The sequence below is a fragment of the Sebastes fasciatus genome, chromosome 20 (assembly GCF_043250625.1).
Source record: "Sebastes fasciatus isolate fSebFas1 chromosome 20, fSebFas1.pri, whole genome shotgun sequence".
Lineage (NCBI taxonomy): Eukaryota > Metazoa > Chordata > Actinopteri > Perciformes > Sebastidae > Sebastes > Sebastes fasciatus.
The window spans coordinates 23,413,673-23,485,761 of record NC_133814.1 but is presented as its reverse complement, the minus strand read 5'-3'; the positions used below and the strand labels follow the sequence as shown (position 1 = coordinate 23,485,761).

The 72,089-nt window shown below is 40.4% G+C and overlaps 1 protein-coding gene across 3 annotated transcripts; it reads left to right on the top strand.

Annotated features, from left to right (window-relative positions):
• The first annotated feature begins 25,906 nt into the window (after positions 1-25,906).
• On the top strand, positions 25,907-67,060 carry etv4 (ETS variant transcription factor 4). Of its 3 annotated transcripts, XM_074621126.1 has the most exons (13): positions 25,907-25,944; positions 26,070-26,179; positions 26,736-26,826; positions 26,971-27,018; positions 35,356-35,409; positions 52,882-53,011; positions 54,380-54,562; positions 55,299-55,759; positions 60,213-60,281; positions 61,625-61,672; positions 63,099-63,274; positions 65,601-65,702; positions 66,545-67,060. In XM_074621126.1, exons 2-13 carry the CDS (start codon positions 26,123-26,125, stop codon positions 66,770-66,772), a joined length of 1,647 nt encoding a protein of 548 aa, XP_074477227.1. In that variant the 5' UTR covers positions 25,907-25,944; positions 26,070-26,122; the 3' UTR covers positions 66,773-67,060. The 3 variants fall into 3 exon arrangements, with proteins under 3 accessions (XP_074477227.1, XP_074477229.1, XP_074477228.1); XM_074621128.1 differs by lacking the exons at positions 25,907-25,944; positions 26,070-26,179; positions 26,736-26,826; positions 26,971-27,018; positions 35,356-35,409 and adding an exon at positions 50,242-50,337; XM_074621127.1 differs by lacking the exons at positions 25,907-25,944; positions 26,070-26,179; positions 26,736-26,826; positions 26,971-27,018; positions 35,356-35,409 and adding an exon at positions 50,269-50,410.
• Positions 67,061-72,089: the final 5,029 nt, after the last annotated feature.

Here is a 72,089-nt window from a genome sequence, read left to right as displayed (position 1 = left end):
CTCCAGTTTTACATCTTTACACCGGCTTTGTGTGACTTTAAAATACTCTAAAAGCTCTGAATGGTTTAAGGTTTCTGATCCGTCCTGCCCCCAGAGTCAAAACTAATGAAGCAACTTTCAGTTTTTATGCTCCACGTATCTAAAACAAACTCCCAGATATCTTTACGTCTGCTTCAACTCCCACTACTTTTAACTTTTCTGTTTGCCACTAATCTGTAGCTCATTTTTACTCTTTATATTGGTCTAGACCTGCTCTTTAAGAAAAGTGTCTTGAGATAACTTCTGGTATGATTTGACGGTATATAAAAATAAATTGAATTCTCCTGCTTCATCTTTTTTATTCTTCTTTTCTTCTATTTTATTTGTCTTTTTATGTCATGTGTTTCTTTTGTATCTGGTCTGAAGGCCTTTTATGTCTTCTGTAAAGCACTTTGAGATGCCTTAAATGGTGCTATACAAACTTGCCTATATAGAGAAATATAGATGTAGAATAGAATATAGAGATTTTTCATCAGACTTGTCCTTAAATGGCCTCATTAATATGAGTATACCAATGACTGGTTAGTGAAGAACACTAATAGAAAATCAAATTAATGTTTTATACACACTAAAAATCACTGGGCCAAAATTTGTGGGTGTTATAAGCTAAAATAAAAACTAACATGTGACTGTTTGTTACTGATTGTTAATAACATACGTCTCCTTTGCAGTTTTGAATGTCATATGCACATCGTTTTGTACAATTAACAATACATTTGCGACAGTTTTAAGGTGAAATGTGAGCTTCTTGGGTCAACAGCAACATAAAAAAATAACAGCAATATTGCATCTGTGCTGAATTGGGTACATTTTTAACCCAGTGATTTTTTTTTTTAGTGTGTATTATTTATTATAAACATTGTAATTGTAGTTTGAGTGGTTGTTCCATACGTTCTTTTTGTCTTATTTGCTAGTGTGGTGTTTTTTTTTCCTGGCTGCACATCAAATTTCCCTTTTGTGGGACAATAAATAGATAGACATAGATAGATAGATGAACTTTATTAATCCTAAATTGGGGAATTCTTGTTACACAGCTCTGTGTGTTACACAAATATTGGGAAGTGATGACAAGATATGATCATAAAAAACTAACAAAAAGACTCTAAACATTAATAATCATAACTTTACATTTTGATTCAGTCACTTAAACATTTACCTTGATGACGTTCACACTGCTTTTTGCTCTTCAGTTTTTTTCTTAGATAGATATTTGACCTCCGGCTGCAAATCACGAACATTTTTGTTGTGATATTGAATTTGTTACCTGTTAAATGGATTTTAAGCTTCATATAATCCTTTCCTGTATTCTCAGCACTCTGTGCTACTTGACTGGTACTTGAAAAATAGAGTTGGTGATTGACGCCACCTAGTGCTCAGCTACAGCAGTCTGTACTTCACATGACTGGATGAACAGCTAGATATACATCCCACTCTGAGAACAGTATGTGATTTAATTGTTCTGAAATGTCTCCGGTCCGAATGTATTTTGTACTTATTGTTATATTATATATATATATATATATATATATATATATATATATATATAATAGTATATATGTAATATTTCAGAGACAACTATTGTACTTTTTACTTTTTACTACATTCATTCAACAGCTATAATTATTGGTTTCTTTGATTTTTCGGTAACACTTTATAATATCAATCATTAATGTTTTACCAAAATGGCAAATTGATAGTTAATTAAAGTTAAGTTAATAGTTATTTACTACGGAATGAGTAATATTTTGCCATCCATAGGCCCAGAGAATACATAAATGTACATGTTTATTTATACTTATATAAGGAGAGAAGAGAAGATAAGTATAGAAAAGGAATTGAAAAAGAATAAATAAATAGATAAATAAATAAAAATAAAATAAAAATGAGAGATGAAGTTAGAAATAAAAGAATTAAAAAAAACTATTTGGAATAATAACAAATAAAAATACATAGGGAAAAAATAATAATAAATAAATAAAATAAAGAGAAACAAAGTAAATAGTGATAATAAATCACAACGATAAAATTAAATAAATACCAACAAAAATGAATAGAAGCATAAAACATTAAACATTAAAATGTTACATATTAATTTAATTAACATTGATTAAGAAAAATGAAGTTATTGGGGACTACTTAGTTAAGAATACATCTATAATCATCTTCTTAGCAATTAAAAGTAGGACTCTGAGTAGTAATATCCGATTATTATCTTCTATATCCTCTGGTATTATTCCCAGTATAAAATAAGTTTTAAGGGCAGTTCTATATCCAAACATTTTTTAATTTCTTTTTGTATATTTTGCTAATATTCTAATAGTTTTGGACAGAAGATGTTTGTGTGGTCTCCTCTTAGGCCACAGCCCTTCCAGCAAAAAAAAAACTTTTTATCATATTTGCTCAAAGGTATCGACTGCAGCTTTAAGTTGCATAAAACGTTACCTTTATTTCACTTCCTTCTGCCTGAACAGTCCTTTTATTTAGCTCTTTTCTTTTAACTGGCAGAGACAAGAACACGTGAGAGTTGTTTGTTTTTTGCTGCACAGTCACAGAAGTGCAAACACGACTACAAGCGAACAAACAGCGACACACAAGCTTTATATCTGTGACTCACTCTGCTCTGCTGAGGGACTCTTTAGCTCCCCACCTATGAGAGCACATCCAGTTTTATGCTATTTCCCTGTGAAGCTGCAAAAAGCACAACATTTGATCCAAATATGAGACAAACATTGCATCAATATCCTGCAGGCCAGTGTGCTCTACCAGAAGTGACCTCACGGTGGCGTCTGTGACTACAACATGACCACTGGATCACATCTTCAGGTCTTTAACCCCCCCCCCTCTCCTTTCAAGAGATCATTACTGGAAACAGCCAGCAAGCAATAACCACAATAAAACATCACAGAGGTGCTGAATACACAGTTTTCCTCCCTCATGACCGGTGGCACTGAATATGACAGACTAGTCACGCGGTTGCCACCATCCACCCTTCAAAATATTTACTCAAACCAAACACAGCACCACAATTTTATCTCACCCGCACTGTGTTGCCCGGGGACGTCACCATAAACCTTATCGCCGTCTCTCAGTTCATCACCTCGGCCATCTGCTCACACTTACACTCAGCCGCTCGCTCAGGTAGACGCACGGTCACAGAGTGGATGGAAACAATCACAATATTGTTTTATCTTCATGTTTTCCACTTCTCTCTCTCTCTCTCTTCCTTTGACACACTGTCCTGTGTTGTGAGCCGTGCAATAGAAACTAAAAGTTGACACAGATAAATGAAATGAAAACAAGACTACACATATTCACAGAATGTATTTTATGAATAATGAAATTGGGACTTTATGTAACGAGATCTGGCATCAAGAAAAGTTTGATTGTTTTTAAAGGAATAGTGCCAATTTTTGGGAATCCGCTTATTTGCTTTCTTGCCAAGAGTTAGGTCAAATCGATACCACTCTCCATTAAATATGAAGCTAAAGCCAGGAGAGGTTAGATTAGCTTAGCATAAAGACGTCTTGTTGTCATAGTCCAGCACATAACCCTCAATCAGCTAACTAAGCTAAGCTAAGCTAAGTAGTATTGATCTTCTTGTGAAGAAAGTGCATTTCCCAAAATGTCAAACTATTTCTTTAAAGGTGCTACATGCGAGATTGGGAGCATCTCTTTTGCCTCCCCATGGCTCTCAACATGACGACGGCTCAGTCGGCGGCTCACAGCTCATAGGGATAACAGCGTTAACAGTAAAAACAACAACAACAGTGCTGACTGAGCTAACAGTGTTACGATACGATACGATACGATACGGTACGGTACGGTACGGTACGGTACGGTACGGTACGGTACGGTACGGTACGGTACGGTACGGTACGGTACGGTACGGTACGGTACGATACGATACGATACGATACGATACGATACGATACGATACTTTATTGTCCCCGTGGAGGAATTTGTTTTGGACTCAGTGCTGTACACCATCAGTTGCCTCCACAGCAGCATCAATAAATAGAAACAAACAACAATCCATATGTAAACAGAGAAACACAAACAATGTAATCCTCAAACAACATATATTGCACACACTCATATTGCACAAGAACTGTCTAAAAACAGAATAAATAAAAGATAAAAATAAGAATAAGAAGATCACCGTGACGCTATTGCACAACCCTCAGCCTCAAGAAGCTCTGATTACAACGCACAGAGGAAGAGACTTCATTCTCTGCTCAGGCAGACATTACTCGTCTATATCTTTACATAGTAAATAGTTGTTTGCTGCTTTATTAATGCTCTGGTTATCGTATAGAGAGCGTTTGAAGTGAGTCCACTCTTACTAACAACAGCTAACGTTAGCCAGGATGCATTGTATTGTTTATCATTTCAACTTTTCATTGGTAAGAAGGGGAATGTGATATTTATTCTCACTTTAAAGAGTTCTTGGGTTTGTCAAACTTTATCACCCTTAGTAGACACAAGGGTAGGCTACCATTTTATAATATTTCCAATTGGGTTTAAAATGATTTTAATTTTAATTTACTGTAAATTAATTTATATTATTTAAGACCGAAGAAGTAAATTCTTTTTTGTCTGTTGCATTTAATGCGTTCTGAATCAAGTCGATCAATCTTTCTATCTTTATCACACAATTGATTCCCACGTGAAACCGGACTCCGAGCCAGATCAATCGGCATGACTGTCAAAACAGGTCCTCCGAAGATCTTAAATAACAAGTGCCTGAATGACCTATTTAGAATCACTTGTGATTATGCAATGGCATGTGTAACTGAATATCACAGGGAAAATGTTTTCACTGAACCAGACCCGCCCGTATCGGATGTGCTCTGTGTCATAATACGGCATCATTAGCTTCAGGGATAAAGCAACGGCTTCTTTTCACATGCAGTACGCTGGAGTTCAGCAGGGAAGGTCACTTAACACGTGTAAGTCTATGGCTTTTGGTTGTTGAGCCTTTTACGTTGGGGAACAGACTTCTGTATGTTTGAGTGACATGTTCATTACTCCTTCGTGTCTCTGAGCAGGAATGCATCTATTATGTATCATATGTGTTTTAACAAGACTAAGAGTGTACAGCCAGGCCAGCAGCTCTGTGAGGCTCAGCGGTGCTTTGAGCTAAATGCTAACATCAGCATGCTAACATGCTGATACAGGTATAATGTTTGCAACCCTGTCTCCTACAAAATTATATTCCAACTCAACTAAACTGAATTCTCAATCAAGTTTCAAGGGAAACGTATTTTCTCCCGGATTACTGTCGCAGATTTAAACAGATTTAAACAGTTTTAAACACGTGGGGAATGTTTTAAATTGACCAAAACAAAAAGAACAACAAATTCAGTTGGTTAGGTTTACTAAAAAAAAACACATTATGATTCAAATAAGTCAACACTGACTTTTAGTTTCACACAAACACCCCGACCTCCTCCTTCCACGGACTATCCTTACAATCTTATTTGTGATACGTCCAAAACAAACGTAATCTGCGACAAAATATGTTTCCCTCGAAATTTAATTCACAATGCAGTTTCGTTGTATGGGAACATATTTTTTAGGAGAGGGGGATAAATGTTTACCATGTATACAAGCTTAGTTTGGTGTTTTAGCAAGCTTACATTAGCACGTCCGGTTCCCACAACTGGAAGTCAATGGGTTTTTAGTTAGATGCGTGAAATAAGGTCTGTGGTTAACACAAGCTGAAGAGATTTAAACGTTTTGTTCTCTGAAATAAAATATATAAATAAATACCCCACTCGTGAATTTTGAAGCTTTTACTTGCCTTATAAAGGTTGTTGCTAACAAGTGGCTAAATAAGACTACTGAACGTCATCACACCGTGAACGTTAGCTTTCAAAAATCTTCAAAAATCATTAAAGTGGTGTTCATTTGTGAAGATTATCTTGGTGAACATTACTGTAAGTATCATAAACGTTTGTTTGCCATGAGCTTATTTTCTGCAATAATCCAAAACCCAATGGAACAATCCCGTTGGCTTTTCATCGAGGGAACCAGGACAACGCTAACGTCCTGGTTGGTCTACAAAAATACGTCATCCATGCACCACTCTATAAGGCCATGAACTAAAATTTTGACCAGATGGTGGCGTAAAATGAAAAGTCAGAGGATCACCAAACTTTTTACAATTCATTCTAAGGGGAACATGAATGTTTGTACCAAATTTCATGGCAGTCCATCCAATAGTTGTTGAGATATTTCAGTCTGAACCAAAGCAGTGGACCAACCGAGAGACTGACATTGATGCCGCTAGCGTGGTTAAAATTGTCCTTATCTAGAATTTATATTAAAAAATTACGCTTGGTAGGCTAACCATTAGACCAGATCCCATAATAAGTCTGTATGTTTTTTACTCTAACACAGCTTTACAAACATCAAACCAGAGCTCCAGTAAAACTGAGGTTGTCCTGCTTCCTCTCCCTTTACATCTCAACCACATCTCCCATGAGAACGTAGCATGTGGGACACATGATACACCTGCTCTGAGCTCTGGAGAATTCGCTTGTATGATACGTATATATGACAGGAATGTGTGGGAAACATGTGCAGTAAAGGGTGAAGCAACCAAAGCTGTAAACAATACAACAACCAAACGTGTGGATTACCTGCCAAGAGAGAAACTGGTGTGAAAATGTTATTAATTATGACTTAAGCTAATGAACATATTCTTTTCTGCGACTATGTGTGAGATCTGGGTGCATTCCTTCCCCAGTGTTGCCAGTAAGGTGATTACTGAGTATCATTTCCTCTGGCTGTGGAAACCCATTTTCTGGGTCAGTGGACCCCACCAAAGGACTGATTGAGTCTTAAATGGGGCTCCTTCAAGCATACGTTTGCTCCCCTTGTACCCGAGACAATGAGCCCAACGGCAGCAAAGCAAAGCAGCAACGCCCCCGCAACATTACCGGGAAATGCCGTAACGTCGGAAGAATAGGGCGCTTAAGTCAACAACACATCCATCTCATGCAGGCTTTACAGTCGAAAGGTTAAATGAAATACCACCATGGTTTGCGTCCTTCATTGGTGTTGATTGTTAATAAAGTGAAGGATAGTTTTATTTATTTTATTTTATTTTATTTATTTTATTTATTTTATTTATTTTATTTATTTTATTTATTTTATTTATTTTATTTATTTTATTTATTTTATTTTATTTATTTTATTTATTTTATTTATTTTATTTATTTTATTTATTTTATTTTGTTCTGATTTCTGCTAAATCAAAGCTGTGGTTAACAACCCAGACCTATGTTTCACATTATTGTTAAAATAAATGTAATTTAAATGAATGGATAAACACATGAAATAAACTGAATAAATAAACAAATAACTTACTTCCATCATGACCATTAAATACAACAGGACTGGGTCCAACTTTATCAGATATTAAGAGATAAAATCTAACTTAATTTCTAATATTCTGGTCGGCTTTAGTTTAAACAAGACTAAGCCGGGTTTATACAAGATAAGTAGTGTTTTGTGTTGTCCAAAAGCACTACTCTATGGTCATCATGGAGCGAGGAGACGCAATATTGTTTAAATATGGGAATAACAGCACACATTTCCAGACAGTCTCTCCTGGATAGTGTTGCACTCAGTTGTTCACGTTAAAGCTGACAGGAATACTTCAATCAGGAGAGACAAGTGAATGAAGAAAAGATAATTGTTTATTATACAGATAATTAGAGGTGGGGAAAAAAATCAATACTGCATAGTATCGCGATATTTTGTGTGGCAATATAGAATCAATACACGGACGTCAAGTATCGACCTCTTAACAATCCGACGGCCGCTATTCTGTCTTTCAGGGGTTGTAGCAGGCTTATTCTTAAAGCTAGAGTAAAGATACTGGTATCATATGAAACTACAAAACCTAAGGAATCCATTGGTACCAACCATGTCATGTTAGCATGTGGGGAAGAACAATAAATAAGCTCCAAACTTACGCTAAATTTTGGCGAGGAAAAACTTGCATGGCCATTTTCAAAGGAGTCCCTTGACCTCTGACCTCAAGATATGCGAATGAAAACTCTGTTGTGGCCGGTAAACGCCGCTTTGTTTCATGTACGTATCATAACAACGGCTTGTATATCCGCCGTCCTCTGTTTCCCTTTTTCAATGACTAATACGGCCTACCACTACCTGCTGGTGTGGAGAGTTATTTCCTCTGACGCAGGCACAGGATGTACGTACTAGTTGGCCGTCAGCTGTAAGTCTCTGTGGTGCGTTCGAGTGCAACTTTTTTCCAAGACAAAGGCGACGTGAGTCAGGTCAAGTTTTATTTGTATAGTCCAAAATCACAAATTTGCCTCGGGGGCTTTACAATCCGCCTTCCAGGATGAACAGACGTGCAGTAGATGTCGTGTGTACAGAGTAAAAACATAATAAAAGTAAAACAAAGACAATCCACATGACAAAAATGAATACATGTAATGTGAACATATGTGAGAAGGTGGATCGAGGAGGATGTCAAGCAGCTTCCCGGCGTCGCCAAACAGATAGAGCCAGAGCAACACGACCTCCTCTTCACGCCAAACAGATAGAGCCAGAGCAACACAACCTCCTCGCCACGCCAAACAGGTAGAGCCAGAGCAACACAACCTCCTCTCGATGCCAAACAGGTAGCGCCAGAGTAGCACGACCTCCGCTCTACGACCTCCGCTCCACGACCTCCGCTCCACGCCAAACAGGTAGAGCCAAAGCAACACGACCTCTTCTCCACGCCAAACAGATAGAGCTAGAGCAACACAACCTCCTCTCCATGCCAAATAGATAGAGCCAGAGCAACACAACCTCCTCTCCACGCCAAACAGGTAGAGCCAGAGCAACACAACCTCCTCTCTACGCCAAACAGATAGAGCCAGAGCAACACGACCTCCTCTCCATGCCAAACAGACAGAGCCAGAGCAACACAACCTCCTCTCCACCATGGAACCTGTGAGGCGATGCAACACTTAATCTTTCTCGTCGCTAGTTCTTTGACATCGGTTTGGTGTGTCTGGGTCTTAGAGGTTGTATTCACTGCAGCAAAAACGCCAGTCCTCCCATTCATTTGAGTCGGGGTAGTGCGTTTGGGCTGCGGTGGTTGGAAACAGTTGAAACAGACTCAACTTTTAGAGAAACGCAGTCCAACATCACGCTGCAGCGATCCAGAGCTGTACAACCCAGCCATGAGGGAACAAAAGGCATTAATCGTCGTGCAGTCGCTTGGTGTTAATGAGCCATTAAGTGACACTCTCGCACCGCCGCACAACCCTGCGCTATATCGCCGCAACGCTTGATTTGATGTGAATGCAGCCTAAAAGTCTACAGCCATGCTAGTGGCTCTGTGAGGCGATGCTTTGAGCTAAATGCTAATGTTACAGTATGTGGTGCAGTGACAATGCTAACGTGTTGACGTTCAGCAGGTGTAATGTTTTGGTAGCATGTTCACCGACTAGGTGATGGGAATGTCATTGGTTTTGCAGGTATTTGGTCATAAACCAAAGTATTGGACAGATTTTTGATGATGATGTAGAAATATTTTACTGGATGAGTGAAAACTTTGACCTGCTGGTGGCGCAAAATGAAGTCAGAAGATCATCAAAGTCATTCAGATTCATCCTCTGGGGACCATAAATATCCGTACAATATTTCATAGTAATCCAACCCTCTGATTCACCAAAGTCCAGGGTGATTCAACATCTGTAATGAGGTGTTTGTGTTTATTTTTACATTGGTTTCCGCTTCATATGCTCATCATTTGGCCTCAGAATAGCTCATGCATGGCATCAGTGATGGAGGAGAGGAGTTGAGGAGTGATGGAGAAGAGGAGGAAGAAGGGAGGGATCCGTTGCTCCCTGTGTAACGAGATTCCCAGCTAATCAGTGACTTTCCTGCCTTATCTCTCTGCCATCAGGACACTCGGGAGGCCGAGTAACCCAGGACGAGCTGATGTCATGCTGAGATGGGTAACGGGGGGGAGGAAAGAGTGTGTGTGTGTGTGTGTGTGTGTGTGTGTGTGTGTGTGTGTGTGTGTGTGTGTGTGTGTGTGTGTATGTATGTGTGTATGTGTGTAGTCCTGTTTGTTTGTGGGAACCAGTGTGAGTGTTTAGTTTCATGTTGTTTGTTACAGTGCGCTCTCACAGGTGTAATGTGCCCGTGCACGGCTCCTCTGTGCTCCAGTTAGGGTATGTCAGTTACTACATGTGTCTTGTACACTTAACGTATATGCATTCCTGTTAGTGTGTGTTTGAGGGAGAGAGAAAGACAAAGACAAGAACGCACTAAACGGTGTCTGTGTGTCGTACAGTACAGTCGTAACAAGAGTAAGCGATCTTTGAATTGATGTCTGTAAGAAAACCACGACCATAATATATCATGGTATATCTTTAAAGTCGAGATGAACTGAAAAATGTCTTTTGAACCCTTTTAGATCACCTCCCTGGTCATATTGTGCAGCTTTTTATCAATATATGCAACAAAAATTACAAAAAAAAAAAAAAATTCTTTGTATTTTTATATAAAAATCAAATCTTCTTTTCTACTTGTAAAACAAAATATGATGTGTGCATGACATCCATGACATCCATCCATCAATCAATCTGCAACTTTGAGCGATACGGACAGCCCATGGATGTATAAAGAGAACTGGATACAGCGTTGTAGGCGCCCGTTCATTCCTATGAGAGTTGCTCAGCGGCGCGTGAAGCCAAAATGGCTCGACTGCCGAGTGATAAAAGTACCCGGATCATCCGGCGATCTTTCACATCCATTAGACCCGTAGAGCAGACGCAGTAGTGCTTTCTTTAACCATGCCTCTAAGCCTCAGTCTGGGTCTCATTCACATGAACGGAGGAAGGACATTAACTCTAGATTCGGCTACTAGTGCATTTTAGAACTTTTAGGACCTAATGATTAAAATAAGGGATATTAGAGTGTTCATACTGGGAAGTTGATTCACCTCAAAAAAAAAATTATCCGCAGATTTACGGACATCTCTTTCCCAATGTAAGTCTATGGGAAAAAGTATTTTTGGGCCCAATGGTATCACGTGACGGACACAGAATTTGTAGTACCGCCGTTTGGCCACTAAGAAAATTTGCTTTATTTATTTTATTATGAATTGATAAAAAAAACTCCATAAAAAAAAGAGCAAAAGTAGAAAAAAATATTAGAAATAAGCAAAGAAAACCATGTTCATCATGTCTTTGGAATAACATGAATGAAAGACAGTTGAGCACACAGAGAGACAAACAAGCAGGCCAGTATAAAAGCAGATAGACAGGCAGGTAGATAGACAGGCAGGCAGACAGACAGACAGGCAACATCTCCCTGATTGCCACAAGAGGTGTCCCTTACACTGCCCCACTCTGCAGTCAATGGAAAAATGATCTCACTCCTTCAAACACCACTGACTTCATCCCCCTGATGTTAGAGCGCTGACATCAGTGCAGCTTTACCTGAGCAGAGCAAATACAGCGTGACACGAGGAGGGAGCGGTCGCTTAGCGCTGCCCGCAGTACGGGCCCAAGTTTTCTCAATGGAATATTGTTTTTATTATGTCATGCTGCATGGCGCTGTAGGGAGGAAGAAAACAAGGTGGCATGTTACATGAGACTGCTCACACCCTGTTTCTACTTCTCTTACATCTAAAGCAGCCTTGCTAGAGGATCATTTCAGTTTATTTCAACTAAGGTCTTGTTTTCTTAGTTTTTCTTAGCCATCATTTCTATATTTCTATTAGATAGTGAGTCACTGTAGCGTCCAGTCTGCCCTCGGTCCAGAGGATGAAGAGGTAGAGCTGCCTCGAGGGCTCGTCAATAGATATTGTTTATTGGATTAAATCCAAAGTGGTAGAAACGACTCTCTCCCTCACCTCGTCCTCTTTGCCACCGGCAGGCTGCTTTGACGGGAGTACAGCGTGCGTCAGCTCCAGTAGACGTAGCTTCCCCCCAGTTAGCAGTTAGCAGTTGCTCAAATTCAACCAAAGCTAACCCCATCACTGGGGGTCTGATCCCAGGGGACTGCTCCGACTACCTGCCAGATCAGCAAACTTTCTGTTGCTCCCGTTACACAGGTTGCGTTGCGTTTACATCAAGCAAAGCAAAGCAAATTTTTGCCTCACTTTTCATTTGCACGAGTTGGATTGCGGGAATCATTTGTGTTCATTCCCATCACTCCGCCGGAGAGAAGGGGCTTGTCTCTGCAGATACCAAAAACGTTTCTTTCCGTCATTTCCGCCATCAACCATGGAAGAAATAACCACTGTTGCTCCAGCCGACGCGATTTTGTATCTATTCGCCTCTTTGGATTGGCTTTGTATGTAATCACGTTGCACGAAAAGCTCGCTTCTCGCTTGATGTGAACGCACCGTTAGACCCAGCGCTCCACCAGCCCTCTGCCTTTCTGTATTCTTGCCCTGCTGTTAGTTAGTAGTTGGCTTCTTTTCATAACCGATGACTGGAACCAGTAGAGGTGAAATGCTGCCCCCTATTTCCTTGGAGCATGTAGCTCGGCATTACACATTGCACCTTTAAAGCCTTGAAGTACTAATACTGTAAAAAATACTTTTTACAAAGTGAAAGTGTTGTTGTTTGGCTTTGGTCCGAGCTGCTGTGATGAGACTTTGAAAGAACGCACAGCTCTGCACACAGTACAGTACGTGCTCATATCGAGGTGCCAGCCTCAACTAAAAGGAACCCGCAATTACCATAAATGTAGTGCTAATATCACTGAGAGGCATCCAGTGTCTGTCAAAGGATACCATTCATTAGAGCCACGTCGCAGAGACCCACTGGCATTTCCACCCCCAAGGACACAGCTTATGGTAATAGCCCTGTTAAACCACGTCCTCGTTGCCATCAATCCCACATGCAGTGCGTGCACCTCCATCAAGGGCGGTCAGGCATATTCCTGGCCTGGTGAAGTCGCAGATGTCACAGGATGGCACGGCTGCCAGTCTCACATACTTCTCCCCCTTGTTTGCTCACTTCAAAGACAGCGTGGAGAGCGATGTGCTTGTTAGGATTGTGTGTATGTGTGGTTGAAGAGGGCCCTCTGTGTAGTGATGATACAGTAGATGTATTCTACTGATAGGATGGTATTTACAATATGTGTTCCGAGTAGGGCTGTCAAAGTTGACATGATAATGACGCGTTTTAACGCCACTGATTTCTTTCACGCATTAACATAACTTGCGATTTTTAGGTTGTAGCGGGCTCAGTTTTTAAAGCTAGAGTGAAGATAATGGTATCATATGAAACTAGAAAACCTAAAGAATCCATCGGTACCAACCATGTCATACTAGGAAAAACTGGCATGGTCATTTTCAAAGAGTCCCTTGACCTCTGACCTCCAGATATGTGAATGTAAATGGGTTCTATGGGTACCAACGAGTCTCCCCTTTACAGACATTGCCACTTTATGATAATCACATGCAGTTTTGGGGCAAGTCATAGTCAAGTCGGCACACTGACACACTGACAGCTGTTGTTGCCTGTTGGGCTGCAGTTTGCCATGTTATGATTTAAGCATATTGTTTATGCTGAATGCAGTACCTGTGAGGGTTTCTGGACAATATTTATCATTGTTTTGTGTTGTTAATTGATGTCCAATAATAAATATATACATACATTTGCATAAAACAAGCATATTTGCCCACTCCCATGTTGATAAGAGTATTAAATACTTGACAAATCTCCCTTTAAGGTGCATTTTGAACAGATAAAAAATGTGTGATTGATTTGCGATTAATCGCGATTAGATATTTTAACCGACTGACTGTCCTATTTCCATGATTTTCATGTTGCACTTTAATAACGTCCACTGTCTTTAAATCTGTTTAACATACTTTGTAATGTTCTTTATTGTTTCTGAACGAAAACGATATGATCTACAAGTATTTTTAGTTTTGAGTTAAATGTCTCGACAATGAAATTTGGTGCAGATATTCAAGTCCCTTTCTAACATGGAAGCATTCGCCCTCTCGTACTGTCAAGTCATGGTGGAGAACTCCACCAGGTTGGTAAACATTGTGATTTGGGGGAAGCAGCAGAAAGTGAAAGCAAAGTGAAAGTGACAGCAAACAATTTATTTGTTCATCTGTCCACGGACTATTGTTCTCCTCTGTTGTTCTCCATAGCGCCCTGCTAGTAGCAGAATAGATTCTGCTCAGCACATCCACACTTTGAAATCTTTGAAAATTTCAGCAGCCAGAGCGTCCGGACTGAGATGCATGAATGGTATCGCATTTCAAACCACCTCCAAATGTTGTTCGGATCCAATTTACAAAAATCGCGTCTCATGTAGTTTTTTTTGCTGTTCAGACTTCCTAAAATCAATCTGGATACAATCTGGATATTAAAAAATTTGGTCTGGCAGTCTGAACAAAGCCTTAATGACTTTGGTGATTTTTTATCTGGCTCCACCAGCAGGTCAAAGTTTTTACTTATTTGGTAAAATATCCCAACATCCCTTCTACAGCTGGCAGAACATTTGAGTCAGATATTGATGGTTCCCAGAGGATGAATAACACATTTCTAATTGTCCATTACTTTTACTTATGTCCTAATATCTACAAAACTGACATCCCCCTCAGCCTTAGTTGTACCTTTTCTTTTACTGCTAACGTGGCTGTAGACTCTTGTGTTCTGTGGTTATTGGAGGATCACAAACTTCACAATAACAAAACAAAAAAACAGTAAATCAGAAAAACATGTCTTCATAAACAATAAGAAAGCCGCCCATACCCCAAGGGATCATATTTAAACCTGTTAAGGTGAGTTTATCCATAACCTTCACATCCTATTGAGTTCACCGTCACCCACGGCGGGACATCTGCGGTCAAGCTGAGTGACCTTGTGTTATCAGGTCTCCTAGTACCGGATAAACCCAAACTAAACACAACCGCCCACTTGTTCAGGCCTCAAGAAACAGGCTTGTGTGTTGTTTTGGTGGAAAGATCTGGAGGCATTGTTTACACCACAGAGTTTACAAGGATTGGGAGTCATTACAAGCAGGAATCCAACAAAATTAGGCAGGCTGCCTTGTGAAAACACTACAATACGGGAATGCAAAACCATGAAACCCCAGTAGAAAATGTGGAGCAGAGCTCAGAAAAAGCTAAAATAACTTGCTATTAATCTGGCTTTCAACTCAATACTGAGTGTCCCTTTATGTTAGATTCATAAGAGACGTCTTTATCGTCAGTATGCCAAACAGTCCCACCCTCTACATATCCTGCCTTTGATTCGACAGAGGCAGTTTTGATGCAGCGGAGGTCATGCCCCGGGGCCGGCCCCACTGGTTTTCCCCCTTGTATGGATAGATAAACCAGCTGCATCACTATAAATGACATAACATGGGAGTTTTTTTTTTCATGTGCCCCCAAAATTAGCATGGAAATGAAGTGGAAAATGGGATATAAATGGAAATGTGGGTGAAGAGGGGGCTGGTGGCAACAATAGGAGGGTTTACACAAAACCAGCGTTATGTGGGCGGCGAACGAGTGAGCGAGAGAGAGAGAGAGAGAGAGAGAGATATCAACAAGGCTCCTCTGTGTCTCCTTAAAGTCATCCTGCTTTTAGAACAAAACAATGTCTCCCACAACACTCTTTGGTCTCCACCATGTGCCATTGGCTGGTAATAGAGGGCTGGTTTTATAGCCTGAACGTGTGAATATACATGAATGTGAATGCATGCATATTTGCATGTGTCTTTAACAATGTTAACTCTATTTGAATGAATAATTTGATGTAGAAAATTCCAAAAATAAGTAAAAATAGATTAAAAAATATATATATATTCTCATTTATTTAAAGGCAGATTTTTTTCTATATTTATTATTTTCATTAAATCCCATGAAAAGACCAAAACAAACAATTACTTTTTTTGTCTGTGCAATTATTTTGCACATTAATATATTTTTTTGAGCTGTTGTTTTTGTCATGAATACTTTCACACATAATGCAAATATTAAGCTGTGAAAAAACGTAAGTTTTCGCCCCACGAATAGAAACATCAAATAATCACATTATGTGGAACGGGTTGAGTTGCGCCTATATTTATGAGACAACAACACGGAGGCTCTCATAGTCCGAACCAGGACGGCAAACTTTATTTCTCCTTTCAACCTTGACAAAAGCAGCGCAGACCAGATCCAGTCCTTCCGTTCTTACCTTTCACAATAAAAGCCTTTGACATATACTGTAATATTCACACGCCCATTGTGTGGAAAGGCCCTAAGGCTGGGATTTTTTTCCACCATTTGTCAACTGACTAATAAAAGTAAAATATGAGTAAAAAGATCAAATAAAATGAGCGATGAATGCAGGCCAACAATTAAAAATTAAAGCAACTACAAAGAGTTTTTTTAGCTGGTTATGAAACGGTAGTTATTCTTGATGCTTGTCATCGGTACCACCGTATGTGATTCCGGTGAAATCCAACGAAATCTGCAGTTTCACCTGAAACTCCTTCAGCTCAGACTCCTCCGGCATCGACCAGCCCGTCGCAGTCAGACACCAGATCCGACTTCTGCCCCCGGCATTAGCGACTCCTCCGGCCAGGAGCGGAGCTTCGCCTCGCTGCTCCACCGGTCCCCGCTGGGAGCCAACTGAGACTTTCTTGACTTGCAAAATGATCTTTTAAATTGACAAACATCATATGTGTGATTCATGACGCAAGTCAAACGGGATAAAAAAAAATATTTGTCTCTCGTCGTTGACTAACGTTCATATGTTTTCCGACATAAGGTCCCACGGTGGTCCACCGGAAGTGGAGGGACTTCGCCTCTCTATGGAGAACCTTAAAAATAAATAAAACTAATAATAAATATAAATCAATCTGAGCAGGCTTTACATTCATGTTTAAGTTGTGATATATTCCCTCGTGTCTCAAACAGGGTGTGTCTGTGTATCAGCGTGGGGGAGCGTTTAGAGTCAGCTTTGTGTTTTATCTGGCAGCTCAGCTGGGCCGCTGCAGCTGCATGGCAGCTACTTCTCTTCAGGGCTACCAGTCAAAAACACCCCTATAAATGCTATTGTGCTCACCTGATTGATCTTTCACAGGCCCAGAGCAGGCCAGACAGGCTGACTTTGGAGGGGAATGGCGAGGAGGGTCGGTGGAACAAACAAGCGGGCCAGTGTCTGCGGCGGAGGAGGTTGGGCCGCAGGTGGCTAGGAGGCACGCTTGGGTTGGCGCTCTAGCCCTCGTCAGATGCCAACAGTGACATTTCCTGACTATGGCTATACACAAGCAGGCATCCCAGCAACGGTGCGGCGTCCTGGGGGAATGAGGGACAGGGGTGGATTTTACAGCACACACAGGCGAAAGGAGGAGGGGGGAGATGTATGGGAGCGTATGCATTAAACATGACACACTTTCTCATAAACACGCCAATAAAGATCTCTTTCTTCTCACACCTCCACTGAAGCTCATCTGTTGCCGAGAGCATGCAGAGGGCTCAACCGAGGCGAGCGAAGCCTGTCTGCTGACTGAAACGCCACTGCCAGGAATTCCACCGGGGCGGTGCACGGGTGGGAAATCACTCGGCGTGTCTCTGTAGTCTGAAAAACCCCGGCTAGGCAGTGACAATCCCCTGCACCAGCCTCAGGAGCACAACACCAGGAGGTGTAAATCAAAAACCTGGAACGTCTCGGCGCTAACAACCAATCATGTCAACAGAAGTGACTCACAAATCAACTTATCTTGAAATACAGTATGCTCACTGTCTCATAATCAAGGCGCTGATGCATGTCTGTGCAGGGCAGAGAGAGTTCTTTAACGCCCAAAACAATTCCCCAGGAAGGTTACAAGTTCAAATAATCCGGTTTGACCTTTTTTAAATGGTGACAAACATGCAACAAACATGACTGTCTCTATTTTGTCTGGAGTTATTTCCAGGTATGTATTGTTTGCTGGGATGTAAATTGGGATCTTTCGCGCAAGCAGGACACGAGGCAGCCCTGGGGGGTCCAGATTTGGCAACGTGGCGTAGTTAGGATGTGAGAGGAATTACGTGGGATTGATTATTTTTGGTCACCCTGAAAGAGAAACTGGAAAAATGTTTGTCTCTGGGTACAGACATGCACGCAAGCTACATTGTGAAACACACACACACACACACACACACACACACACACAGGCTGAACTGTGTTTCACACGATGAGTGTTTGCATTAGGAATCATTTTTCAGTTGGCATGGCACGTGAGAGAGGCTGCTCCTCCTCGGAAGCCCGATCCTGCACTCCAAACAAACCCGGACTCGCTGACGGCCTCCAGCCCGACAGTAAGTCCTGTTTGTTTTAATGCCCGGCGTTCAGAATGTAACACATTGAACACATTGTACATTGAACGTCCTGTTTTTTTCTCTTTTTTGAGATATGAAGAAAGTTGAAATTAAAGCAGCTAGTGAATATTTTGATATTAAGAATGGATCGCATGATTACTTGTACGTTAAATGGGTCTCTCATAGTGATGATATTTATTATAATTTTCACCCCAACCTGATCTCCTGGGAAGGTGTATAAATAGCACGACATTTGAAGGATATTCTGTGTGTCACAATAACACATTTTAGGTTTTTCGTGAGTCATTTATATGCCACGTTATTGTGAAATGGTTAAACAAACAAACACACTACCTTCTCCCAGGAGACCGGTGTTCGTATCCCGTGTGAAGCATGGATGTATTAAGAGAACTGGATACAGCGTTGGAGGCGGGGCCCCGTTCATTTTTATGAAAGCTGCTCAGTGGCGCATGAAACCTAAATGACTCGACTTCCGTGTGGACAAGTACCCGGATCTTGGGCTACGTGGAACATGCGCAGTAGCGTCCGCTCAGTCACATGACTCGGTCACGGACTTCATCACCACTATGTCGGTTTGATGTGTCTGGGCCTTAAGGACATTGTCGTGATAACACATATTAGGCTTTTCACTTGTCTTTTATACGCCAAGTCGCTATCGTGAAATGGTCGTGGTTATGTTTAAGCAACAAAACTATGATAACTGTAACAAACAAACACAGAACATTCACCAAGGAGACCGGTGTTTGTATCCTGTATGAAGCATGTCGGCTTCATAACAAGTCTCTTCAGCCAAACCATGATGTTTTCTTTCCTAAACCTAACCAAAGAGTTTCATTGAAAGAATGAACAAAGACAAATAAATAAACACATAAATGTTAGTTTTTTTTATTGTGGGGAGGAATTTATATGTCGCCACATGTGGATTGAACTCATATGGTTCGGTTTTAGTTTTGGCATCGCGTGGCGAACCAGAGCAATGGTTGTAATGAGAATCTATTATTACATTCCCAGAATGCGGCTGCAACGCTCGCTATGGACCGCTGTTTGGTGAAGATGGTCAAGTTTATGAAATTAAATAAGTGATGATAACCAGCAATGCAGTGGCAGGTAAACCCAGATAATACTGTTTATAAAGGTTTGATAGAAAATCAAAGATATATTAAATTCACATAATTCATATCATGAAGAGCAGAGTAAGACTGATGGGGATATTGTGCTTTTATGAACATGTATTTGTTTGTTAGTGTACAGTGGTGGTCGTTCATGTAGAAGTAAAGACACAACTTCTTCAGCAAAATCAAGCTCAGTTGAAACCATCAATTTATATTTGAAATCAACCACCCTTAATTCATATAGAACATTTTGAAATATAAGTCATAAGTCATTCTTGACCTTCTCGTCCATGTTGGCGTAGCTCAACTTTTAAGCCAACGTGGACGAGGAGTCTTTAAAGTGCTCCTAAAAAAATGGAAATTTGAACATCTACAATTATCCCAGTAGTATCCCACAATGCATCGTGAAAAGTAGTGGACAACAATTGTCAATAACCGAGCACTATATACCAAAATAATGTATTTAATGTGAGCAGAGCATCACAACACAAAAAAGTACTTTGTATTTATTAATTCGGGAAAATGTGCTTATCGCCCCCATTCACAACCTTTCACAATAAAAGCCCTAGACATATACTGTATGTTCCATCCCTTCTTACCAGGGGGAACTTTTGCTAACTCAACAAAATAGCTTACAATATTATTTATCACACACAAAAATAAATGTCAGTATTTATTATGGATGGTTCACCACCAGATGTTGATCTGGCATGACGTGATTAACGGCGCCGAGAAAATGAACCTAGTAATGTCTAAGTAAGTGTTTTTTAATTTTGCCGATGAGCTCACTATATAGTCCTCTACTAGAACTCCCTGGATAGTGAGTAAGGAGTGAATGAGTGAATGATTTCAGACCTCCAGAATAACTACTAAACGCAGCAAGAATTTGTCTTATAGTTTGCTAAGGTCACATCAAAATGAATGAATCCTATTTTATTATTTTTATACAGGTCATATTGGCAGTTGAAGAAGATCGGAGGGTTTGATGGTGCATCTTGCTTCCAGTAAGTCTCTCTGTGATGTCCTTGTTTTACCAAAGATCTTTATTTGTTTATCAGTCACCATCGGCCTTATCAGGAGCGAGGGAGGAGGAGGGCGGAGGGAGGAGGACGAAGCTTCAGAGAGAGGAAAGACGGAGAGGTGTTGTCGACATGCCATCCAAACCAGCAACCATCCCCCCACGGTCAGACGCCTCTGGCCTCTGGCTCCTTCTGTCTTCTCTCCCACATCCTCTTTTTCTTTCTCTCCGTCCCGCTTCCTCATTCATTCTTTAACTTTCTTTTAATATCTCTGTTGAAAGTATTTCACCCTCTCTCCGTCTACCTCCATTTCGACACATCTCACTCTGTCTCTCAATAACTAGAACAGCTGAAGCTATAATAACATTTCAGCCATCCATCAAGCACAGCCAGCTTTGATCAATAAGCACTTTGAGTCCACTCCACAGCACCGCACTGAACTTAAAATGTCTCCCCTCTGTCTCTGTCAGTACTTATCTCCCTGCTGACAAAGCTGTATTAGACTCAGGGGTGGATGACTATTACAATAGATTTCACAATGCATTTCAGCACTGCGTTGTGTGTGTGTGTGTGTGTGTGTGTGTGTGTGTACTGTAAGTGAAATACACAGAGGTGATCTATGGCAATATGTCCTTTAACATTTCAATTCATCCTAAAGGATCTAAAGAAGTTGTAAATCGTGTATCGGCTGTAACGACAATAGTGAATATATCACTTAACGTGGCTTCATTCTATTCAATTTAAAGATGTCAACCACATGTGAATTAAAAACATGTGCCACATTTTAGGAGTCAACTTTTTTTGTTTTCTGTCTGAAATCACGACAGCTTTCACTTTAAATGTAAAAAAAGAAATTTGACTCATGGGTGAAAAGTGACAGAGGGGTTTTCCACTCATGAATTTTTATTTCATTCACTTAAAATCGTATCAATATTTTAAGTTAATAAAAAAAAGTATAATAAAAATAAGTTAGTTATTTTTCCATATTATTATACCATTATTATTAGCAAGCAAAAAAAAAAATGCCCATTTTCAGATGGAAAATTGTCCAAGAAGCTCACATGCTTTGATGTCACATGTGGGTTTTCATGTGCAACGTTTTTTGTTTTTTTTTGCAAGTACCGGAATTTGCCAATACTGTGGTAACGAACGACACAATCATGTTGAGTCATGCTTATCTGGGACAAAATGAGGTTGTGATTAAAGCAAAGAGTGACTTTTCTTTCTCTGACAGTTTAATTTGAAAGATTTCTAGAGGTCTGAAGAGTTAAAGTATCCAGAGTTAGAATACTTAAAAGTGAGGCTGTTTTACTGCGCTTGGGCTAAATGCTAACGTCAGCATGCTGACATGCTCACAATGACGTATATTGTTTATCCTGTTCATCTCGTAGACTAGAAGTGGACGTAGTCACCGTGACGTCACCTATTGGTTTGTGGACTGCCGTTTTGAAGCCTTGAGTTTGGCGTTTTGGCCGTTGCCATCTTGGTTCTTTGCAACCAGAATTGACACGAGAGGGTGGAGCTAAGTAAAAAACAAATGCTGAATAAGACATTTTTAGGCAACCAAAAATGTTACAATTAACTTTCATGAACTGAAAACACACCGTGAAGGGTTAAAGTTGTAAAACGAAAACACGGACAACTCCCAGACCGGACAACGCCGTGGTAGCAACCTGTCAATCACAAGGTAGACACGCCCTAAAGCATCCCCTGCTTTATGGTCTATATGACTCTAAATGGGACCATAATTTACTAAATGAACATCATGCTGTATTGAAGAAGACTTGAAACTAGAGATTGAGACCATAAACTCATGTTCACAATGTTTTCTGAGGTAATAAATCAAGTGAGGCTCATTTTCTCATAGACTTCTATACAATCAGACTTCTTTTTGCAACCAGAGGAGCATCATTGATTAATAATAATTATCATTATTAGATGCTCAAATCAAGAGCAAGAAAGTCTACTTAAGGGTGGAAGGGAGGGAGAGGTGGTGGAGGGGTCAAACAAGAACAGGATGTTCACCCAGGGGGCCGGCGTCTGTGTCTCATGCGAAACCAAAAGTTTAGTTATTTTTACTGACGACGTCACTAAGTGAGAGAGATTCAGAGAGAGAAATGGAGAGTACTTAGAGAAAGAAATACTCAAGCAGGGGCAAAAATGAATGAAAACTGATGAATATTAGCCGAGTTTATACCAGAGATTCACACAAGTTCACGCCAGAGAGGCAAATTACTCTACTATTTTTTGCTGAGAATTAAAAGTAGGTCTATTTAACATAAAAATACTGTTGCAGTATACTTATTATTGTGTTATTTTCATTCTTTAAAAGTCACCAGAATGCAGGAAACAAAGTCTCTGAAGCTCACACCAAACCTCCCGCTCTGGTTGGGAAATCCTCCCTATGTTTGAGGTCTCCAGGTTGGCAAGTATGACTACATGTAATAGTTGTTATTATAGATATATAATAGATATTTCAGTTTGGACCAAAGTGGTGGACCGACCAACCAACAGATAAACACACATCGTCCCTAGTGATGGGGTTAAAAATGTCATTTTCATATAAAAAAAAGAAGGAAATTTCCTGTCCGAAATTCACGTGCTTTGAAGTCACATGTGGGTTGTCATCACGGGTAACAACAGGATGATGTTTAGTCGTGCTTTCATGTCTGGGATAAAATTAGGTTATGATGATGAAAACCAAAGTCTAACCATCGGCACAAATCCATTTATCTCTCAGTTCATAGATGGAAGTCTTAATCCAGTCGTGACCCCGTATATCAGAGGTTAGTGGTTTTCCTCCCTCTACTTGTTTCATTTCAAGGTTTTTATTTAGGTCAAAAAGAGGTAAAACTAACCAGTACTTAACCAAAAATAAGTTACATTTTATGTACTTTTTCCTCGTTCTTTTTCCCTTTAATCCTTCAGATCCACTGTGAGACTGTGGTTTGGGAACCACTGTTTTAGCCGACTTGGTTACCGGAGTGGCTTAAATTTAATAAAAACTACTACTAAACAACCATAATGTTTACTTCTGTAAAAGTAATCCTGCTCTCTGTGGTGAAACTGCTCCGTGCCGGCTGCACAGAGCCGGGCTGATGTAATATTTATAGCCTGTTGTGAACATCTAAATGTGCATCTAAATATCATTAGGCAGGAAATAACATGTACAGTATCACCTGTTATGGAGATTGAGTTAGATATCAACAGGGGAGAGAGGAGGAGGAGGAAGAGCTCTTAAACCGCTCGTCGTGTTCGTCTCTGAATCTCGTTCACCGCTGAAACTAAAACTCAAATCCCATCAGAACTTTATTTCCTGTCTCCACGGCTGCCAACAAAAAACAGCCTTTGTGGCTTCAGTTTGGCAGTTTTAGTTTCAATAAGCAGCGAGCGTTTTTGCCATTCTGTGTACAAAGCTTCCTGAAGAGAGCTTTAAATCCTGTGGGTTTTTCTTGTGGTGTAGACTCAGACCCACAAGAATGCATGAATGCATATCCCTGGACTGATTTACGTCAGTTTTTTTATGCTTAACTTTTAAATGTACAGAGGTAGTCTCCTGGCTGTGATCACTGTGTGTCTTTAAGTAGAGGGTTGGAGACATGGAAATGGAGTAAACAAAGTTCTTTGAGTTTGTCCAGGCAGAAAAAGAAAAACATGTCAGATGTTTTCGTGCCAGGGCAGGTTTTTATGAATGGAAGTTTTTTTTTTCTCTAACTTTCCCTCTCTCTTTTTGTGAATGAAAAACAACTGGAAAATCCAGTATAAAAGCTGCTTCGAGCTGATTGGCTGCTGCTTGCTCAAAGCTCCTCCCACGGTTGCTAGGAACCCGACTACCCGGCTTCTGATTGGCTCACACGGGCGAGCCGAGACTTCATTCATAAGTCAGTGTATTCAACCAGGACAAAGGCAAGAAACTCGAGCCCTTGAAAGAGGAAATGCACCAATCACGAGCCTCGTCTGGCCCCAGAGAGAAAAGCAAGTCTCCTTATTATCCCCCCAAATCATGTCTGCTGCAGAAATGACAGCACAGCTGGCCTCAAAAGTCACCTGATTCTTTATATAAACTCACTTTAACTGAGTGTGTCAAGTTATTTCACATCGAAATAGTGTTTAGATTTGTTGCTGTGACACCATGAAAACATCTGTTTGTGACGTGGCAAAAAGCCCTAGAAGACAGCCACTAAAAAACCACTTTAAATCAGAAAGCACCACTTAAAACACACAAAAAAACATAATATAGTGCGTAAAAATATGGAGAAAGTGCTGCTTAAGGTGTAAAAATGAACTTTACCTGAACTTCAAGGTAAAGTCTTATAAAAACAACCACTAAACAGCCACTTTAAATCAGAAAGCACCACTTAAAGGGACTGTGTGTAACTTTTTTTACACGTATAAATCTACCGGGTCGGGATCCCATGCGTGTTCGCATATGCGCGCTCGCGTGTTGCCGGAGTCTGCTCCTCTGCTTGCGTTCACTCACACACCGCGCGCGTTCTCGCTGTCTCGCTCCACCTCTAGACGTGCATGTGCGCTCACTACACACTGCAGGAGAGTTAGTAGCTCTGAGAATATCTAGTGGACGTTTGTGCAGAAATAAATGCTGCAGCTCCTCCAGACCAACAGAGGTTTCTCGTGTCTTGTGAAGTGACGGAGCTCCACAGCGGGAAACGTTATCGTCTCCGACCGGGTGCTGGTGTCTACCTCCGGGTGCAGTCTGGAGATGATAACGTTTCTCTTCCTGCTTCAGCCCCGGCACCGATCCGTTTTTCCTGCTTCAGCGCTAGGATCAGCATTGATTCATGGAGAGACCTCCATCTGGTCAGCTAACATTACTGCCAAGCAGATGAAATATAGAGTGATATTGTGCTTTTAGCTGAAGTGTGTCGCCTACCTGTTTTGAACGCTGCTTTTTCATGTCTATGTAGCATAAGCGCGAGGCCGACGCTGACTTTGGTTGACTTAACGGCCACAGGTGTCGCTGTTAACAAGCATTTCTGAAAGTTACAAATAGTCCCTTTAAAACACACAAAAAACACAATATTGTGCGTAAAAACGTGGAGAAAGTGCTGCTCCAAAAATTTACAAATTGTAAAAATTAACTTTACCTGAACTTCAAGGTAAAGCCCTAGAAAACAGCCACATTAAATCAGAAAGCACCACAAAAAACACACAAAAAAACACAATATTGTGCGTAAAAACATGGAGAAAGTGCTGCTTCAAGTGTAAAAATTAACTTTACCTGAACTTCAAGGTAAAGCCCTAGAAAACAGCCAATTATATCAGAAAGCACCACAAAAAACACACAATATTGTGCGTAAAAACGTGGAGAAAGTGCTGCTCCAGGTGTAAAAATTAACTTTACCTGAACTTCAAGGTGAGGAGCTGTCTGTCACACAAACACACAAAAAAAAAACCGAGCTTTGTAAAGCTTGCAGCAGCCTGCTGGGTAATCACTCGCCATCACTTCCCCTCGGCATTTTTTTGTGAATGGAGCTCATTATGCATGCAGCCTCCACGCAGCTCCATTCACAAGCAGCTCCCTCCTCTCCGCTCTCCTCTCTCTCTCTGCAGGCTGCGTGGAGCTCCACTCAAACTCAGCCTAAATGACCACAAACGGTTAACGGATGGATTATAAGATGGATGGATATTTGGACCAGCAAGTGCCTTACACTTTAGCAAATGTACGTATGGATGAACTCTTTCTGTTTCTGTTTCTAAAGACTATTTATCTCTCTCTCTGTCTCTCTCTGTCTCGCGTCTGCACGGCTCAAAGCAGCTGTGTGCGCGCGATACAAAACTACTTCTCTTAAAAAACTAAACACAAAATGTTCACAAACTAAATCATAGCAAGTTTTGCATTTAATAATGTTTGTAAGCTGGTTTAATTCTGTTGGGTACTTTAGTTGGAGAGCGCGTAAAAGCGTGCCAAATGGTCACTTTCTTCTTCAGACGCGTTTGTTTTTCCACAACTGAGTTTTCTGAGGAGCTTCATGTTCAACCTATAGCTGCAGAATCGTGTTTATTGCCAGGTGTAAGAGGTATACTAGGTTTGGTTTTGTTGGTGCAAGTTAAACAATATAATAAAAAAATAATATTTACAAAATTATTATTATTATTATGATACTTCTTCGTGTTGTTTTTGTTGTTAAATGTGTCCAAGTGCAGTTTGCATGCCACATTAAACATTTTGACACCCTGCTGGAGTCTCTCACTTTAACATCTGTGTGTTTTTTGCAGAAGTCGCATGGAAATGGGCCCCTAAATAGACTGTTGATGGCAGCGAAAAGGAAATACATGGACACAGAATTACCCCCTCAGGAATCTGAAGGTAAAGTCCAACAGTTTTTTTGTCTCTTTACATGTTGACATCATAGAAACCCCTCCAGGCAACCCAATGTCAGCCTGAGTGCTTACTAACTTGCATTTAAATATCAATTTCTGTTGCTGATTATTCACTCTTTCTTTTTTTCAGACCTCTTCCAGGATTTAAGCCAACTCCAGGAGACATGGCTCACAGAAGGTGAGATGTGCCTGCAGGCTGCTTTTTCCTTTTAATTTGTACTTTTCTTGTGATGATTCTCCCCCTTCATTAATGACAGTCATGGGGTTTGATGATGTGTCTGTCTGGAAAAGATTGGTGGAGACCTAAAATGACAAATTCTTCTTTTCTATTTGCTTTCACATCATCCATGAAAAGCATTTTTACATCACAAATTCTGTATTTACCACAGACACTCAAGGTTTTCTGTCAGTCCGGCACTTTTCTTTTTAAAACTTTGATGACTTCCTTAGTTTAGCTGCCGTCCCAAACTGTCTGATGCAACACACATGCTCATAAACCATACAACACTACAAAAAAAAGAAAAGAAAGAGGCCAGAGAGAACACAGACGGGACATTATTAGCTTTGAGCATGTCCTATTTTGGCCATGTGGCATGTAGCGTGCGTGCCAGCCAGCGGCCAATGCAAACAAACAGGCTATTTGGCTTGTGTCACTCAGAGGCACATAGCGATGAAATGAGGCCCAGCCAGAGGCAATTGTCAGCCAGCAGACTCAATAAGTGCAATGATGATGTGAGCCCTAATAGAGTAATTATAATGTAAGTCAAGAGGGAGAAAACAACACCAGCCGTGAGTCACTGTGCAGGTTTTTTTGGAGCACAACCGCAGCGACGACGGCGGGACAGTCGGTCGAAATGTGCTTAAAGCTGCACGTCAAAATGAGAACTGCACCACGAGGTGTGAATTCTGTTGCGTCAGTTGCTTTGATGTGGAGCTTTAAAAGGAAACGCCACTTATATTTTTGACATTTAATGTGAACCACATGAGCCTGGTGGATCTTGTTTAAAGCTGCTTGTTGTCAATTTGTTTGCACAGACTGATGTATATACAGGATGTACAGTTTGACACCTGAAGGCTGTTTTAACTTGCTGGAGGAGGAACGTTTCTTTGTGCTCACCTGAAGTGTGAGTTTAAAGCAGGCATACGCCACTTGTGATGTGGGAAGTTGAAGCCTCCAGTGCATGGATGTATAAAGAGAACTGGATACAGCGTCGGAGGCAGGCTCCCGTTCATCCCGATGAGAGTTGCTCAGTGGAGCATGAAGCCGAAATGGCTCGAGTGATACAGTACCCGGATCATCTGGCGATCTTCCGCATCCATTGGGCCCATGGAGCAGGCGCAGTAGCGTTTCCTTTAACTCCGCCTTCCAGCCGCTCGGTCTGGGTCTCATTCACACGAAATAACTCTGGATTCAGCTATTAGTGCATTTTACAACTTTTAGGACCTAATGATTTAAATAAGAGCTTTTCAAGTGTTCATACTGGGAAGTTGATTCACCTAAAAAAAAAAATATTCGCTGAGTTGCAGACGTCTCTTTCTAAAAATAAGTCTATTGGAAAAAGTATTTTTGGGCCCAATGGCATCACGTGACGGACACAGAAGTTGTAATACCGCCGTTTGGCCTCTACGAAAATTTGCTTCAGAGTCTGGCGCTCTTCCTGGGGACTTGCTCCAGTGCACAAACACTGAGAATTGCATTTAATTGACCCTCTTTTAATCGTAACACCGATTAAGCGTCATGTTTACGACCATTTGTTCTCTTAGTTGCCATTAAAACTATTTGTATTCTTAAACGTGTCAACCTAAATACTCCAGACATGTTTCACATTGATAAACAGAAACAAATCTCAATTTCACTTTGCATTTGGACTCAGCTTGAAAGCATTTATACATTTCAAGTAATTGATCTTAAAAGCTTTCAGAAAAGGAACAGTAGCAAGACTGACACTAATAACTCCAGACGTTTAAACTTACCAGTGTAAAGCCGACTGTCAGTAAGTGCTTCAACTTAAAAATAATTATTACTGTGTGTCAATCATATCGGAGTTTTTCTATTGGTCCAAAGCTAACATGGTTGGAAGTAATTGACTCAATATGCTTGTTTTATTGGTGAAAATGGTCTTCATCTGTACATATGCACGTTTTAATGATACAGAGCAATTTTATAAATTATAGAAAATTATTTTGCGGACCCCTGACTGAAGTAGGAGACGTCTTGTAGTTCAGTTATCAATGTAATATTAAGAATTTCAAACTAAGTAATTTAACTTTTTTGTGGAAAAGACACATCAGACAAACATTTTTATACCAACTAGAGTATTTTTTATATGTCTGGAGGGAAACATACTTCATCTAGGGCTGCAACTAACAATCATTTTATTGTTGATTAATCTGTCGATTATTTTCTCAAATAGTTGTTTGGTGTATAAAATGTCAGAAAATGGTGAAAAATTCTAGATCAGTGTTTCTCAAAGCCCAAGAAGACGTCCTCAAATGTCTTGTTTTGTCCACAACTCAAAGATATTCAGTTTACTGTCATAGAGGAGTAAAGAAACCGGAAAATATTCACATTTAAGAAGCTGGAATCAGAGAATTTAGACTTTTTTTTTCTTAAAAAATTACTCAAACAAATCAAATCGATTGTCAAAATATTTGGCGATTAATTTAATAGTTTACAACTAATCGATTAATTGTTAAAGCTTCTAAACCAGAGTACTTATAATATAATATTGATATTATGATATGAGACTAGATATCTTCTTAGATTTTGGATATCGTAATATGGAATAAGTGTTGTCTTGCTGGTTTTAAAGGCTGCATTACAGTAAAGTGATGTAATCAGACTGTTCTAACTGTTCTATTATTTGCCTTCATTATATCCACATTACTGATGATTAAAATCTCGTTGTGTAAATATTTTGTAAAAGCACCAACTACAATATCATCGCAATATCGATATCAAGGTATTTGCTCAATTTGATTTTCTCCATATCGCCCAGCTCTGTATATTCTATGTAAATGCTGCTCTCATGACTCAAGTGTACAGTGTATGGGTGGTGCTCTGTTCTTATGGATTAAGCAGAATTTCAGTAGCAATTTCTCATATTAATGAGATGTGTTACGTCACTTAAAACCAGTACATTGACTTTGAGTTATACAGAGGACACAGCAGATCAGGGAAGTCGGGGATTTCCAATCAGAGACACCGTGGAAGCGGTTGTGTCTGCCTGTCAGTCTGTCTGTCCTGATGACGAGACATTTAAATAGAGCTCACTCCCATCGGCCAGCAGCGACTGTTTATGGGAAACAATGCACGTTAGCTTTCTCACCTTTTCTCATGCAGCGTCAAAAACCAGCAAGTTCACTTCACACCAGCGTCTCACGTAGACAAAGACCAGAGCCAGAGCCCGTAAAACGGCAACAATGGGTGTCGCTTCAAAGTTGGAGGCTATTTGTATTCACAGATTTCACTGTAAAGGTCACCCTTAAAGGTTCTCACTTACCTTATAGTGGTATGGAGTCTTTTTATTTTATTTACCCAAGCTCAGATATCTGAGATCTATACCACCACCTCTCTACAATGGAGGTGGAATTTAGTTTGTGGTGCTCAAAACTTTGAAAATATAATACATAATACATAAACCGTTCGAAGCTATACCTACAAAGAAGTAATGCACTGTAATTCGTATATATATCCAGCGAAATCAAGTCGTGTGTAATTCACGTATCGTGAACCATCGTGATGCCGCGTCGGGAGGAGGTCGGAGTGAATGGATGGGTAAAAAAAATACCAGACTTTTCCCCGGGAGACCGGCGTTCATGTCCCGTGTGAAACCAGAAGTCAACATTGATTCATTTGTGACGTAACTTACGTACTTAAGTAACGCCACTTCTAGAGTTATTTTAAGCCAAATCGCAATCTTTTCCTAAACCTAACTAAATAGTTTTCCTGCCTAAACCTAAGGAAGTTTATTAAGTTTATTTTCAAAAGACTGCATGCATGTAACGAACGGAAATTGACCTGTTTTGCTGGACATTAGTAGGAAAATTAACTCACTATTCATCACAGTGATCTGTTTCACTGGAACTACTTTCTACCAAAGAAATATTCTCTATGGAAACTGGTAAAAAATGGTGGATCCATACTCAGCATATCTATGATACCAGGGCCAGAGTGCGTTCATGTAAAGAGCCTCGAGTGAAAAATGTAGCCAGGAGTTCCTTTTTTTTACACTGGTGTCATGTCCTGCTACACATCAAGTCTTTAAATATGAAGCCATGGCTTTTCTTTGGAACAGGGTAGCCGTATTAAATTGGAATTTGCAGTGATAGTGGTATTTTAGATGTCCTTGTTTTTCGTTTCTGGGAGTTATTTTGAATTTCTCTTGAATTGTGGTGACGTGGTTTTGGATTTCTGGATTGTTTTAGTCTAGTTTTTATGTTGAACGTCTTGTTGCTTCGTTGTGTTTTCTTTTTCTTCGATCATGTTTGGATCGTTGGAAATAAGTGTTTTCACTTTAACATGTTATCCTCTGGATATTTTTTGTTTTCTCTATCTGATGATCCATAAATCAAATCAGTCAAGTCCTGTGAAGGATTTAAAATAGCGAGGACACTGTGTCTGGAAAGAGCTTGTGCAGCTAGAGAGAAGATACTAGCATCATATGAAACTAGAAAACCTAAGGAATCCATTGGTACCAACCATGTCATACTAGCTTGTCGTGAAAGAGGTTAAATAACGCTCCAAATGTACGCTAAATTTTGGCGAGGAAAAACTAGCATGGCCATTTTCAAAGGGGTCCATTGACCTCTGACCTCCAGATATGCAGCTGAAAATGGGTTTTATGGGTACCCACGAGTTATTTCTGATAATAAATACATACATTTGCATAAAGCAGCATATTTGTCCACTCCCATGTTGATAAGAGTATTAAATACTTGACAAATCTCCCTTTAAGGTACATTTTGAACAGATAAAACTATCTTTATGACTATATACCACTGTAAGATAAATGATAAAATCCTTAAAGGGAGACATTATTATATGTACAAATTGGGCTGTAGCTTATTGTTGAGTCACAGAGGGGGAAAAAAGCAGGACAGAAAGATGGAAGTGTAACTTTATCAAAGTGTTATTTAACCCTAAGTACTGGCTTGTTTTCAGCTTCCCCGGCTAAGACCTCTCCTTTCCTGTTGCATTAATTAAAGACCTTATCATGACTGATTGCAGTTGTGAGGGATTCACCGAGATTGTAAAAGCCGGTTAGCTGGAGGGAGTTTTTTCCTTTTCGCCAAAGGAGAGCGGAAGCAAGAGGGAGACAGAAAGGGTGAAGCAGTGAATGGCAAGAGTTCAGGAGCTTGTCACATCTTGTCTCATTTTGGCCTTTAGGTTTATATGACTGAGGCTCCGCCCAGGATCTCCCACTGAGGGGGGAAAAAAAGTCATTCAAGGTGCCTGGAAGCATCGGGGAGAACATGCGTCTGAGCTCGTATAAACACACTTTCCTTCTTGTGCTGACTTGCATCTCAAAGCCCCTGACGAGGTGTTCCTGGAAACAAATCAGATGCAAGAAACGCTCATGCACACACACACAGGAAAGTGCACAGACGAACACACAGATAATGTCTGATGCTCATCTTCTCTCCTGCCTCTTTATGAGGTACAGCATGTTCCCTTTTGGACATGTTGAAACTAGTGGATGTGATTGATTGTTGGATCTGCAGAACTAAATATTGGCCGCTGCTCTGTCTCATCCAGCAGCTTTATTTCTCCCCCCCGAGGGCGACAGACTGAAAAGTTAAGAGGGGGTAATACTATTATGGTATAGCATAAGCCACAGGATGCGGCGTTGTATAAGAAATCGATGTCATTTATCTGAACATGCTCCAAAACGCCATCATCCGGTTTCCTCTGTACAGGAAGGAGGAGTGTGACGACAAGAAAGTGGATTTGAATTTCTTATTTCCTCTTTTTGTCCTCTGTCTCTGCTGCTCTCTCTCTCGTCTCGTGAGTTATGGTTTCTGTGTTGCGTATCTTTGTCTGGAAACCGTTAACGGTGGATGAAGAGAGACAGACGAGGCTGTCGGGGTTGAATGCCGGGTCAGATTTAGGCATACTTGCCAACCTTGAGACCTTAAAAAGAAAGGGAGGAATACAAAACCAAAAGAGTTTCAGAGACTTTGTTTCCTTCATTCTGGTGATTTTAAAAGGGTTAAAATAATAAGCATTTTTATATTCAACTTTTGATTTTACCTTTATTCATCTGTTTTTTATTTATTTTTGCTCCTGCTTGAGTATTTCTTTCTCTTAGTTCTCTCCATTTCTCTCTCCGTCTCTCACTCACTGAAGGTCCTTTCAGACACAACGCGACAACGCCACCACTGCGCTCTGAAACCAGTTATTTCCAACGGCTTGCGCCGCGCCACGATGGCTTTTCGCTGATTCCAGCAAAGTCCGACTTCGGGCGCTGCACGCTGTGGCGAGCGCAGCTTAAACATGAGCTCAAACTGCGCTGTGTCGCGAACACAGACTGCTCTCTTCCGCCGGGAAAAGACAGTTGGTGTAGCTCTATTGTCGTCCGGTTGGAAACAGTAGGGATTATACACACAAAGAAGTGTGAAAGTATGCCATAAATCAGGAGAAATACGGGAGAATTATAACACCGGGAGGAAACCGGGAGAGGGTGATGAAATACGGGAGTCTCCACGGAAAATCATGAGGGTTGGCAAATATGGATTTAGGCTCTTGGGTGAGGTTACAGAGAGGTTAGTGCAGAAACGTTGGATCTATTTTAGGTAAAAAAAAAAAGAGGAAATTCTATTATTTATGCTCCCTTTGTCCTTCTTTAGTGAACGTATGGTGCTGAAGTACCCGCAACATGGTACCACTTTGTTTTGTAGCCCATTACGCCCCTGATTGAGTCCATGATATTTAATGATAGCCATCAACTTTTCCCTACCAGTTAGCTTGTACCATGACGTAAGTGTGAGGCCCGAGCAATGGAAACACTTTAAAAGAAACTCAGAAACTCGTGGAGGTGGAGTGGCGCCAGATTAAAAGGTTACTAGCCTTGGTTCTGCTCTTCGTTTAGGGTTAGATCATTAATTCAGAGGTATGGAGAACTAAAAAGTGGGTGAATTTGACCTCCTCACCTCTGGTAGGGTGTTGGCAGTCAAATGATTTGGGCTTTTCCCGAAGCCAAAGTTTGTGTTACTAAAGCTCCTAAAGGACGGTTGTGAATGGGACTGGATTCCTGTCTAACTCTGCTGCACCTGGACCTGACATCTCTGCTTTTTCAGTTGGATCTGAGATGAGTTTCATTATGAGAGAAAGTCTCATCGGGGCCACTGAAACTGTACACCACTGCAAGTGATTATAGATGAAGATATCACACGTATCACTGTATTGACTCGTCTATTTTTACAGATAACTGTGAGCCGGCTGTATATCGTCTCTGTGACACATTTATGCACCACAGCATTGCACCCAATATGACATATAGTGACGTGTTTCTTAACAGGAAAGGTAGTGTGATCAAATGCCCCACTTCTCCTCTTGATTTGAGTCTGGTTTCTGTGTTTTCTATCCGCTTCTCTATAAGAGCGATTCCTCATCTACACAGCAGATGAAATCCAGACTTCCTTTAGATTGTTAGTCCCCAACACTTCAGGACAATCTGAGTAGCTGGTTCGTCACACCGCTTGACAGATTTCCTCACTTGTTCAGCCAGAACGGCCTGTTTAGTCTGTCTGGATTTCTACAGTGGAAATGGAAAGAAACCGGTTAACAGCTGGTTGTAAAAACTTGACCGTCGGTGTCAGAACAGTTTGAGTAGTAAAGAAAGAGGTTACATGTCTCAAATAGGATGTATTAAAGCTAGAGTTGGTAACCTTTTTCAAAACTTTTTGTTGTTATATTTGTTTGAATTCTCTTTATATCCCGACATAAATCAATAAATCAAATGCTCTGACAATTTTTTTTTTTTTTAAATCTGGTATTTTTGGATGTCGCAGGACTGTAATAAACCCGTCCAATCATTTCATTTGGCCTGAATGGTATCAGTTGGGTATCTTAAAGCTGGGGACACAACAACCTGACATTAGAGAACTGTTGCGTCGCCTCACGTCACTTGTCTTGGTCAAAAAGTTGCACACGAACACACCGCAAAGACTATAGCCAACGGCCAGTTAGCACTTACGTTCTGCGCCTGCGTGAGAGGAGATAACTCGTTTTTGTCTGTCTTTAAATGTCAGAAATGTCTCAGCTTAAGTTGGCAGGTTAACATCATGCCATTCAGGAGATGCATGTTCTTGTGTATTGATCTATGAGATGAGCAGAGTGCTGACATGCTGCAGAAATCATGAAGTGAAGCTGGCCTGAATGAAGCCCGGCTCTGGCTCTGACTCAGATTTCAAGAGAAGACAGAATGAGGAAAGGAAGGAGGGACAGAGAGAGGTCACATTTGGTCAAAAGTACAGTAATGATGTTAATTTATGGTTTTCCTTTGAATTTCAGCTCAGGTTCCGGACAGCGACGAGCAGTTTGTTCCTGATTTCCATTCTGAGAACTGTGAGTACTTTCAGTTTCTGTTTCTTCTCAACGAATGTGTGCCCATGACTAAAATCCCATTTTCTTACCGTATATTACACAGATCAGATCTTTTCTTTTTTTTTTTTATTGTTTATTCAATCCGGCATTGATTTGTGCAGCATGCAGAGCTGTGCATGGACTGTCTCACCCCTACAGCTAATGTATGCATGTCATGAGAGAGTCAGGATGAAACCAGCGGTCAAATTTGGGTTGTGAAACCCGCCAGAGGCTTAGTGCGGGGATACTGTAACTCGCTGATGTTACAGTAATCTCTCTGGCAGACAAAGCTGTGCAGAAACAGAAGGCCTAATGAGCCGGTTATCATGGAGGGAGTTTGGATGCCGGCGTTATTCGCTGCCGTCATCCATTTGCATGCCTTTGAAAAGCTGAATGGGTTCGGCCCTGGAAACCAGTAAAGTAATGATTCAGGGCGCAGGTACAAAGATGGCCCTTTTGTGCACGTCGGAAGGTGTAAAATGGGAAAGCAAATTCCTGGGCTGCACAACTGAGCGGCTATTTGAATGAGTTTCCCTTTCTTGTTGTGTGTCTTAACAATGGCGATTCAGGATCTGGGTGGGAGGACGTGTCGCTCTTCAAACAGCTTTTTTTCTGTCCCATTCAACGCGTCGCAGGCTTCTCCATCTTTAGCAAAGAAACGGTTAACTTGTAGAATAATCTCATCCCCTAAAAGTAAAACTGACAGCTTTCAGCGCCGGTCAAAAGACGCTTCCTCTCGCTGAAGCTCCATGTGTCTTTTGTGTGTAAACATCATGTGATTTAACCAGCTCCGTGTCACCGCCGCTCGGCCCCTCGGTGACACATGTGCCCTGTGCAGCGTTTGTCGCTGTCTGTTGGCCAACAATGGGGAGCAGGAAGTGCAGATGAACCCCGGGGCACGCAGGGGTCATGTCTACTTAACCCCTTGACCTGTCAGCCAATCAGCTGTCAGGCCTCTGCTAACGGTTGACCAGGGTATGATTTGCAGGGTCACGGGGGCTTCAGTTTGACGGGCAGCTCACTTATACGCGACGGAGACACTCCCGCGTTGACAGACGGTGTCCCCGCTGATCACAGTCAATAGTCCACGTCGAGCATCTCTATTCAGCTCTGATTCGTGGGAAATTAAAGCTGACAAGCGACTATAAATAAATATATTCTAGGGGTGTTAGAAAATATCAAAAATATTGAATATCGTGATATCATGCTTTGTGATACTGCATCGATTCTCAAAAACACTGAATCGATATTTTAATATATATCATTTTAATTAATAGTTTACATGCAAAGATTAACTCTTTTTTTATTTAATTTTTTTTTAGATTGTTTTCATATATACAAATTAAAGTTCGTACCTACAAAAGTTTATTAACAAACTTTTAAGTAATGAGCTTAGAAACAACCAAAGAGAAAACATCTGCATTAGAAATAAAAAATAAAAAGATAAATGAATAAATAAATAAATAATAAATAGAAAAAAATTAGATGAAGAAAAAAAATTAAAATTAAAAAAGGAGGGCAGCGATATAACAACTAGGTTGGATGCTGTGTTCAAGTTTGTACATTACCTTAATTTACATATACCATGGATACTGGCGTATATATGTACATGTACATTTCCATATCTACACTTATACATATACATTTATATAGACATATAAAAATACAAATATGTTCATACATACAATTATACCCTAACCCATATAGATATTCATGAACTCAGTCAATACTTTATTTCATTTGCAAAGAGATGTGTCCTCTCAAAGTAGTGCTACGATGTTGGATGTTACAGTGTTACTGTGATAAACGCATATCCCACTGTTATGATTACGTAAAAAATTATATGCATATGGTGGCGTGTTCTTTATGTAAGCGATAATGTACAGCGATCCCGCTTTGGGGTCTCTCATCGCCCTGAAGGGGTTTATTTCAAAACAATGACCCGCTAGCTGTACATTATCCCGCTTATTACACGGCTACTTACTTAGGAAATCAATATTTTGACAACGGTCTGTTATACATAGCAACGGCCTGTTATACATAGTAACGGTCTGTTATACATAGCAACGGTCTGTTATACATAGCAACGGCCTGTTATACATAGCAACGGTCTGTTATAGAGAAATTACAGACCGCTGTGATTGACCAATCAGAATTGAGTATTCAACACAGCCGTGTAATAAACTATGACAGTTTTCCTAAAACTTAATTTTAAAAAATTGCAATATATCTCCTTGCTTACAGTATCACAATACATCGTAATATATTGAATCGTAACCCCTGTATTATGATACGTATTGTATCGCCAGATATTTGTCAACACACAGCCCTAATATATTCCTGTTTGTTCTCCATTGTGCAATTGGTCTATTAAAAGCATAAAAAGACTTCCCACACTGAGCTGAAAGGCGCTCTGAGTGTCTGGTGTACTTTTAAAAAACAGGTGACTCACCTGTTTTGGAAACACTAGCACATAAAAAAAAAAAAAAGAGCATAAAGCAAAGCCCTAATCCCAGGTGACCGGAATATAATTGAGGCTTCCATTGAAAACGGCGCCCTGGTAAAATTAAACATTGTTGTTTACTGAGTCAGGTTGTTACCTGTGTGGGTGTGGTGGTGTTGACGGAGATGGAAAGACGGCGAGACAGATAAAAACAATAACAGCAGAAGAAGAAGAGAGGTTAAAAACACTGGGACATGTAGGAATGCTAGATTGGGGAAGAGGAGGAAGGGGGGGGCAAAAGAGGGATTGTGCAATACCTGCACATCTGGTAAATCTATCTCATCTGGTCCATTCTCCCTCAGTTCACAGCTAACAAGCGTGCTCTGTCTGCAGGCTGCCATTGAGGGAAGGTTACACAAACATGCAACTTTTATGTACTTGCTGACCTGCCAGTGTGTGTGTGTGTGTGTGTGTGTGTGTGTGTAAAGGTAATTGAGCCATTGGTGATAACAGCATATTTTTCCTATCGGACTAATGCGGTTGCCCTCCTTAAAAAGTAGGATTTTAATCTCGCTCTCATCAAGAGGAGATGAGGATTAATGTTTCATTTTGGGCGCTGACAGCACCTTCGGGGGTTATCCTCGGCTGACGCTAGGCTGTCGGGACTGATTCCTTTGTCTGTTTACTGCCTGCGGGGGAGAAACTCATGGAGCTGTCAATCAAAAGTATGCTTCAGATACTTCATTTAAATAGTTTGAACATGCCACTAGTTAAAGTTTTTTGTGTTAAAAGCACTAAAAAAGGCCAGCGTTGGAGCGTTGGAGCGTTGGAGCGTCGGAGCGTCGGAGCATTGGAGCGTTGGAGCGTTGGAGCGTTGGAGCGCTGCCTGCGCCGAGAGCTCGTTCTTCTTTGTCCTCGCATGTTGTTTACACTTGGAGCAGCTCGAGAGATGTGACCCATTCATAAATTTTCTTCCCTGCGTGCGTAAGAGGAAGTGTGCCTCTCCCTCCCCCTCTCTCTCTCTCTCTCCGCTGCTCTCCTTCGCTCTTCATTCATAAAAAAGCCCTACAGTACTACAGATCCCCCTCCTCTCTGACACCCCCTCCTCTCCAAGTGGATACTCCAAACCCCTCCCTCCCTTCCTGTGTCTGTACAAACTAAGTCGAGTTTAAAAATCTGGACGCCCTCCCTCCCCTTTCCCTTTTCTCTCTACCTCTCTCTCTCTCTCTCTCTCTCTCTCTCTCTCTCTCTACACACACATTGAGTGTTCCAAGATGTGAACTAATCCAGCGATTTCGGAGCTGTGTGGGACGATTGTTTAGTTTTGTGCCTTGCAGTAATTATATAGGAAGTTGTGGCTATAGAATGCCGTTACAGTGCTTTTCAGAGAGTTTAGCAAAGGAGAGAAAGCAAGAAAAGAAGTGAAGGAGAGAAGAAGAAAAAGAAAGAACTTCAAAGTTCGCCTCCTTCTTTTGTATCTCACCATTACCATCACAATCAATTCTTAAACTACATCTCATCCTATCATTAGGGCTGTCAATCGATTCAAATATTTAATCGCACATCTGTTCAAAATGTACCTTAAAGGGAGATTTGTCAAGTATTTAATACTCTTATCCACACTGGAGTGGGCAAATATGCTGTTTTATGCAAATGTATGTATGTATTAATTATTGGAAATCAATTAACAACACAAAACAATGACAGGTATTGATCCAGAAACCCTCACAGGTACTGCATTTAGCATAAAACAATATACTCAAATCATAACATGGCAAACTGCAGCCCAACAGGCAACAACAGCTGTCAGTGTGTCAGTGTGCTGACTTGACTATGACTTCCCCTAAACTGCATGTGATTATCATAAAGTGGGCATGTCTGTAAAGGGGAGACTCGTGGGTACCCATAGAACCCATTTTCATTCACATATCTTGAGGTCAAAGGTCAAGGGACCCCTTTGAAAATGGCCATGCCAGTTTTTCCTCGCCAAAATTTAGCGCAAGTTTGGAGCGTTATTTAACCTCCTTCTTGACACGCTAGTATGACATGGTTGGTACCGATGAATTCCTTAGGTTTTGTAGTTTCATATGATACCAGTATCTTCACTCTATCTTTAAAAACTGAGTCCACTACAAGCTAAAAATCGCAAGTTGCATTAATGTGTTAAAGAAATCAGTGGCGTTAAAATGAATTTCCATTAACACGTTATTATCGTGTTAACTTTGACAGCTTAAAAAGTTGAGTTAAAAGTTAATAATGTGCATGTATCGTGATAGAATCGAATTGGGAGATAGGTAAATCGTCCCAGCTGTAGTGTACAAGCACTGAAAAAGTGAGTTTTTCATGATATGTCCCCTTTAAATGATTGATCAATAATCAAAAAGGTTCCATAAAGAAAGAAGGAACAAGGAAGGAAAGGAACAAGAGAAAGGAAATGTTCCAGTAACCCAGCTTTAACCAGATCCTCCCAGCAGCGTGTCTCTCTCTGGCTCTGTGTGTTCTGCTTTGTCATGAATTCACAGCCTTCCTCTTGTTTGGGTTGTTTTTCTGGATCAGAACTGGCCCAATCAGGCCCCTATTTGGAGCATGGGCCGATGGAGCTGAGCTGAGCCCCTCCCTTTCTAACTCCCTCTCCAACTCCCTCTCTCTCCCCCGAAAGAGAAACATGCAGCTCTGTGTTCTCCGCTTTCCAAAATACAGCTGCTATGCAACAAAGTGCGCAAAAACAGCCAGGTGCCTGCCAGATATATGCATGGATACCGCTCGCTCGCTCGCTGTCTGGCTCGCTCCGGGGAGACGAGACTTCTTCCGTGTTTGTTGCTGCGTTTTGTTTTGCTTATGAGTGTAATGGTTGATTTCTCCTACGTGAACAGATGATTTCTTTTGACAGCCTCTCATCCACTTACTCATGCACACACATAAACACACTTGGCCTGCTGAACACACACACACACACACACACACACACACAGACTTCAGCCCTGCAGTTTTATGAATGGGTTGGTTGTGAAAGACTGGCTGAGGCAGCACATTGAGTTAAGGGGAGTGAACCTTCATTCATGACATCGGGGGGGATGTTATACCACTGCTAACAACACCTATGAGAGGTGCAAGTCTATTTTTCTGTCAGCCTTTAACTCACTGCAACATTTTCAGGCATGCAACTCCTGTTTTATCTGTAAATATTCATGCTTTTATTTGCACTTTTTGTCTTTGCCGTAGCTGCAATCTTGCACATTTAAGAGAGTTTGTTTTCCAGTTGGGATCCTAAAAAAAAGACACCAAATGTTTCTGCTAGTTTACAACATTATTCGGTCATCTTTAGTTAATCAAAGCCAATGAAACAGGGTTCGTAAAGGCCAGGCATGTAGAGAGTAATAGACGTTTAACAGCTTCCAGTGGGGAAGTAAAAGCTGTACTTCTGCGTGTTGATTCAGAACAGCCCTGTCAAAGCCAGGGGGCCGCGGGGATTTGAGCCAGGCAGCGCAGCCCGGTGTCAGCAGCAGCATAGCTTTGTGAATGGACGGCAGTGTGTGTTTTATTACAGGAGAGTGAGGGGAGGTGTGTGTGTTGAAAAAAGAGAGTGTGTGTGTGTTAGTGCATCCCTGTGATGCTCAGATATGCGTGGCTTTGCATTTCTGTGTCCGTGTCGGTGTGTTTACGTCCAGCTCGGCTCTCTGCAGCCGGAGAGTCTTCTCTTTCTGAAGCGAGCACAGACCAAAGAGAGGAACAGATGCGATGAAAGAGACGGGGCGAGGCCGTAAAAATAACAGAAGTTCAACTTGAAGCAAGTCATTAATAAGAAGATAATGGGAGTGTGTCAACCGTGCTTATATCATATAACGTCTTGCCTGTTGAAGGACAGTTTAAAGAGGACACATCATGAAAAACTCCCTTTTTCAGTGCATTTGAGTATCTGGAGTTCCTACCAACCCACAAACTGTGAAATAAGACGACCCGGTCAGTTGTTTGTGGGTTGTTTGTAGATCAGAAAACGTGTGATTCAACAAATCATTCAGATTTTGCTCATTAGTATATATATCACACAGCCTGAGAACTACCTTTGCAAAGATGTACCATATGTTTCTCTCAAGCCATCAGAGCAGACTGGGCTTCTTAAAGAGACCAGGCGTTTCAGACAGATGGTGAATACAGGTATATTCAGACAGACACCATGAGAAAAATAATGTGTTTTTTGAACATTACAGCATGTAAACATGTTCTAGTAGAAACCCAAAATACAAGTAGGAACCTGCAAATGAGCATGAAATGTCCCCTTTAAAACAACTTGAGCCTTAGTGTAGTTGTGGCCATCATTTCTATTGGTAATTGGTGAGATCTGGAAATGCGACAACTTTAGTAAAAAGAGGTCAGACAGGGCGAGAAATGTTAGACAGGTTGTAAACAAACCCCACAGGTTAGACAAAGTTGTTTGGAAGAGGAAAAAAAGGGCAAATGGTAAAATTCTGAACCATCCATCAGAGTCTATAGTAAAGTAAGTAAAGTGGTTTAGATAATCTAGCTAAATTGTGACTAAGAGGTCAGTATGCTTCAAATAAAGAGCTTGTCAGATTGTCAAACGGCGGGCTTCGCTGCCACAAACACCTTTCCAAAAAGTAATGCACTGTAAATCAATTTGTATGTAATTTGTATGGGGTTCGTGTCCCGTGTGAGTCACGTAACTTCCGTACTTAAGTAACGCCACTTCTATGATCTTTTCCTAAACCTAACCAATTTGTTTCCTGTGAAGACAGAAGTTTATTTTGAAAATACTGTAGATTTGTTCGGTGTGTCCCGCACCTTCGGCTCTAGTCTGTCCGTGGCAGAGTTTGGTTGGCCAATTTAGCATGTTGAATCGGTGGCAGAGCTCGTCGGTGAAAGAAATCACTCTGATTGGTTGTCCAGCTTGATCAAAACAGTGCACCAGAAGAGAAAACACAGAAGGCTCTTCTCATTTTTCATCTTTATCTCATCTGATAATTCCAGTGCACAGATAGTTTCACAGCGATATGGCCGTCTGGAATGAAGCTAAGTGGTGAGTGAGAGTGGTGTGAAAATGGTCGGCAAACGCCACTTTAGTAAACTGCTTGTATATCCGCCGTCCTCAGTCTTCTTGTTTCCCTTTTTAAATGATGAATACAGACTACCGCCGCCTGCTGGTGTGGAAAGTTATTTCATCTCACGCAGGCGCAGAACGTACGTGGTAGTTGGCCGTCGTCTTTGCGGTGTGTTCAAGTGCAACTTTTTGGCAAAGACAAAGGCGACGTGAAGCGACTCAACGGGCGGCCTTTGTCGCTGCTAGTTCTTTGATGTCGGCCTGGTGTATCCCCAGCTTTAAACCTAAATCCTGTTTCTTGCCCCATCTGACTGTGAAGTAGCGAGGCCACCGTGTTCCCAGATCTTAGCAGTTACTTCAGTAAGAACAGTGTCCAAAACTATGAAAATAAATGCCGTGTCAAAGCGGAATTCTCCTTTTAAGAGCTGTTTTTGCTCTCTTTTTCTTGGCCAACATTCATACTCGTATCCACTTTCATTTCCTGACAATCCAACACACACACACACACACGCTGCATGTGAGTGGAGGCGGCGGCGGCTGCAGAGGGTGGACCTCATAGTAACCTGCTGACACAGACCAGTAGGTGTGCAGAGCGAGCTAAGAGCCAGCGTACGGCCGTATCGATCCTCGCTGATCCAGGAGAGGAGTAAGAGGAGATGGAGGGGGGTTGATAGATGACTTGATAAAGATAAAGCGCAGATAAATCAGCATGAAGGCAGATAAGGGGAAGGAGAGGGGTAAGAGCGGGTCAAACGTGCCGTCAAGAATTACGGTCGAGATCCTGATCGAGAAACTAGAGAGAGGGTGAGAGGGAGGGTGATGGGGGGAGGGGAGAGAAGAGCAGGAAGAACTGTGGATGTGGCATGTGTGCTGATAATTTCAAGCAAGGTGTCCGGGCCGTTCTGTGTGTGTTATCTCCTCCAGATAAGGCCGATTTTGCCTTGAAACACCGGCTCCAAACACACGTACAGGCATGCATTGCCACAAAGGCGAACAAACAAATGAAACCCTGCACACACACACACACACCCCTCCCTCACAATCCACGATACCCTGGTGGGCAGTGGGAGCTCATTATATCATTTCAGTAACAGTGTGGGGCTGGATCGATGGCTACATTAAACATTAAGAGGGGACAGCTATATTGGGGGCTGAGGGATTGAGAGTGAGGAGTCAATATTGTGCCAGATTAATTACATCCAGCCCTCGCCTGTGACGGGATGTCCCTCTCGCTGCACATGTCCCGGGACAGGGATGTATTGTATCGGCTCCACTAAACAGCAATGGAGCGGTGAGATTTATGACTGGTCAATGGCCGTTTATAAAAAGCCAACGCGGCACAATTGAAAGTGAAGTGGACAATAGGGAAAACGTGAGATGTCAGAACATTTACCGATTAAAATTGCGATCCCTTAATGCTACCAAGACCACGGAGATATGAAGTTTATTATTCTAGTTTTTCTAGGGCTGTCAAAGCTAACGCGATTATAACGCAAGTTCGTTTTAACGTCACTAATTTCTTTAACGCATTAACGCAACATGATATTTTTCTAGTGTGAAGATGCTGGCATCATATGAAACTATAAAATCTAAGGAATCCATCGGTACCAACCATGTCATGCTGGAGGCTATGAGTCTCCCCTCCAAACTTAAGCTAAATTTTGACGAGGAAAAATTGGCATGGCCATTTTCAAAGGCATCCCTTGACCTCCGACCTCAAGATATGTGAATGTAAATGGGTTCTCTGGGTACCCACGAGTCTCCCCTTTACAGACATGCCCACTTTATGATAATCACATGCAGTTTGGTGCAAGTCCTAGTCAAGTCAGCACACTGACACACCGACAGCTGTTGTTGCCTGTTGGGCTGCAGTTTGCCATGTTATGATTTGAGCATATTGTTTTATGCTAAATGCAGTACCTGTGAGGGTTTCTGGACAATATCTGTCATTGATTTGTGTTGTTTATTGATTTCCAATAATAAATATATACATACATTTACATAAAGAAAGCATATTTGCCCACTCCCATGTAGATAAGAGTATTAAAAGCTTGACAAATCTCCCTTTAAGGTACATTTTTAACAGATAAAAAATGTGCAATTAATTTTGATTAAATATTTAAATCGATTGACAGCTCTAATTTTTTCCTTTTACACTGTCAGGGTTAAATATACTATAAACTCTCATTTCTTCTTGGAAATTTCTATTTTCCTTCCCCCATACTCCCCCAGGTTTTTATGTTCTCCTCAATCACCTCCTTGCTCAGGCTGAATATCTCTTCTGGATGGCACAACTCAATTATCCACAGCACTCTAACAAGAGTCAGTTAGGTTTCGTTGTACGTGTCTGACATCCCACACCAAACGCTGACTGATATCAAGTTCATTGAGAAGACTCATAGCTAATAAAGCTGAGTGTACTTGTTAAAACAAGGACTTTCCCATCACTTCAGATAAATACTGCAATCTATTTCCAGTTGACAAAAAAAGGGGAAGTGAAACTTTGACGTTTGCAAAATATATACCGCGCCGCTGCCTTTCCCATGATGGGTGTCATTCATATCTACATCCTGTTAGCCAACACAACATGATGTACCAAAAAAAAAACGTTTTAACGGCCAATAAAAGAAAAGAAAATCCCATTTGTGAGAAGTGCCACGGCGCTGCTGTCCCGGCCAATCATCCGTCTCGCTGATTGTACTTTCCATCAATCTCGTTAGGCTTGTTTGGCAGGTATCTGACAACCATTCTTTAAATATTCAAGGAGCCTGAACCATTATCAGATGAGAGAGGACGACCTGTAAATCAGATAGAGCAGACACTAATGGATCCAACACTCCTGGGCTCCCTGAGCAGACAGATACTGAAGCCACTCTCGGGCCTGTTGGCCTCTCAGAGAGGAGGATGAGTTAGTCAGCGCTGGCCAGGCGGCTTTTCTCTCTCTCTCTCTCTCTCTCTCTCTCTCGCGCTCTCTCTTTATCTGTGTCTTCCTGATTGTGCAGTGACCTGAGACACACATGTCCAGCACATGTTTCCATGCATCAGTGGAATGACTGGATACACTCTGCAGTCGAAACGGTCTGGATCATATTGTATCGCCTCGCTTCCCTTCCTTTCCCTCCCTCACTCTCCATTTATTTATCTCTCTCTCTCTCTCTCTTGCTCTGGATTTTTCCACTGAACTATAACCTACAAAACCAAAACACATTAATACATTGGATCAAAATAGTGTGGAGATCAGAACTTTTGAAATTTTTTATACCGTATTAAACATAGAAATTTATAGGGCTGCCCCCTCTTAGTCGATTCGTCAACTAATCAGTCGTTTTGGTCGCAGTCGACATTTCTTTAGTCGATTAGTCGTTTTTTAAAGTTTTTTTTCATGCTGACTTATTATTTTGAGATCATCTCTTTTTCTTTTTTTCGAGGTTGTTTTCGTGTATGCAATTTACAGTTCGTATTTACAATAGTTTATAAACCAATTTTTAAGTAGTTGAGCTTAGAGACAAACACAATAAGTACACCAGAGAAAACATCAGCATTCAAAATTGAAATATAAATAAATAAATAAACAAACAAACAAACAAAAAAAAGAATAGAATAAAATAAAAATAATAAATAATAATAATAATACAAATAGAAAGAAAGTAATAATAATAATAAATTAAATAAACAAATCTCTGCACATCTCTGGTAAACACAAGATTTGATTGATTCAGTTTTACAGATCTGTCGAATAAATCAACTAATCCATTAGTCGACAAAATCGTATGCGTGTTAGTTGATTAAGAATTTCTTTGGTCGAGGACAGATCTAGAAATTTATTTTGGGAGTCAATTTATTTTTAACTTGGACATACAAATATGTAATTTCATGCTTTCTTATTTCTTAGTTTGTGTGCACATGAGAGTAATTTGCAGCGGTGGAAGAAGTATTCAGATCTCTTACTGAAGTAAAACAGTGTAAATGTACTCTGTCCCCTTCCTGGACTATGCTGAATCTTTAAAGCTTTAAATCTCCTCATGTAACCTGCAGACCGTCAGTCATTGTCATTATGTTTAGATGTCCATTTAGCCTACTGAGATGAAGTATAAAGTATATCTAACTTAATGCATGTTTTGACGGTCAAATACTTTTAAATTACACCGTTGCTTTTCCCTATTACGCCTCCGTCTCACCACAATGGAGCCATGTATTCAGCTAAGCAGCTAATGTCATTTGCAAACCGTGTGTGAATCAATAGCTTCCTTTTTAACCTTTAAAACCATTGTGGCATAATTGGCATCCTTGTTTTCATTGATCCGTCACCACATAAGGGATCAATTGGCAAGAGTGGGGGAACCAGGTGTGTAGCCTGTCACATGCTTTTAGTGCGTCTGTACAGCAGCCTTGAGCAGCACATGTACAATGCAAACCGTGTGTGAGATAAGAACCAGATCTCCAGATAGCCCTGAGACGGTTCCCGTAAGAGTTTGACTTGAATCTTATTTGTATGATTGGACCCATTAAGGGTGTATTTACGTTACGCTCACATGTTCTTTGGTTTAGCAGGATCCAGTCACCCTGTTTGACACTGGGGCTGATGTCCAATGAGTTATTGTGTCATGTGCTGCAGACTTCCAGAGGCTTAAGACTTGGCCGCGTCGCACATAAACATCCAGTGTAAGACTCTCCAGATCCACCGCTGTCTTCAGATTGGATTTCCCTCCACAAGGGCCTTTAATGGAAGGAAATACTCCGTCTAAAGATGGGAGAGTTCATAGTGAGGTCTCGTCAAACTGCTCGAAACGGCTCATTCACGAGTGATGTTAAAATTGACAGCCATAGTGCAAACAAATCTTTTTGCAAAAGCTGTTATAGTTTTATCTCTGCCAGCGCTGTTTGTGTTTTTTAGGAATCCCGTAGGGATCTAATAGTGTTTCCCGACATGCTCCCACCACCTCCGTATGGCTCAGCTGAGGGGCCCATTGTGTAGAGCAGAGTGTGTGTGTGTGTGTGTGTGTGTGTGTGTGTGTGTGTGTGCGTGTGGTTGGGGGGGGTGCCATCCCTGCTCCTGCGATTTGTTTGTGGTGGGTGTCTGTTGAATGGGATCCCCCCACCCCCCATGTAATGATCCCTCTACTTCCTAAAGCACTCAACCATGACCATCACCTTTCACCCTGCATCCTCCCCCTCTAAGAACCCACATTTACATATGTAAAAGTCCATCTCCACCCTGCCTTTAGCTGGGGGTCACCTCTATACGTAGCGCTTCAGAATAGGGAGTGAATGGGAGGCGGCGAAGAATACCACAAAATAAGGAAGGAGGAGATAAGACAACGAAGTTTGGAGAGAGGACGAAGCCTTTGACCTTATCAGTTTAGGAGGTGCTGGGAATCTAATGCCACGCTCTGCCCAACGCTGGAGGAGAAAGTGCACACGATCATCCACAGGAGCGTGGCCAGGCATAAATACTCCCATATACTTAACTGTACACCCTTCTGTGTTATCTCAAAAAATGTCTGTTTTAAAAGGCAACAGCTATTGTGTACTGCACCTGTCTTTTCACTTCTAAACACCTTTCAGGTTCTTCTCACTCTGTGCTTACGTTCATGAACCGACACCTCCCCCCCTCTCCCCTCGGTGTAGAAAAGAAGCTATGAAATATGAGGATCTCTGTGAAAGGGTGATGTAACATTTAACAAAGCAGTTAGCGGAGGTCGTATTGCCCCAAATAAAAGCAGGAAGGGACGGGAACCTGAAGACGATAACTCTCCCCTGGATCCGTTTACAAGACTGCCACCGCCGTATAAACTGTAGCAGCAAATTTGACTTCATTTGGGAGATTTACTGTGATACGCCAGAGAGTTTGTAGTAGTTGATGGAGAGACCAGAGATTTTTTATTTAAGGACTATTCTTGGAACTGGATGTTAGATTAATTCCCAAGTTATGTTTTTAGGCACGCTAGCAGCCAGATGATGTATCGTAAGGATGTTGATCCTCTGACTTTTCCTTTAGCACCACCATGAGGTTGTGTTTTTGAACACGATGTCTCAACAACTATTGGATGGATTGCAATGAAATTTGTTTCAGACATTCATGTCTCTAAAGGATTTGAGAAAGCATAAAGCACAGATTTGTAAGAGCAGATTTAGATTTGTGCAGAATCGTGAGCGTAACAGATGATTTGAGCATGCAAGAGGACGAATTGAAATAACATTGGCGATCCAGACTTTTCTCTAGCGCCACCATCAGGTCAAATTATGTATTCGTCAAATGAACTTTGGTTAATGACCCAATACTTGCAATGATATTCCCATCAGCCTCAGCTGTACCAACATGCATGGTAAACATTACACCTTTCCGCAGAGCTCTTCAGTCATTCAGAAGTTCAATCATTCCTATGCAAACCTCTGTGATCTCCGATGTGTTGGCGAAACATTTTTTTTTTTTCTTCGGTCCAAGTACGTTGAAAAAATGTAGCTATTGCTGCAGATAACGGACAGACCGTATGCACTGTGTGCCACAGGAAGTTAGCCTGTTACACTAACTTCTTGGGTATAAATGTGACTCGTCTAGGCTGGATGGCAAAAAGCAGACAGTAACGTTAATATATATACTGCATATAAACACTGTTTTATATTATTATCATCCATAAAGAGATGCAGTTCTTTGTGTTGAACACTAACGGGGCGTAAACTGTATACTATATGGATTTACGGGCACAAACCTAAGTGGAAACGAAGCGTTATACCTGCTAAAAATCACCAAGTTAGCCTGTTGGCATGCTGAAATACGGCCTCAAAGAGCCGCTAGCATGGCTGTAGACTCCCAAGTCTTGTTAAGATTTGTTTATTAATCAAAATCACGAGGCACTTCAGAATCTAAGTATGTTGAGTTTTTCCAATTTTCTCTTTAGTTCCCACTAATTCCTGCTCCTGAATCGGAACATCAACCATCTCTATCTAATTGGAAAACGCACGCGATGCCACAGACAGCACTTACAATCACAGGCAAATACACAAACACAAAAAAGCTGCTTGACACTCATTTAACAGATTAATTAATATTCCAGAAAGGTCACACACCAGTAGCTCAAACACACACACACACACACAGCTGACGCCGTTCCCAGGCAGGACCGTTTGAAATGGAACATCCTCATAAACCGAGAGCCACATCAAGGGAAATATTCCTGCCAATCGCATTAGTGGCTCTACTTGGCTGCACTGTGAGTGTACTCTCTCTGAGGATTGTTTGCAGTTCATGACCATGGCAGAGAAAGGGGGTGGGGGGGGGGAGAATGTCAATAGACAAACTCACTAGTATTATTAGAGCGGCAGTCATGTGCCACCCTCTGTGTACTAGCAGACGAGCTGTCGGAGACTTAGAGGAGGCTGGAATCCCTTCGCGTCTGTCTGGGAAATCTGGGTAAATGCTCTCTAATCCTGTTGATCCTCCACTAAAGCCAACACTTCCTCACCTGCCTGCCTGCCATGGGAGAGTGAGTACAGACCAGAAATAGGAAGGTTATGATGATGAGTAGCGCCGTTTTGATTGTTCGACTCTGTTTATCATTTTATGCATGTTCTCTTAAGTCGAAGACGAATTAGAAACTGTAAAATAAACATCTGAATAGCAACAGAAAGCAGAATAAGAATCCAGAACTTTTTTTAAGATTATGTAGTTGTTCATGAATGATAACCCAGCTACGCTGTTTGATCCCGTAGTAATCACTACTACTCATTTTGAATACCGATTGAAAACTGTGCTTCTAATCAATTAAATGTTGAGACTATGAATTATTAGAAAATATCAGTGGGCTACCTCCGTGTCTGAGAAGTGAAGCTAAAGTGTCTTAAACTTACATTCTTCCTAACAGCCAGCAGGGGGCGACTCCTCTGGTTGCAAAAAGAAGTGTGATTGACAGGTCGTTACCACGGCGTTGTTCGGTCTGGGAGTTGTCCGTGTTTTCGCCTTCGAACTTTTAACCCTTTCACAGTGTGTTTTCAGTTCATGAAAGTTAATTATAACCTTTTTGGTCGCCTAAAAATGTCAGTTGTCCTTAGCTCCACTCTCTCATGACACTTCTGGTTGCAAAAAACCAAGATGGCAACAGCCAAATTCTTCAAAACGGCAGTCCACAAACTAATGTGTGACGTCCCGGTGACTACATCCACTTCTTATATACAGTCTATGGAGAATACTGAAAAAATGCCCATCAAAATTTCCCAGAACCCCCAGCGACATCTTATATTTGCTTGTTTTGTCCGACGAACAACTCAAATTATTCCATTTACTATTATTTAAACGACAAATCGTTGTATTTGAGAAGCAGGAATCAGGTGCATTTATACCTTTTATATATGACAAACGATTGATAGATCATTTTGTTAAAGGTGCTATCGATAACATTGATAGCATTCAGCCACTAGATGTCGCATTCACTTCACAACAAGTCGTTGCCAGACACTTATCGTCAATCTCTGCCTTTTATCCGTTTCTTCCACACTAACTGACGACCCAGAGATGCCACGTGATACCAACATTGTTTTACTATTGGCTCACAAGCGTTGTTAGAAGAGGGAACCAAACGTCAGATACAGAGATAAACAACATTTTGGTCCCGCCAACATTTTTTAAATGATTAATTCACAATCATAATATTTTCAGGAAAAGACATCTCTGTGGATGTATTTAAATATTCGTCTACGTAAAAATGTTATCAATAAAACCTTTAACTTTTTGTTGATCAACTAACCGAGCCAACACTAAATGAAACCCGTTGCTGTTTGTGGTTTATGTCACAATAATCTCTTCTCACTTTTACATTCACTCCATTTCCTCCTTCGCTTTTTCACTTTCTATCTCTCGCCTTAGCGGAGCAGTCGTCGCTGGCCTTTTATTCAGTCTGCCAGACATTTTCTTCTCCTCCTTTTTTTGTGAATGGACGACAGTATGTAATTACCTGGGCTGAGCTTTCGGTGTGGCCTGCTCCGTCAGCTCCACACCCACTGCACGCACACACACACAGATACACATTCACAAGTGCGTACATAGATACAGACTAGCCGTGATTACTAATACACACACACACACACACACACACTCGTGCACGCATATAAATACAGGCCTCCCCAGCTGGAAGTGCACAGCTGCTGCTGTTTACCCTGTCGGGACCAGAAAAACATCCTGTACAGTTCTCCGGGTGAAAACCTCCCCTCACATAATAAACACGAGCCCTCGGCACAGTTTGAAGCTCCACTTTGGGTGGTTTTTGTGGCCGTCGAGGCAAAGGTCCCCTCCAGCAGTCCGGCTTGATAGACAGTTCGGCGTGCTGGAGATTGATGGATGCCTTTGGGGGGAAATGAAATGGTAAAAATGTTGCTCAATATTTAGGCCTTTGAGGGTGTTTGTGGCGTTATCAGGTTACCCTCTTTAAAGCAAAGCTTAAAAGCGATGGCAAACATCTGGATACCAATAGGAAAGAATGCAGAGACACAGAATTGGTGTATATGCTGCTCTAACAGAGGTGTGACATTTTGCTTTCATCAGTCCACAGACATTTCTCTGGCCCGTAGAGTTGTTTAGCTTTAAGCTTGACTTTGAGAGGAAGTTTTGGCTGTTGTTGTGTCTGGAAGAGTGAAGAAAAGTGGGCGAGGACACGTTGAGCTTCCAAAACGACTGCTGGAATGCGGTCGTGTGTGAGCGTGTGTGTGTGTTTTTTGTGTGTGTGTAAGTGTGTGTTTATACGCGTCTGTCTGCTGCCCTGTTTTTTTGCAGCTGACAGTCACTTAAGCATTTTGGCTGGCACGTAAAAGAGATTCCTGTCCAGACAGAAGTATTTGCTTTTTACATTTGAGCTTAACGACCGCAGTATCGGGGCAGGGCCGGAGGAGAAAAGAATACACAAAGCCCGCAGTGTGTGTGTGTGCCAACTCCTCATCTCTGTTTTCTGTTTACTGTCTCTTGTAGCGGTGGCATTTCACAGCCCTCCAGTCACCATCAAGAAGGAACCGCAGAGCCCGGGCTCCGACCCCAGCCAGTCCTGTAGCCACAAGCAGAGCTTCAGCTACCCCAGTGGAGAGCAGTGCCTTTATGCCAGGTACCTCCAGGTTCTCTCTCTACTGTGTGTGCCAAAGTACATGTTGTCCCTAAACCTTTTATGTGTGTGTACCTTTCGTACCAGGTGTGTCACGATTACCGGACATTTAGTAATCGATACCAATGCCGGGGAAATTCCACGGTTCATCGACACCAATTCGATACCACAGTAAAAAACAAAAGTAAAATAATAAATCCCATGCACTTCAACATCCACTGAACATCCACAAAACTCTTTTATCTATTTTATATAGCTGTATTTACGACTTTTTACAAGATTACATTTAAACATTTCATGATAACGTTAGAATTTACCTTTGCCGAATACTCATTTTTACTGAATAGAGCCTGAACACATCATAATGTAACCAGGTAACGTTAACAAGCTCTCGTACTGCCTATTTTAAAGTGCATTAGTTGTTCACAATGTAACATTATCAGGGAAAAAGGAGGGTGCCTCCCCTGGACACGTCAATACTGAGTTTACCACATCCCAAACACATTTTCTATCGTCTGCGGGACGACGGGACACCGTTAGTCTCGAGCCTTGCCGTTACCTAACAAGCCCCCAGGAAGAGCGCCGAGTTTTATGATACTGTGGTACTACAACTTCCGTGTCCGTCACGTGATACCATTGGGCCCAAAAATACTTTTTCCCATAGACTTACATTGGGAAAGAGACGTCTGTAACTCAGCGGATCATTTTTTTTGTTTTAGGTGAATCAACTTCGCAGTATGAACACTTGAATAGTCCTTATTTAAGTCATTAGGTCCTAAAAGTTGTAAAATGCACTAATAGCTAAATCCAGAGTTATTTCCCTTCCTCCGTTCATGTGAATGAGACCCAGGTACCGTCACGTTTTCATAATTTTCGTACTTGCCTCTAGTGATATCTCTAAAAACATTTTCCTTCACGTAAAGTCTGGTTTCTCATCCTGTCTCTAACTTTTGGTTTCTAGATTAGAGCAAAGAAGAGGCTCGTCATTTCCTCCTCTTAAATCTCGTCTCTATCAGGCTTATTTTGACCTTTTTTTAGCTCTTATTTTACAAATGTTATTAGAGTACTGATATGTAGACTGACTTATTGTCTCTCTGCATATTAACTGACATCTTTTATTACCAAGAGCAGAACAAAAGAAACAATAATTACTTTATTTTTCCATTCTCAATCATAACCGTTATCCAATGACCCAGCACTGATAAGTCAGCAGAGCTAAAACACTGACCACACGCTATTGACCACCAAACCCCCACCAAAGAACTCCCATTAGCTCTGTCTGTTGTATTGACCCTCGCCAGTACGACCCTGCTGTAACATGTGCCTTTATGCATGTATGCATGTGCTCATGAGTGCGTTGATGTTTTACAGTGCCTATGAGCAGAAGAGGGCTGCAGGAGGAGCCAAGAGCTCCTGCCCAGGGACCCCCATGTCTCCTATGCAGCAGCACTACTCCCCGAAACCTGCCACGGCCGGACGGCCCGATGCTGGCTACATGAACCCTGCTGCCACCTCCCAGCCACTGCCCAGCAACAGTTACCCCATCAACGCCAGGTGACACAACACACGTCTTGGCAGCAGCTGTGATTGACATTATACCACAGTGACGATACTGGCATCATATGAAACTAGAAAACCTGATGGATCCATTGGTACCAACCATGTCACACCAGCTTGTCGGGAAAGAGGCTAAATAACGCTCCAAATTTACGCTACATTTTGGCGAGGAAAAGCTGTCATGGCCTTTTTCAAAGGGGTCCCTTGACCTCTGACCTCCAGATATGTGAATGAAAATGGGTGAAATGAAAGTCTCCCCTTTACAGACATGCCCACTTTATGATAATCACATGTCAGCACACTAACACACTGACAGCTGTTGTTGACTGATGGGCTGCAGTTTACCATGTTATGATTTGAGCAAATTGTTTTATGCTAAATGCAGTACCTGTGAGGGTTTCTGGACAATATTTGTCATTGTTTTGTGTTGTTAATTGATTTCCAATAATAAATATATACATACATTTGCATAAAGCAGCATATTTGTCCACTCCCATGTTGATAAGAGTATTAAATACTTGACAGATCTCCCTTTAAGGTACATTTTGAACAGATAAAAAATGTGTGATTAATTTGCGATTAATCACGATTAACTATGGACAATCATGCAATTAATGACGACTCAATATTTTTAATTCCATTAGACAGCCCTACTATAAAATATTGTAAAGTTTTTTAACGTAAAAAGCTGCAATTGCAGCTGTTAAAACTGTTGCTGTATCTCATTTGTCAGCTCCAGGTATCAGGGCCCTTCAGGAGACCCCATGTGCCCCCAGTTCCCACCACCAGGTCAGGCCTTTCAGCGCATGCCATCTGCCCCAGCGGGACATGGCAGCAGTGGAGCCGGTGGAGCTGGTGGAGGCGGAGGTGGAGTTCCAGGGGGCGGAGGTGGCGGCGGTGGAGGTGGAGGTGGTGGAGGTGGTTATCATCGGCAGCACTCCGACCCCTGCATGCCCTACCTGCAGCAGAGCTTTAAGCAAGAATACCTAGACCCGTTGTATGAGCGGGCGGCTCACATGGCGGGGCCTGGGCACGGGAGCGGACCTGGACACGGACACGGGCACGGACCTCATCCCCACCCTCATCCTCACCCTCACCCCCACCCACATCCACACTCACACCCGCACCAACACAGGTTCCCACCAGCCCACATGATGGTAAAGCAGGAGCCCACAGACTACACCTACGAACCTGGTGAGTGATATTAACACTAATGTCACTACAGTATGTTTAAGGCTACATCCACACTGATACGAAAACGATCTCCGTCCAGACGAGCGTTTCAGAATGAATCTCAGTCCATACTACCACGCCTGAAAACGCATATCCCGTGACCACTCACGTACACTGGGCATGCACGTGCCGTTGTAAACAGGAAGCAGCACGGTTGGTTGTTTCATTTGCAGAAAATACTACGAAAGAAGTACAGCAATGGCAAAAAGCAAGACCGGAGATTTCTTTGCTTGGAGCGACAACGAGGTGGAGCTGTTTCTGAGAGTAACACTAGAGTATAAGGCGTTCAAGGCGGCGGAAAACACAACAGAAGATGTTCACATGATGGTGACGAATCGAAGACCCAATCAAGAAGCGAACGTGGGTGTCTGCATCATCGTTTTCAAAGGTCTGTCTGTCCAGACTAAAACACAACCCTGGAGTTTTAAAACTAAAACGGGGTCAGCAGCGTTTTCAAACGTCTCCGTTTTAGGGTCTCGAAAATGCCGTATACGTAGCAAAGGTCTATTACGTATTAGTGTGGATGTAGCCTAAAGATGATGATACAGGCTTTTCAATGAGTTTTAATTCACATCAAGTGGGTGAAATATGCCAATGAGGAGTTACAATCATTTTTCTAATGAATTGATAAATGATTGAGTCTATGAAGGTGACCGGTTGAAGCTTTAAATTGCTTGTTTTGTGTCAAACAACAGTCCAAATCCCAAAGACATTTATAAACAATGATTTCAAACAGAGAAAAAACAGCAAATTCTCACATTTTAGGGGCTAGAACCAGCAAACGTTTTTGCAGTTTTTATTTATTAAATTGGCTAAAAAATGAATCGATTAGCAACGATTTACCAACTAATCATTTCAGCACTATGTAGGGAATATTCAATAAACCTTCAAGGTTACTGAAGGTTTAATACTACAGAAAGTAAAGTCATGGTAATTTGTGTGTTTTGGATTGTATTGTAGAGAGACAGACAAATCAGTTTAATCTCATGTGTGTACATAAAATCAAATTTAAGCGAGCGTGGCGAGTACAATGTGTACCTGTGAACTGAAACTATAATCTTGACAACGGTTGGTTATTTATAAGGATTATTATTTGGCTTTACAATCGGCCTCACAATAGTCCCTTTAAAGACCAACCCTCCCCTGTGTGCAAAGCCAACTCAAGAACAAAATGTCCAAAAGGCAAACAAACTTCTTCACTGTATCTAGACTCCCTCCCTGCCTCCAAACTCCTCCTTTCAACTCTCTGACACTTTGCAAAGAACAGGAGAGAAAAAAAAAGTATTTTCTTTTTTCTGCTGCAGCTACACTCCTCCCTCCTTCCTTACCTCCCTCCCTTCCTCCCCCCACCACCACCACCGCCGCTCTCTGTGAGAGAGAGAGGTAGAGGAATTTCATTGAGAAAATGGAGGGCACTGGAAAGACTAGAGTCCCTGGTGGAGTGCTCCGGGGTCTCAGGTTGCACCAGCGGCTTCCTTTTTCTGCAGGCAGATGAACTCATAATGGAAAAATGAGCGTGGCCGCAGTAACCCGAACCTCTCACTGGCTGGGCTTAGGGAGAGGGTGAGGGGAAGGAGTGGTAGAGGTGGGGGGGTACAGGGTGGGGTAGCCAGCCAGCGCAGGCGCTTTAACAACAAGCTGTACCACTGGAGAGCACAGAAACCAGCTTGAATTTAAAACAACAAGGAGAGAAATCTAACACCCACCATACATCGTGTCCTCATTCACCTGCATTAAAGCTTCTATAGGACTTAGAGCTGCTGTTGAGATTCCCACAGGTCCCTCATGCACATTAGACGGCTACAAAGCATGCCTTCCAGCGCTGAAACTTTACACAGCACACTTTATGCATAATAAAAAACGACCTAAATCTTTTCACTCTCTTATGTTTTTAAACTCGCACCTTTGATAAGGAGACCGGATAGCACTGACAAGGAATCGCACAACCTTGAGAAAGAAAGGGAAAGTACAAAAGGATGTTTTCTCTGCTGGGAGGAGGAGAATTTGGTGGAGTTTCCTCAGATATGAGTTTGACCAACTGCAGAGACGTAAAAGATCAGAGTTTATCTTTCGTTTGTAGACAGTTATACAATACGCCACACTTTTCATGATAGTACAGGAACCTGAATTATCTGGAGATAATGTCAAATTAATCTGTCTGGAGAATGCCAGCAAATTTCAACCTTCCTTATAGGTTTTATATACTTTTCATATTTTTCCGTAATCATTTATTGAGTTTTTTCCCCCGATGCAAAAAGGATGAAAAAAAAAAAAGTTAAATTAAATTTAAAAAAAAAGAAAAAGAAAAGAAGATTTAAAAAAAACATTAAAATAAAATAAATAATACAAAATAAAGTACACACTGACAGTAATGTAAATTATTGGATAAATCCAAAACTACAGATAAAATAGGCTGATAATCTTTACCATGTATAAAAAGGACAATTGAACTGTTAGTGGATTAGTTGTGGGATTCCAGGTAGTCTTTAAAAAGTCCAATTAAAAAAATTAGTATAAACAGAAAACCTTAAGAGTAATGTAAATCCAATTTGCAGACACAGTAAAAAAAAAATGTTTCTTTCAAGCAGTTAATTGGATAATTTATATTTTAAAGAGCTTTTGAATTAATATGGTTAATTAATTAATATGGTTCATAAAGACTTTAATGCTTGTTTTTTTTGTTTGCTGCTGATTTATAATGCCCTTTATGGTCATTTAATTGAAAGAAAACCTGTCCCTAACTGTACAGCCGTGGACGTGTAATGGGAAAATGGTCGTGGAGCAGACAAAAGAAGAGGATTGACATAAATAGCGTGTAAAGACAACAACACCAGTGTTTTCTTTTAATGTGTACAAAGTGAACAATGAGAGCCAAATGCCACAGTGCCATTTTAAAAGCAAGCCCTGAGAATGAGACTAGTTTCACACACAAACTGGCGTCCCATCGCTTAATCACCGCTATTGTGTCGCATGAAAAGACACCAAATGGTCATGCCACTCAGTACACAATTAACCCCGCTGCTCTCACACCCAATCTACCGATCGCTCCCTGGTGGGAGCCTGCCGTTGCTGGCAGACATATTATTTACAGTATGATCGAGTGCTGCTGCCCCAGAATGGAGGGTTTGATTTTCCCCTGTGGCATCTTATCACAGTCACAGTGCTGCAGCTGCATTCCCCGGGAGTGAGTCACATCCAGAGCCAGAGGCAAAGAGCTGCACCTTCGCTTTTTATGCTCTTGCTCGTCTCGTTCATGCAGTTGACAGACGACACGAAAACACATAGAAAGATTTAGTGTCGCACCTTTATTTTTATTCAACCACAGTATCAGATACAAACACAGACACAAAGGTGAATCACAGGATGTGGAGAACAAAAGCTCTTCTCTCATTATAATAACTCATTATAACGTAATTATGTGTTCCAGCTTGCAGAGAGCTCGGCTTCATGAGGAGGATATATAAAAATCTATTTCGGTGAATGCAGATATTCGGGTCAGTCAATAGTGCCCAGATAAAGTGCAGACACTGTATACTGTACCACTTTTCTGGTCTGGTGAAGGTGCTTGCTCATGGCCTAAAAATACCAGCCGAGACAAGAGAAGTGATATGATAAATGCAGCGTTTGTCCTTGCAATGCTCGGGGAGATCACACAAAATGTCCACATAATGCACACACTTTCTCAAGCTCATATTGGCCTTAGTAAGCAGTACGTTTGGGTTTTCATTCACTTAAAGGGATTTATTCTTCAACATGTCAACTATGAAATGAATCGCCAACTATTTTGATAATCGGTTTGAGTCCTTTTATAAGAAAAACAACAGTCAAAAGTCTCTGATTCCAGCTTCTTAAATGTGAATATGTTCTTGTTTCTTTACTCCTCTGGGACAGTAAACTGAATATCTTTGAGTTGTGGACAAAACAAGACATTTGAGGACGTCATCTTGGGCTTTGGCTCATCATTTTCTGACCTTTTATTACAGACCAGACAATTAATCGATTAACCCATTTGTGCCCGCAACTGAATTATATTAGATATAGTATGATAAGAAAATGTCTGTTTCTCAGAAACTACAAGGAGCACAATGAAGTGTTTGGTATCTATGAACTCATAAGAAGTTGAATATTAAAGATATGCACACATATGCCGTGTAAAAATATTTCATATGGAAAACATTTAACAAACACAATATTAGCATTTTTTCAAATGTTTAAAAAATCATGTGATCTAAAAGAAAATCTAAGTTGTACTGTAAGATACTTGCCAAAAGTATGTCCGTACCAGATTTCAAGACTTTTGACCAATCGGAACAAATGTATAGTCATTTTCCTTATGTTATTATTCTGTTTACCACTGTTAAACTGATGAAATAAACTATAGTTTGACCTATAGCTATGTGTGTTTGTGTTACAGATGTGCCTGGATGTCCCTCAATGTACCACCACAGTGAGGGCTACCCAAACCCCCAGCACAGCAATGAAGGTAATACAGCTTTTATTGTGATAACCTTCACCTCCTTTTAGAGGCCTCTGCCAAACTATAGTTGTCTTTCAGTAGAAATAATCACAGTGATGTCAATATTTTTAATTGCATGTATCCGATCTCCTCTCCAATGCTTCATCTACGTCGAGCCTTCGCTGGTCAGAGCTCTGCGGTCATTGGCTAACCGGCGTAGAGTGTCTGTGTTTCCATTGGCTAACCAGCGTAGAGTGTCTGTGTTTCCATTGGCAGAGGCTCTTGCCTCACCCCTGCCTCAAGAATCCCTGAATAAACACAACTCCTGGAAAAAGCACAGTATTACTCCAGCAAAAAAGGAAAACCATCTTTCCCTTCGCTCTCATTGTTTGTTGCACCATTTTGGGTCATTCAGATTCAACATGAGAGACTTAGAACGACTACAATAAGTTCACTGGCCCTGAAAATGGGAGCAAAGATCCAAGTCTCTTTCAAAGGTTTCCAGAATGTATTTTTGTAGGCCAACCAGGAAGTTCCCTTGATAAAAACCCAATGGGATTGTTCCATTGGGTTTTGGATTATTGCAGAAAATAAGCTCTGTGGCAAACAAACGTTTATGATCCTTACACGTTTTGTTCGGCAAGATAATCTTCACAAGTGAACACCACTTTTATGATTTTTGAAACGTTAATGCAATTGCCAGAATTAAAAAGCTAACTTTAGACTATAAACAAACTACACCGCGGTCGCATGAGCGCGAGTATAAACAAGGAGGCTGTAAAGGAGGACGAGTCAGCGTGATGACACTTAGTAGTCTCATTTAGCCACTTGTTAACAACCGCCTTTTTTAAGACACATAAAGGATTCAAAATGTATTTTATGTCGTAGAACAAAACATTAAAATCTCTTCAGCTTGTGTTAACCACAGACCTTAGTTCAGGCATCTAACTAAAAACCCATCAACTTCCAGACGAGGGAACAGGAAGTACTAAAATGCTAACTCATTTCCGGGTTTTAGGACTCATTCCTGCACCACTCTATCATTCTGCCTCCACTTAACGCTCCGGCCACAAAATACGTCATCATGTGTACTAACAGAAAACGGGTCTATAGCAAATTATTTAACGGACCCCCTGACAGAGTACCACGGACCCCTGGGGGTCCCCGGACCGCACTTTGAGAGTCACTGCTCTATTGTGTACTCTAAAGTAGAGTACACACTTATTGGTTTAACGTTATTCATGCGTGAATGGATCTTTGTGTTTTGTTGGTATTCAAAGCTCTTTGGCACCGATCCCAAATGAACAACCTAGTTGTGCTCCGATCAAGGCCTCTTGAAACTCTAACACAATCCTCCCTTTGTCTCCCAGGCTATCTGTTTGAAAACGACTCCCGTGTGGTTCCAGAGAAGTTCGAAGGTGAGCCCGCTGTACCCATAATCCCCCCGCACTCACACAGAATTTCATTTGCACTCCACTTGGTGAGGTGTGACAGCAGAAACTCTATATGCCCGACTATCATCTTATGTCGACGTCAGGGATCCTTGTGTAAGAGCTACATGGGTCTTTGTGTTCTCAGAAGCTTAGTTAGTGGGTTCGGTTTCCCCGCACACACGATGCCGGGCTCCCTTTGTCACGGTGAGAACAGAGACGAGCCGTTTCCCATGGTGTTTGTTGGTGATTGACGCTAAAGGAGATTGAGTGGAGAGCCCGAGGGTGTCAGCACTGGTTAAACCAGTGAAGTGTGCAACTTCTCTGAGAGACAACAGCAGTAACTTAGCTGAGCTTCTCATGTTGCCACACTTGTGTACAACATATCCAGTAACCGGTAAACAACCAAGAGCTAATCAGTGTCCATTTACCCTCATATTGCTTCACCCAGCTTTAGTATGTTCTCTTCTTGCTTTTAAACATCTACATGCATTTTATTACCTTCAGTTTTTTCTCTCAGTGCCATAAAAATGTTCCTGTTTCCGTCTCAACTAAACGCACTGCAGCCCTTTTAGTGGTCAATTTGATAAGCCGTAGTTAATAAGCATTTGATTCAGTTTACGTCAGTATGCAAACATGAAACATCAAGATTAGATGACCTAATGATGTACTGGCCCCGCTAGAACTCAGAGACTTCCTCCAGCTGTTTAGCTGCTCCAAATGTCCTTGTTTCTACATGTAATATAAGAACCATATTAGACCCTAATTTAATGATAAATCTGAACAGTCGGATGTACATTGACGCTGAAGTAGGCGAGATTGGAGCAAATATGATTTAAAAAAAAGTTATTTTTATAAAACGGTCGCTATACTGTGACAGTAGTGCATGAAACAGGTGACCGGCAAAAAAATCATGTGCCTCTGTGTCCTCCGGTGCTCCTAACGGCATCTGCAAGATTTCACAGACCGGAGGAAAACAAGCAGTTAGAGCTGATCTGAGGTCTGCTGTCCAGCTGATGTCTATGAGAGCCGGCTGTCAATCACTCGCGAGCTCCGACCAAACGGTCAAACTAGGCAGCGCTGATCAAATATGACCGGAGCACAGCCAATAGGAACGCTCTCTCTCAATGAAATGATTTTTTAAAGCCTGAAAACAGAGCCATGAGGAGGTGCAGAAGTCTGGTTATCTCTCAGAACACTTGAATTACAATATGCTGATAGGTTATTATGGGATTTTTGCCCAATCATGCCAAAAATATTCTGCCTACTACCACTTTAATGTGTATCAAATTAACTTGGCTGGGTGTAAACTAACATAACGTAAGCCGGTCAGATTCAGTCCATTTGTAATACAAATCTTGACGTGTGTGATCATGACCTCGCTGACCTACTGTCTCTTCTCTCCTCGTTCCAGGTGAGGTGAAGCAGGAAGGGGGTGGTGGTGTTTTTCGCGAGGGCACACCTTACCAGCGCCGCGGCTCTTTGCAGCTCTGGCAGTTCCTGGTGGCCCTGCTGGACGACCCGGGCAACTCCCACTTCATCGCCTGGACCGGCCGCGGCATGGAGTTCAAACTCATCGAACCCGAAGAGGTACGTCTGAACTTATCTTTCTTTTAAACAAGAAGTTGTCTCAAAAGAAAGGGGAAAAAAAACAACGTTGACGGGAAAATTGTGTTTCCAAACGGCAGGAGTCTTACCGAATTTCATTGATTCTTTTAATTATTTACAGTATTTTAAACATCCATCCATTATCTGTAACCGCCTATCCTATTCCGGGTCGCGGGGGGGGGCTGGAGCCGATCCCAGCTGACATTGGGTAAAGGCGTGGTACAGGTCGCCAGACTATCACAGGGCTGACTCACAGAGACAGACAATATTTTAAACACAAAGTATTGAAAATAATTTAGAGTTGGAACTTTTCGAAATGACTTCAGTGCAGTTTTTTTTGAAGGAAGCATCTAGTAGCCGATAATGGTACAGCATTTTCAACACGTTCTCATCCCAGCTCGTCACATATTGAAGCTTTGTCGGACCCCTTGGAGTCATATTTTCCATTGCACTAAACACGTGCTTGACGACCCCTCGGCGTCACTTTTCGGTCGCAGTAAACACATGCTTAATGTTGTGAATTAAACAAAAACACTTGTTTAGGTTTAGGCAACAAAACTCCTTAGTTAGGTTTAGGAAAAAAACAACACGACTGCGCTTAAAATTACTGAACGTTGTGAACACGGGACATGAACGAACAGATGATTGTAAAGTGAAACGTAACGCACGGGACACGAACAGCGGTCTCCTGGATGAAAGCCTTGTGTTTGTTGGACCCATTCACCTTCCCTCCCACCTGTCCTGTGTGTCTTTTCCGCTCTTTAAACTACGTCACCACACTCCCGCTGCACTTTCTCTGAGCGTTTACCGTTGCCCAGATGGGCTTACGTTGTAGTTAATGGAAAGCCCACTGTGTCTCATAGTATCGAACGCCGACAGCCGTGAAAAAGCGTCGGTATTTGACGCCCTGGGAATGAGAACGGGTCAGACTTTTATTCATTTGGGTCAGGTTTTGGTGGCTGCTTGGTGTGAATCCATACCAAAATATGATGCTTATCTTGCTCAGTATTGTCAAACAGTAAAAGGACATCTCTAGATTCTCTAGGCCTGGACCTCCTTCTATTAAAACTGTAGTAATATTATCACCTTTAAATGTCTGAATTACCTTTTAAAATGCATCAGCAGTATTTTTAGTTTGTGTTACTGTATGGCCTTATCCACACAGATAGTGGAGAAGTGTTGATAGAGATCACAATGTGAATCTGATAAAGACAGCACAGGAGTTTTTCTGGGAATGAATGTATGTTAGTTTAAAGGCGCTACCCAGATTAGAGCGATTAGAAGTGAGATTTGGCCACTTTTCCTCATCGCTCTATTCTGTGATCCATCTTCCATTAGTCCCCCCCATCCATTATTCAACACATGAAACACTGGATTGATAAATGAAGGACAAGCACAGAATCATCCAACACCCCAGTTCTCTCTCACCTCCTCACATTTCTTTAGTCGAGACGTTTTTGCGATGTTTAAGTCTGCAATTTGATTGGACGCATCAGACAGCGTCCATTTAGGTGGGTCCTAATACGGAGAGGTCTATACTGTGTTTTCCATTATCTTTTTACTGTACATTAAAAATGAATGGGGTAAGAGTTTTACAAGAGCAATTAGGGGCTGAGAGCACACTCAGAGATCAAACAGGGCTGGATGGCCACTGTGGGATACGACCTGTCTCCTCCTGAGTCATGAATCTCAGCGGCTCCCTCCTCCCACCTCGGCTTCTTCCACTATCTCACATGTTTGTCAACATTCACTGTTGTGCAATGATTTTGATTTACGTCCTCTTTGTCTGTGTGGGGTTGCGAGGCACTAATTTTCTATCTGGAGTTAGTGGTCCCTCGTCAGCTGAGAGGTTCAGTTTTGGGTTGGGAGTGTATTTCTGCCTCTGACAACCAGCCATGACTCTTATTTCACTGAGAACACTGTGGGACTCTGGTTGCATTCAAGTGGTAATGGGTTACATAAAAAGGAAGTGAATCCACATGTGGGGACTCGCCCTGGTCTCGGCATGTTGACGCTGTTGAGTTAAAGAGCAGGGAGGACGTCGGCTTGCACACCGAGGACCCCTAGTGGTCACAGCGTGGAAATACACACAACTGGGTCTAATTATGATTTTGGGGGGGATATGAAATTCATGAATAAAAACGCTGACACAAAGGATTCTCCTGTGTTGACGTGTCATTTGAGGAAGGCGATATTCTTAAGCCCTTCAAAAGCAAATAACCGCTCGCCTTTAAATGAACCTCACCAAAGCTGAACTGAGCCAGACGTGTAACCACAACCATTTCCTTTTCTTCTCCCCTCTCCGCAGGTTGCCCGGCTGTGGGGCATGCAGAAGAACCGTCCAGCCATGAACTACGACAAGCTCAGTCGCTCTCTGCGCTATTACTACGAGAAGGGAATCATGCAGAAGGTACAAAACACACCCAGTTTTTGTCCTTTTTTTAGGGGGTACAGGGGGTCTTTAGGGGGGAGATAGCAGGTCAACAGTAGATGTCACATAAAAGTGGTGTACATCATCTGAAAGCTGGGAACCTGAAGATTAATTTGAGATGCAGCTCAGTGCCGTGTAAAGTTGTTCTAGTCATAAATCAGAAATGAATATGAATTAATTAATTAGTTATTTAAAATAAATTATAAAAGTGTATAAGAGTTTGGGGTTGATACCATTTGTTACACAGATTTGGTGCTAAATTTAACAATTTTTTACCACTCGAGAATTGATAAAAATGATCAATAATCCCTCAAGTCATAGTATAGTATGTCATAAATAGTAAAAAAAATTATAGTATATGTCATAAAAAGTAAAACAAAAAAGTCATAGTATAGTATGTCATGAAAAGTAAAAAAAAAAAATCATAGTATAGTATCTCATAATGGGTAAAAAAAAAAAAAAAATCATAGTATATGTCATAAAAAGTAAAAAAAAAAAAAAAAAGTCATAGTTAAAAAAAATCATAATCAAATTTGTCATAAAAAGTTAAAAAAAAAAAAAAAAGGTCATAGTAAAGTATGTCATAAAAAGTAAAAAAAGAAAGAAAAAAAAAGTCATAGTATAATTTGTCATAAAAAGTCAAAAAAAGTCATAGTATAATATGTCATAAAAATGCCATAGTATATAAGCACCTGCACCTTTAAGACTCAAATAAAGGCAACGGAAAAATCTGTGCACCTGGAAAAGAAAGAGGAGTTGAATGTGCTTCTTCATACATTCCTCCATGACTCAAGCCGTTCTCTCTCTCTCTCATTCTGCAGGTGGCAGGGGAGCGCTATGTTTACAAGTTTGTGTGTGAGCCCGAGGCCCTCATCTCGCTGGCCTTCCCCGACAATCAGCGGCCCAGCCTGAAGGCCGAGTTCGAGCGCTACGTCAACGAGGAGGACACGGTGCCCCTGTCCCACCTGGACGAGGGAGTGCCCTACGCCACGGAACAAGCCCCCCAAAACATGGGCCCCCAGCCCTACTCCAAAGGCTACATGTACTAAAGCCAGCCCCCCACCCTCCCTCCTCTCTCCCCACCTTCAGAAATCTTCCTGTTGTACCAACGCATCATCATACACACCCTGAAATCCCATGCACCTCTTGCACATGCCCACCCCATCCACTTGTATATAAGGCTATGGTGTTTTTGTTTTAAATTAATCTCATTAGGGATTTGTTTTTTGTTTTTGTTTTTAAGAGCTGCATTCCTCTCACATCTGAGGCCTATTCAATCCATAAACATGACTGTGGTTGAAGAGATTGCTTAATAAATACCCAGAATAATACCCAAACTGAAGTCCAGACTATTCTTTCCTGTGGTTTTTCTTATGAGGCACATGTGGGTATTCTTTAACTTTCCCCTTTCTTATGCCTACAAATATCAGCAAAAGTGTTGTAGTATAGTATGCCATTGAAATGTCACAGGTAAAAATGGCTAGTATAGTATGTCATAAAAAAGTAAAATAGTCATAGTACAGTGTGTCATAAAAAAATCTGAATATATTACTGTATGTTGACAAAAAGTCATTGTATAGTATGACGAAAAAAGTCATAAAAATGTCACAAAAAGTCATAGTATAATATGGAATAAAAATGTCACGGATAAAAAGAAATAATATATTGTGTCAAAAAATGTGACAAAAAAGTCATAGTATAGTATGCCATAATAATGTCACAGATAAATAAAAGTCATAGTATAACGCGTCACAAAAATGTGACAAAAAAGTCATAGAATGGCATAAAAAAGTTTTTAAAAAAAATCATAATATAATATGATGAATAAAATCATAATAATGCCACCAATAAAAAAATCATAGTATATTGTGTCACAAAATGTGACAAAAAAGTCATAGTATAGTATGTCATAAAAAAAGTTTTAAAAAGTAAAAAAATAAATTAAAAAAGTCATAATATAGTATGTCATAAAAATGTCACAGATAAAAAAAATCTTAGTATATCATGTCATGGAAATGTGACAAAAAAGTCATAGAATGTCATGAAAAAGTTTTTAAAAAAAATCATAATATAATATGATGAATAAAATCATAATAATGCCACCAATAAAAAAATCATAGTATATTGTGTCACAAAATGTGACAAAAAGTCATAGTATAGTATGTCATAAAAAAAGTTTTAAAAAGTAAAAAAATAAATTAAAAAAGTCATAATATAGTATGTCATAAAAATGTCACAGATAAAAAAAATCTTAGTATATCATGTCATGGAAATGTGACAAAAAAGTCATAGAATGTCATGAAAAAGTTTTTTTTTAAAAGTAATAGTATAATACTGTATGTCGAAAAAAAAATCATAATATAGTATGACGAATAAAATCCTAATAATGTCACAGATACAAAAAAAAAAAAAAATAGTATAGTATGTCATAAAAAAAAGTTTAAAAAAGTATAAAAAATTAATTTAAAAAAGTCATAATATAGTATGTCATGAAAATTACCCTGTTGGAACCATTAGAGCTGTGTTTATGGATTTTCTGTGTGTTTCTCCGCCGCGCCACCAGGGGGCGGTGCTCATGTAGTTGATGAGTCCAACTGAACTCAATCAACAGCTAACTACTCTCAGGTGGGTAGTTTCAGTCAGTCAGTAGTGTGTTTGGGCCGCTGGACGTCTCATGATGGTTCTTACCGCTAAAACTAACACAATTAAGCGACACTAAACAATAAGCTAGCTAAATACTGAACAAGTAACACCGACTAATAAACTACAGTCTGTAAAATACAACTACAGCGAGACGGAAGAAGAGACTCAATGTTTGATGAGCACATGTTAGATTGTTTGAAGTGAGACAACATGACGTCACTTTACACAGAATGATACAGGTGTGTGTAACTTCTTTATTCTACCTGAAGTTTAGAACAGTATTGTGCTGTTTAACTTTAGACAATTTAACAGTTATAACCGTCAATATTTAATAATGTTTCCCAGTGTATTTTTTACATACTATAATATGACTTATTGCATTTTGTTCCCACATATTATACTATTACTTTTTTGATTTATTTTTGACATATTATACAATTACTTTTTTGATTTATTTGACATATTATACAATTACTTTTTTGATTTATTTTTGACATATTATACTATTACTTTTTTGATTTATTTTTGACATATTATACAATTACTTTTTTGATTTATTTTTGACATATTATACTATTACTTTTTTGATTTATTTTTGACATATTATACAATTACTTTTTTGATTTATTTTTGACATATTATACTATTACTTTTTTGATTTATTTTTGACATATTATACTATTACTTTTTTGATTTATTTTTGACATATTATACAATTACTTTTTTGATTTATTTTTGACATATTATACTATTACTTTTTTGATTTATTTTTGACATATTATACTATTACTTTTTTGATTTATTTTTGACATATTATACTATTACTTTTTTGATTTATTTTTGACATATTATACTATTACTTTTTTGATTTATTTTTGACATATTATACTATTACTTTTTTTTGACACTTTACAATGACTTTTAAAAATTTTTTTACATACTGACATTTTTTCTTTTTTTTTTGACATACTATAATATGACTTTTTGCATTTTATTCCCACATATTATACTATTACTTTTTTTTAGACATACTTTACAATGACTTTAATATTTCTTTTTACATACTATGACATTTCTTCTTTTTTTTAGACATACTATACTATGACTTTTTTGCATTTTTTTTTACATACAATATGATTTTTTGCATTTTATTCCCACATATTATACTATGACTTTTTTTATTTATTTTCGACATACTATACTATTACTTTTTTTTAGACATACTTTACAATGACTTTTTAATATTTCTTTTTACATACTATGTAAAGTATGTCGAAAAAAAAGAAGAAATGTCAATGACTTTTTTGCATTTTTTTACATACTATGACTTTTTGCATTTTATTCCCACATATTATACTATGACTTTTTAAAATTTATTTTCGACATACTATACTATGAAAAAAAATGAAGCAGACAGGAAGTACACATGGACCAGAGTAAAAAAGACTGATGATGATTCTGAGTGTGAATGAATGAATAAAACCAAAACAATGAGCTAGTTTCGAAATATTGCAGAAGTACTAACAGATCTAAAAAAACTAGTCTGCAATTTAAAACTACAGCAATACAGAAGAAGCAATCAACCTATTAACTAATTAACTAATTAATAATTAATTATCTAAAGGTTTGGATGCCAAGAACACAATGTAGTGTTCCAGTCACCAACATGGCTATCTGTGTTGAGCCAATTAGTCTCAAAAAAGTGGTATTATATACCATAAAAATGAACAAATGTCATAGTATAGTATGTTGAAAAAAGTCTTCGTATAGTATGTCAACATATCAAAGAAGTCATATGTCGAAAAAAAGTCATAAAGAGTTCATAGTATAGTATGTCAAAATATGAAAATAGTCATAGCATGTTGAAAAAAGTCATAAAAAAGGTTATAGTATATCAAAATATTTAAAAAAATCATAGTATAGTATGTCAAAATATAAAAAAGTCATAGTATGTCAATATATAAAAAAAAAAGTTCATAGTATAGTATGTCAAAATATATTAAAAAAGTTCATAGTATAGTTTGTCAAATGTGTCCAAAATTAACTTTTTGACTCACCGGCCAAAGGGACTGGTTGATGAAAAAATCCACCGGCCAAGCATATTGTTTACTGGCCAAAATAATAAATTTGCTCTTTTGTGTGACGTATATATTTGTTTCAGAACATTTCATTGTGATAATACAGTACTATTTTGCATACAAATAGTAGTAGAGTGGAGGCCAGAGCAAAATAATCAAAATATATTGACGGTGGGTTAATCAATTCAAGCCTGAATACTTCTCTTCAAGGCTGACCCAAATGATTCGACCGTTGCCATGGTAATCGACTTCTAGATCAGAATTCAAATGCATCGTGTTTTCTTTGTTTGTTGATTTGTTATTTTTATAATCATTACCCCAAAAATCCTAAATAGTACATGGAATAGCGAATAGTAATGATGAATGTGTACGTTTGGTGCTGTCCCGGGCACTGAAACGCAGCTGACTCAATAAAGCCAGGTGTTTCATTCAGTTTATTTGAGCATTAATTTTATAGGCCTTTATATGAGCAAATTCATTATTATGGCCTATCGCTGTAATTATTTGATGTGACTAATGAACATTTTGTTTCAGTTCTCATTGCAATAAAAAGAAAAACCCTGAAGTTTTTCCCTGAAGAAATGTTTGTCCTCATCTATAATTAGAAAATAATAGCAAAGTAAAGAACAATAAAAGTAAATAATGACTGCAAGATGGAGGGAAGAGTTACAGCTTGTGTTGTTGTTGTTGTCGTCGTCGTCGTCATCATCGTCGTCAGCAGCCCCTCCCACCACTGTTTTAATGCACGGTTGCATACCAGGACTTATAATGGGATGCGCCGCGCGTAGACGCGACAGCAGCACGGGTTTTCACACTGACACCACCTGCCATGAGAGAACTTCAACTCTATAGTATGATGAAAAAAGTTATAGTATAGTATGTAAAATGTAATGAAAAAGACATAGTATATCAAAATATATGAAAAAGTCATAGTATAGTATTTCATAAAAAGTCACGGTACAGTATATTGAAAAATATCATGAAAAAACTCAGCATAGTAAGTCAAGAAAATCTTAGAAGTAAAAAAAATTGTATAGTTTGTAGAAAAAAAGTAATATAATAGTGTGTCGAAAAAAAGTCATAGGATACTATGTCGAAAAAAACGTAAAAATATTATAGTATAGTACATACTGTACTATGACTTTTTTTTTTAAGTTATTTTTTTGGGGGCATTTTTCCATTTTTATGACAGGACAGTGGATAGAGTCTTGAAAGGGGGGGGAGAGAGAGAGAGTGGATGCGGAAAGGGCCACAGGCCGGATTCGAACCCGGGCCGCCGCGGTCAGGACCAAGCCTTAATACATGGACGCCCGCTCTACCAACTGAGCTAACCCAGGCGCCCACTATGACTTTTTTCATGAAATTTTTCGACATACTATACTGACTTTTTATAGTCAGAGTAAAGTATGTTTAATTTTTTTTTTTAAAGTCAGTATAGTATGTTGCAAAAAGTCAGTGTATATCGAAAAAAAGTCATAGTATGGTATGTCGAATTTTTTTTGTTGAAAAAGTCATAGAATTTTCAACATTCATGAGGTAATACTGTGGCTATTTTTCATGAATTTTTTCTACATACTACGCAATGACTTTTTTTCATAAAATTTTTCGACATAATATACTGACTTAAAAAAATCATGAAAAAAGT

Coding starts and splice junctions, on each gene's coding strand:
- etv4 (XM_074621126.1), top strand. CDS start 26,123: ATGGATTATAAGATGGATGGATATTTGGACCAGCAAGTGCCTTACACT. Junction 55,760..60,212: donor AGACTACACCTACGAACCTG/GTGAGTGATATT, acceptor TTTGTGTTACAG/ATGTGCCTGGATGTCCCTCA. Junction 65,703..66,544: donor AGAAGGGAATCATGCAGAAG/GTACAAAACACA, acceptor CTCATTCTGCAG/GTGGCAGGGGAGCGCTATGT.